The sequence below is a fragment of the Heterodontus francisci genome, chromosome 4 (genome assembly GCF_036365525.1).
Source record: "Heterodontus francisci isolate sHetFra1 chromosome 4, sHetFra1.hap1, whole genome shotgun sequence".
Classification (NCBI taxonomy): Eukaryota; Metazoa; Chordata; class Chondrichthyes; order Heterodontiformes; family Heterodontidae; genus Heterodontus; species Heterodontus francisci.
In genome coordinates, this window is record NC_090374.1 from 140,579,678 (window position 1) to 140,651,766 (window position 72,089).

Sequence of the window (72,089 nt, forward strand, 5' to 3'; positions counted from 1 at the left end):
CATCAGCCGAGCATGATAAGTTGAGATGGAGGTTAAAATCACCGAGGCTGAGAAGCCACTCAGTGCAGAGGCAGAGGGAAGAAATCAGTGACGATATCTCGGTAAGAAATTTGTTGTGGCACTTGATGGGCAGTAGAAAATTAGGGTTTTAAATGAAGCAAGAGGGATGGAACAAGGTGAAATGTTCAATGGAGGAGAGGGCTCTGTAGGTGTAAGGGGACAGAACAAGATGTGATTTGGTGATAAGAGCCACATCGCCACCAATGGCAGTTTGGAAGGGGAAGATGGTGGAAGTTATAGACAGGCGGGGAAGCTTAATTAAGGGGAAAATGTCATCACTCCTCAGCCTGGTTTCCATCAGGCCATGATGTTGATGCAATCATCCACAATAAATTCATGGATGGCAAGGCCCTTGTTCACAATTCAACAGATGTTCTGGAAGAATATGCAGAGTTGGATGGTGATAGCTGATCTGGCACAAAATTTAGGTTCAACACTGTGAACAGTGAATGAGATTGGCAAGAGTTTGGCAAGATTAGCAACTAATGAGTATGCTGGGGCAGTTGGGGTTGCTGCTCATAAGGAGGCAGTGACAAGGGTCTCAGTGGGCCTTTTGGAGGAGGCCAAGAGAGCCATAGAGGGAACTTGAAGCCTTATGTAAGAGGGAGTTAAACCTCAGATGGCGGCAGAAGAGTAGGAATGTTGAGGAGTGCCTTCGATAGGGATTTGGGAGAGCAGAGTACTTGAGAGGGGAGAAGCGAAAGGAGGCATGACAACAGGGTAGGGCACTTAGGAGGGGTTAAAATAACTAATGGGGAGGAAAAAGGGGAAATAGAAGTGATGGGCTGGTTAAAATCACAAACGTTTGAGTCCCAGCAGCTCCAAGGCAAGAAAGTTACTTGAGCAATATGAACTGTTCACTAATCTGTTTTTCACCAGCTGGGTAAGGTTAAAACCACCCTCATCGCTTTTTTCTTTCTTTGACTGTATTTTTTAAATCCCCCTTTTATAATTCACAAAGATAAGGAACGAAAGTACTGGGGAATAGAACATATGTTTCTCTTTACTCCAGGTGTAAACTCCCCTGTCATTCTGTATAGCACAGGCTAAATACAAAATAAAATCTCCACGCTGCATAAATGTGACATTTGCAGTCCCCAACTAATTGTTCTTGTGACCTTTCTGAATGAAATTACTGAATTATTACCAATTTGTTGTCAGTATTATGCTGCAAGCTTCTGACCTTTAAGAATTTGGGTCAATGCAGGCCAAATTAATTTCACAGAAGACTGTTATAACTGATGGTTTGACTACTATGCTTATATATAGCATTTCTCGGAAACACCTAGGCATTTACATGTATGGTCCATTTTGAAGTGCAGTGACTGTTTTTATGTAGGTAAGAACAGGAGTCATTTTGCAATATCTAGCAGTCAGCAATGAGATGAATGAATAGTTAACCTGTTGTTTGGTGATGTTTGTTTGCAGGAGAAACGTTGGGAGAACTACATGCTCTTCTTCAAAAAGGCAGATATGCCTATTCTGATAGTTAAGCAATTACGAATGTCTCTTCCAAAGTACAAATCTCTGACTATGCAACTATCTCTCAATAGAGCCCCCACGTGTCAACCAAGATGAGGGGTGAAAATTCGAATCAGCCAGTTAGTGGATGCGAGGATTGCAATGCCCAATTACCCCACGCCCAATCGAGTTGAGGCCTGCTCATCACCATGATGGTAGCATGTAGTCCAGAATGAAACACGCTGCTGACTGGCTGCATGCTCAGCAGGGGTCCCAGGTGCATGCATGGCTAGCATAACAACAGCTGGCCAGAACTTCTTAAAGGCAGCCTGCCCCTCTTAAATGGGAGGTGCACTAAGGCTACAACAGCAGTGAGACAGTCAGAAAGTGGTTGCTGGAAGGAACAAGACTACCAATGGAGCAACAGGCCAGAGAAAGGGATCCTAGGTTCTCTGATGCAGCACTGGAGGCCAGGAGGCTGAGAGGAGGAGAAAGGTCATGTGTCCACAGGGACCAGAGGTCCTCAAGGCATACACTGCAAGGTAATGATGGGAGCGGATGGCCAAGGAGGTCAGATCTGACATCTGGCCCTGTGGATGTGGCTGCAGTGCTGGAGAAAGTTCAATGACCTCATATGGGTGGTCGACCAGTAATGCATCTTCAAATGACATCACCTACCCACTGCACCACCAACCTCTCACACTGCTAAATGCACCACACTCCCATCACTCACTCATCAGCAATCAGAACTGAAGCCAAGCATTCAGATACTTTACTTCACCCTCACACACTTACCAATGCTGCCAGCATCACACCCACCTCTCTAAACTTCTACTTACTTCAAGCTGTTTAGCTATGGTAAGCACATCATCCAAACACATTGCAACACATTCACTGACATTTTTCCCTCTCTCTTGCAGGACAAGGTAGCACATCCATCACGATGAGCAGCGCAGAACTAGTGGGAGACAGGCACGCCTGCACCTCCTGAGCCCTTTAGAGGAGATGATGCTCCGTATTATGGGGCTGGCAATCGCTGAGGCCGTTGCATTCAGCAACACTGAGAACATTCAGGATGATGGTATGTTCTTGCCTTATTTCCCTTTTCAAATCCCACTTCACCTTCATCCTTCTATCTGCATGAAATGCAAAGAGGCAGATGGTGTGGCCATGGACCTCTTGCGTTCTACCCGACTCTCCTTTCCTTATACCAACCCTTCCCTTCTGCATTCTTGCTTATAGATACCCAAGAATTTCTGCCTGGCCAGACTCACCATGAAGGGTGCAAGCAGCAGGAGATTTCCAATGAAGAAGCACTAACATTTGATCGTATGCTTACAGCCACCAGCTCTGTTACTGGTACTGCGTATACATTAGAGGCTAGTTATAGAGTCAGGATCAGCATGGGCTGAGTCACCAGGCATGTGTGGGCTTCAGCCAGGGCGGGGGTAAAGGATAAAGGAGTGTCAACTCCGTGGAGGGGGAGGTTGCAGACAAGTTCTGCTACAGGGGACTTCAATGAGGACTTCAACAGGGCAGCATACAGGAGAAGGCAGATGAGCATGCACAGAGAAAAGCTTGAGCATTGGCAGAGTCTTTTGTCACTGTTAAGGAGCATGGAGGTGTCCAACTCCAATTTGGCATATGGCTTTGTGCAGAGCTTGGAGCCGATGATCCCTCTAAGCTCCACAGCCACGCAGCATCCCAGAAACACCCCTGCACGCTGCACACAAGTTGGCCCCTTTAAATTACTGTGCGTGAGCGGCCGTGCAAAAATATTTTAAGGGGCCACGCACTTAAAGAAATTGCCTGCACATTCAAAAACAAAATTTGAGCAGCGTTGCCTGGAGCCCATCTGTTCCAGCATGGACATGGTGGCCAACTCCATGAGAGCACTTGCGCACCTGACCATGATGCAGCATCTGGTGACTGACCAATGTCTTGATTCTACAGTGGAAGCTCAGACTGAGGTCATGAGATCAATGCTTGTTGCCATGCAAACCTAGTTTGATGCCATGTGGGTGCAGACTGCTGCCAATACTGCAGATACCAGTGTTCAAATGGATCATAGGCTCTCACGGCAGTCCAGCATTCTGCCCTTGGCCAGTTTTCTATGATTGCTGAGGCGCTACCCTGGAGGAGTGGCAGTAGCTCCATGGAGCACAAACCTGCTGTCCTCTCTCAGGATGACAGTATTCCTGGTTCCACCATTGCCACCGCCACAGCAACCACGTGTTTTTAGAAACAGCAAGGGATATTCATTCATCAGTGCGTATCTGGTGTGCAACCACAAGAAGAGGTTCATGCAGGTCAGTGCCAGATTTCCTGGGAGATGTCATGATGCTTTCATACTGAGATGGTGGAACGTTCATTCCACGAAGCAAACTTAAGGACTCGCTCGTCGGAAGACAAGGGATAGATTCAGAGAAATTATGCATTTCAAACTTGGCTCATGACATCTGTGAGGAGTTCCAGCAACATGAACCATGTGACCACTAGGTGTGTCATCAAGAAAACTTTTGGAATGTTGAAGATGTGCCTCAGATGCCTAAACAGAGGAGAAGGGGCTCACATCTCATCTTTGGATAAGGAGAACATAGAGGAGGAGAAGCAGAAGGAGGATAAGCAGGAGAAGGAGGAAGAGGAGGATGATGATGGGGCTCCAATTGCCAAACGCAGACATTTAACACTGCTGCCCAGGATGCTCTAATATGTGAAGGTTCACCGAGTAATATTAAATATAAGGCATAATGAAGCGTAAAATATGAAATTCTGCAGTCTGTTCCCATCACAAACACCTACTCCAACCTCTTCCCTTTGCACTAAATAGTCATTCAACAATACATGCCCTCACTGCATATTGGTCCAATGGGTTCCATCATGTATTGACATTCATCCTGAAAAAATTGAAAGGGTGAGTTGGATCTTGGGTTGCCGGAATGGGTAAGACATAGAAGCAGTGCTAATCACTACATTTTATGTGCCATTATAAAAAAAATGAAAATTTAACAATATAACATTTTGTCAAACACCCACGTGCATACCCCTGGTGAATTAGAATTTCTTCAACTCACTCTTCCTACTGCTTCTACGTGTTGCATCCTGTGTGGTTTCAGCAGAGATTGAGGCAGGCTGCTCAGATCCCTGCTCTGACTGCTGAGATGCTTTTGGCCCACACCATCTGAGCTTTGAAGTGCCCAGGTACCCCGCCAAAGACTGCTTCACTTGCACCTGTGCAGGGGCAGACTCGGCCGTCAGGGCATGAGCTAGCATGTCAGATGCTGGCTATTGGGGGTGGGAGGCGGTGAATGTGTGGGAAGTGGGAGTATATTGAATGGAGTTCTCACTTTCATGTCCTCTTTCGCCATCAGCTCTTTCCTTGATCACTGCCACATTACTCCTACAATCTGCTGCCGACCACCTTGATGAGGATCTGCGACATGTTGTAAGGCCACAGATAAGGCAAATGTCATCCTGTTTAATGTAGCAGACAATTTTGCATCCACAGCCTGCACGTCCCTGGACATGGCCTACATGAATTTATTTGTGAGCCATGCTTGAAGCTCCATGAAGGCGACTGCACTCCTCATGCAGACATTCTCTCAATTCCCTGCACCACCAATCCACTAGCAATCGAGTTGGGCTCCTCCATCCTCTCCTTTATTGTGGAGAGTGTGTGTGGCACATCTGTCAGTACGTGGCTGATTTGCTGATGCACCTCTATCATTTTCCTTCTCAATGACAGCTCCTGGGGATCAGCATCTGTGTCCAGCTGAGCAGAGCTTGGACAGGATCATGCCCCACACACCCCCCAACTGCCCCCACTTCCCTTCACCCCACTACGTGAACTCTCTGCAGCTGTCCCTGCTATCAGAGTCTGCTCATGCTCATTTGTGAGATGTGAATCACTGGGGGAAAATCCCATTAACTATCTAAGTGGAACCACCAAAGTGCGAGTCTCTGCACTGGTGGCTGGCTCTGTGTCCTGTAATGGTGCATCCTTAGAAGGAATAAGACCCTCTGCAAAATTGTTTTCATGGATGGCAAGTGACACTTGCTCTACACATGAAGGCCCTGGAAGACAAAAGAAAGGGATCTGATTTAGTCGTGTCAAAGTCACAATCTTGACAATTACCATACTAAGGCTACTCATAAGTTAAGTCATTGATGAAATTATGCCAATATATGTATGTCAGAGATATTTGTAATTCTGTCACTAGTTATCTACGAGCTCTCTGTCTCTCCATTTCTGACTGAGAGGAACACAGACATGCCAGTTATCTCCAGGGCGTGTTAGGTGGGCTATATGTGGTGGCCAGCCTTCACTACTCTTTCTATCCCTTGTGTTTTATGTCCTTTTCCCCTACAAGGGGTGAAGAAACAGACCTGTAAGTGAGTGAAGCTCAGGTATTCACTCAATGGATGCAGTGCCTTTGGTGAGGGTGATTATGAGGCAGATGCATCACATTGCACAAGAATTTGGGTGACTGGCAACAGTTGATGGATAAATGGGGAGGTGATGAAGTGCATCGAAAGTAAAAGCTAGGCGTTGCTGAAAGTTGAGTGGGTATGAGGGGTGATGCATTGGAGAGCACTTAACAAGACAAAGGGAGTGAGCTTAAAACACAGGATGTATTGAATCAGCAAATGTTCTCACTTTTACTGACCAGGTTAGATCATTGAATCCTAATAAAAAAATGTGCTGTGGATGCTGAAATTGAACAAAAAAAGCTGGAAATACTCAGCAATGCTGGCAGCACCTGTGCAGACAGAAACGGAGTTAACATTTAAATTCTGATGAAAGATCATTGCTCTGAAACATTAACTCTGTTTCTCTCTTCACAGATGCTGCCAGACCTCCCGTCCTTCCCGTCTTCCTATATTGCGTTCATGACCTGGTCACAATGCTCCTGCTGCTCACCTCCTCAGCTACCTTCAACCATACCTTCCTGATAAAAGCACCAGGTTTCTTCCTCCCATTGCCAGAGAAAATTATGTCCCTCCTGCTCCTGACTGCCCCAGCAGTAATTCCAGTGATGCAGCATTGAATCTGGGTGCTACCCTTGCTCTATGTCCACTATTCATCTTGAACACCTCCAATTTCTATTTGTGCATTGTCCCTTTAAATACAGCTGTGATCATGTTATACGGGTGTGCATCATGCCCACTGCACAGCTTGGAGACACAAAAGCTGGATGTCAAAAGCAATTGGTATAATTGCGTTGAGATTGCACATTTCGATCCGCTCGTCTGACATCCAGATTTCACCTGCACAATCCCATCCCTGCCTGCTCAACAGCTGCCTTCAGATTATGTCAGGTCCCTGATAGTCTATTTTCCGATAGCAGTCAAATTTGTTAGGTAAGAAAGAAATAGAGACAAAAAGGCTGGTAACATACTCCCATGTTCCTATAGGTGACACATATTGGCTGGTGCTGGAGCCTGCTAATGTACAGAATGCCTTAATTGGTTGGGCAAATGCTTGTGAACCAGCGGAGCCTGAGCACCAGGTGTGTGTTCGGCTCAGTTAACTCTGAAAATTCTTTATATGGCCTCGCAGATTTGCAGCACCTGAACAGTGCTGGGCACACCCAGTGCCCATGTAAAGCAGGTAAGGCATGGAATTTCTTCAGCAATGGGCTTCTCTTTTTTAAAAGGGAGTCTCTTGATATTTATAGTAAGTAATTATGTGTAAGTAATTTGACTGTTTATTTGTTGATTTTAAAATTTTAGTTTTAGTACTGAATCCTTCTTGAAGCTGAAACTTATTTCCCATCTGGGATTTTTTTCCCAGGTGAACTGCAATTGCAGAAAGCCTAAGTGAACCTTTGCATAACTTGTGGGTATCCTTCCATATTTCCATGTTCTGCATGAAAAAGTGGAGGATCAAAGGAGGCCTGTAATAAAAATTTGGTTGGGGTGCTCAAGAAGAAGCTCAAAACAGCAATGGCAAGGCGCGAGAAGGATGAGGCCCCTGGAGTCCTTTCCAGCTCCTTGTCCATCTCTGGTCAGCAAGGAGGTTCAAGTGAGCCTTGAAAGGGAGGAGGAGAGGCTGACCTCCACAGCTGGGGGTCCCCTCAGGGTACTCTGTGTGGACAGCAGCTCCTCAGCCCCTCCACAGATGAGCTCAGCTCCAGTAGAGTCCTGCACCTTTACAGGAAACCCTCAGGCAGCTGGGGTCCTCCAGGCCTCAGGCAGCCAGAGGATGGCCACCGAAGTCATCCCAGGCCAAAGGATAGCCTGATCAGCAGTCTGCCTCCAGCCCAGGTGCTAGCACAGGGGTACACCTCAGAGAAGCACTCACAAATGTATAAAGAAATGCATTTAGACACACTTAGTTCACAAGTGTTTGAAAGTTGACATTTGCTTTCTCAGATGAAGCTCTTTTGTTTATGAAATTAACCTTCATTGCGGAAAAGTGATTATATTATCATGCATTAATTGTGAACTGCTGACTTCACCCTTCCTCCTTACTGGATGCCAATGTAGGCACTGCCCTTATTTGAATAGGGTCTCCTCTGGGCCATAGCACATGGTTAAGCTGGGCATTCGGCATGGAAGACAAGTAGAAAAATGGCGACAAACTACATGCATTGAGGGGAGTCTTTATTGTTCTTACTCAGAGAGGCTCCTCATGGTGTCTGCAAGTGGGTAAGTATGAGATTGTTTCTTGCCTACTTGGCTTGTCACTCAATGTGCCTGGCTAACAGTGCAAGGGGTTCAACATCCAATGCTGCTTGATCTTCACCTTCCTCTGCGTCCACCTCATCGGTGGAGGAGAGTCATTCAATCATGTCCTCGTCATGCAAGGCCTCCCTCCTCTGCAATGCTAGATTGTGCAGAGCACAGCAGACCACCACGATATGCGACATCCTCTCTGGGGCATACTGCAGGGCTCCACCAGATTGATTCAGGCAACGGAATCTCATCTTCAGCAGCCCAATGGTATGCTCAATGATTGCTCAGGTGGAGCCGAAGCAAGTGTTGTGTCTCTCCTCTACTGCATTGCGAGGGCTTCTCACAGGCTCCAGTAGCCATGTCTTCAATGGATAGCCTTTGGCCCCTAGACTCCATCCCTGAAGGCAATCAGGGGGCCTGAAAAGCTGTGGCACCTGGGATTGCCAAAATATGTAGGCATCGTGGCTGCTTTCCAGGATGCGGGCACACACCTGCAGGAATGCTTTCAGTGTTCGCAGACCAGTTGAACATTGATGGAATGGCAGCTCTTCCTGTTGATGAAGGTGGCTGGCTGGTCCATTGCAGCCTTCATGGCCACATGCGTGCAATCTATCAAACCTTGCACCTAGGGGAATCCAGCAAAGGCCCCGAATCCATTGGCCCTCTCAGCCTGACTGTTAGGGTCGGTCTGGTAGTGCATACAGTCACCGGCCCTCTTGAACTGGGAATTGGTCATCTCCTTGATGAAGCGGTGGGCTGCTGCCTGGGACACCCGACACATGTCCCTGGTGGAACCTTGGAATGATCTAGATGCGAAAGGTTAAATATCTCTATGTCCTTCAGGACCACTGGCAAGGGTGACCCCCAAATCCCATAGGTCGCAACTTTTCCTGCAGCAGGGCACATAACTTTGTGACGGCATTGTTGGAGAGCCGACATCTTTGCTGACAATGCCGCTCAGACATTTGGAGGTAGCTGATTCGAGTCCGGTACACTCTCTGGCGCAGGTGGGCCGTTCTCGGCATGGCCAGCTGCTGTCATTCTCATTGTGGAGCTTCACAGAGAGACACAGCTGCCTCTTGACCCTCTCTCCGTCGGAGGCGCTGCATCATGCCATAGGGGTCCACAAAGACAGGATGTATGAGACCCATGCCAGGTGACCTGTGGGCCTCCAAAATGCTGTCGATACAGAGACGACCCGGCCTTGGCAGCTGAGCCTTTGCTATTTCTGCCGGCAGACTCCCTGATGGCCCTCTGTGCCCATTCTTGCTGACAGCCAACCCTCTCATCCAACAGTTTGGACACCAGATACAGCCACCCAAAACCAAGCCACTCCCAACTTGCAGACCACCCAAGACCCTGCTCACCTAGCACTCCCACCCAAGACCCTGCTCACCTAGCACTCCCACCCGAGACCCTGCTCACCTAGCACTCCCACCCGAGACCCTGCTCACCTAGCACTCCCACCCGAGACCCTGCTCACCTGGCACTCCCACCCGAGACCAAGCTCTCATTGCAGACCACCCTAGACCAAGGCCCCCCCCCCAACCCCTTGCAGCTCTGTAGGCCGACAACAGCCTCTGATCCCCCCTCTTCCCCTATGCAGTGCTGGCCATGGCTGCCTACCATCGCAGCACTAAGGCTTCACCTTGGTGCCACAAGCTTTCAATGGCGGGGGATCTGAAGGCATGCGAGGGCTGCCTGTCATCCACTTAATTCCAAGCCTCCCATTGAATCGTGATGAATTACATGCTAATGTATTAAAACTAGATGTTCTACAATTTAAATTGCATTCCCATTGCATCAGGGTGGTGAGACCACCTTGGCTGACTAAATCCAGAACCAACATCACAACTTCGGATTTCTGGGCAGACACATCCGACATGATTCTCTGGCACCCATGCCATCATTCCCGTTCCAAACGGCAGCACTAAACTCAGCCCACCCCAGGTGCCTTGTTTGCCTGGGCCAGTGATTCCATACATTTCCCTGTGGAAACCAGCCTGTAACATGAAGGATACTTCACTTTTGCCATTTAGCCATATTTTCCAAAGTGCAGGGCATTATTGATGACATATATATGGGCATATGAGGAAATCTACCTATGATTTTCACCAGGGGAATTTTTATTGCCTGGGGAATAAGCACAGAGAATAGGGTTGGAGAGCTGAGATGCTGGGTCTTCATCCCCGTTAATGTTGTCCTGGCATTTCTTGGGTTCCCCCAAAAGCATGGGGCAAAGGTCCTGTAGCAATAATCGGTGAAGGTTAAGGATAGACATATAAATGAGATGAAATGGAACATTTCTGATGTTTTCACCTCATTTTCCTCCTGCATCACCGGAACAACAGCAGAAACATTAAGCATTCCATCAGGACCCTCCTCAGATCAGTGCATCAGAGGGAGCAGGGAGAAAGGCAAGGGAAATCTATAAAGATAAATACTAACATTCTTTTTTAGGTTTCCAATTTATTTCCTGGCCAGAAGGCTTACTTGCTAATGTTTTTGGGGGAATTAACTCAGCCTTTTTTTTGTTATTTTCTTATTCAGTTTGAGACTTAAAGGGATTGTGTAAAGTGCAGGTAATTTCTGCAAACATGAATTTGAGACCTTTTAACTTAGTGTAGTTAATGCACTATTTAAAATTTGCACAGAATGTACCTTTTTTGCCTTTTCAGGTAGTTGAGTCACTATGCTGCTGACGAGATAGGCAATTGATGTAGCTAACACACCAATTCGGGAGGGACAAGTGGTTTTAGAAGAAATTGGCCTAGAATTTGGATCTCATTGTGTCCAGTTTATAGACTATAAAATGGACACAATAATCACCAGCCCAACATCCTGAACCCTAAGGTGGTGGGAAAGACATGCGCCCTGATATTGGTTTGGGTCATTTTTCAGGCATCTGAGGTGGCCACCTAAAACAGCTGTTTGTTCCCTTGCAATGCCAATGAATAGCCTAACGTTTGTTTTAGGACCTGTCTGGGAAATTAGGCTTCCCTGAGCAGAGATTAAGTCAATAAGACCTGAGGCCTGATTATGGGCCAGCTGGTTTGCGTGCCTGTTATGGCTACATTGCTGCCTTCCTGCCTGAAGCTGGGTGTTGATAAATTTCTACCTCATTAATTCAATGTGAAGAGGGGGTAGGAGATAAATATTAATTTGAAAAATATAGCTTAGCAATGTATTTCCCACTTCTCCACAAACAAGCAGATGAAGAATAAGTTGCAATCCCTGTTGAATTCTAATCTTTTTCAGAGAGAAGAAAATCGTAAAGAGGTTTGTGTTAAAACAAATTATCCTCTACCTCAGTATCAACATGTCATATTTTTGGGGATTTTTATTACAAAAACTCAGAATTCATATTTATTTCCATTCACATCTCTTTCAACAAATATTCAAAATAGTATGAAAAGTGGCATGGAAAAGTTAAGAATAATTTTAAACTGATATAAATCACATTGCTTTTATCCAGTATTAAACAAAACCACACATCCCATGTGTACAAAGAGTATTAATAAAACATTTGCTTATAATATTGCTGGTACAAACTCATGTGTTTTCACTGTTCTATGGCTAGAAATATGTCCAACAGCAAAAATCTGTAAATATCAAAATAAATTATTCAGATATTTGCATGTGAACCTTCATAAGCCATAGTTATGGTAATCACAATCTGGTTAATTATTGATGTAGGAGAGAAAAACATTTCATAGACAATCATTTTTTATTCCATTTATATTCATATTTTAAATTCTTGTTCTTAATTGATGCATTTTTTTTTCTCATTCCTCTCCATTTATCCTTTATCATTTCCTATATGAGCTCCTTTTATTTTGCATGACCCCGAGTAATTAATAAAGGTTCATACTGGAGATCCCTTTACATCTAATATTGACACCAATCCATTGGGAGGTTTACTTAAACTAGGGTAAGATGGACAACATCTGTTTCTTTCTTCACCAATTGCCCAGCTGAAAACTAGCAGGGCTGTATAATGGTAGGTCAGTTGTAACCTGAGATTGAAGGGGCACTAGATTCGATAGCCCCGAAAATAATGATGCATGATAAACCAATGGCCTGTTCAATGTAAAGCAAGCAGCACACCAATTTCATGCTGTCTGCTGATTAGCATGAGTGCAGCATGCAGCCAGAGATAACTGCATTGTTGAGCGGCTGCTTGCCTCATCAATTGGGCAAAAATCATGAGAGGCTAGAGGCTAGCATCATTGAAAGCTGGCCTGCACTACTTAAAGCTACATTGCACCTCTTAAAGGGGAGGTGTATTGTGACCAGAGCAGGTGCTGGAAGTCATTCTCCAACTGGTTCTGACCTGGAAAAGGCAGAAGACTGGCAGAATATGGAAGATAGTGGGTTCCAAGGTTTTTAGATGCAGCACTGGAGGTCTTGGTGGAGGATGTGCAAAAGAGGAGAGATGTCCTGTATCTGCAGGCCTTGCGGATACACACTCAAAGACAGTGGGAGCAGATAGTCATGGAGGTTGATGGCATAAGTCAAGCCCTGAGGATCTGGATGCAGCGTCACAAGTAGTTCAATGATTTCAATCGAGTAGTTAAGGACATTGAATGCTTCTTCAAATTCCATATCCTACCAACTGCACCAGTGGTCTCAGAAACTGTTTAATGCACCATCACTTACCTACTAGTAATGTCTATCAATCAGGACTCATACCTGACATTCATATGCTACACCTCACCCTCACATAAGTAGTACTGCTGCAAACTTCATAGCCAGATCTCACAACTTACACACATTGCCAGCTATTCAAGTGTGATAGCACATCAACCAAACAGATTGCATGACAGTCACTGATGCACTTGCCTCTTTCTCGTAGGACATGTTGGTGCACAACTGGAGGCATCAGGAGCTAACCATAGGGGCCAGGCAGGCCTACAAATCCTGACTCCCACGGAGGAAATGGTGCTGGGCATTATTCAAGTGCCTTTTGCTGAGGTCGTGGTCGCAGAGGTACTGAAACCTGCAAAGATGATGGTTTTCTCATACCTTTCTCACATCTCACCTCCCCCTCATCCCATAATCTTTTCTGATTTACAAACTGATGGTGTAAGCATGCACCTCTTACTTTCTTCTTGCCCCCCTCACAACTGCATCACAACCTTACCATTGTGCCTTTCCCCTTTCAGGTAGCCAAGAAGTACATCCTGTCCAGGCAGTAAAGGAAGAAGACAGTGATGATGAAGACACAGCAAAGTCACTTGATCCCGCATTCGCAGCCATCAGCTCAGCTACTGACACTGTGTGTAAGTTAGAGGAGAGCATAGAAATGGGATCTGCATATGGTGAGACACCAGGCACAAGTGGCCTACAGCCAGAGCAGGGGACAAGAATAGAAAAATGTGCTGACTCGCCGGAGGGCAAGGTCGCACACAAGTTCTGCTGCAAAGGATTCAGATAAGGACTTCGATAGGGCAGCAATCAGAAGAAGGATGATGGGCATACACCAGGAAATGCTTGGTGCATTGGGAAGCCTGCGGTTACTGTCAAGGAGCATGGAGGAGTCCAGCACCAACTTGGCACAGGGTTTTGCGCAGTTTGAAGCCCATCCTTTCAAGCATGTAAGTGATAGCCAACTCCATCAGCACACTTAGAGTCCCAGTCATGATGCGGTGTCTGAGGGCCGATGTCTCAGCTTTCATCGCAGCACAAGCATTCTCTACTAGAAGTCTGAGTGCTGCAGTGGAAGCTGAGACTGCTGTCATACAATGTAATCTTGCTGCCATCGTAGCTGTGGATGACAGTATGCAAAGGGACTTGCCGAGTATCACAGCTGTCCAGCAATCTGTCCTTCAACAGGCATCGCCCTGTGGGAGTGACAGTGCCTCCATGGATCAGGAACCCATTGTCAGGAATCACAGAATCACATAATTGTTACAGCGCAGAAGGAGGCCCATTCAGCCCATCATGTATACACTGGCTTTCTGAAAAAGCAATTCCCTCAGTCCCATTCCCCTGCCTTCTCCCCATAACCCTGCACATTCTTCCTTTTCATATAACTGGCTAATTCCCTTTTGAATGTTTCAATTGAACCTGCCTCCACCATGTTCTCAGGCAATACATTCCAGACCTTAACCACTCGCTGCGTGTAAAAGATTTTCCTCATGTCGTTTTTGCTTCTTTTATCAAATACTTGAAATCTGTGCTCTCTCATTCTCGATCCATTCATGAGTGGGAACAGTTTCTCTCCATCTACTCTGTCCAGACCCCTCATGATTTTAAATACCTCTGTCAAATCACCTCTCAGCCTTCTCTTCTCCAAGGAAAACAGTCCCAACTTCTCCAATCTATCTTCATAACTGAAATTCCTCATCCCTGGAACCATTCTCGTGAATCTTTTCTGTACTGTACAATGCCCTCACGCAAAAGACGGGATTTGTTTTCCCAACCCTTCCATTCCATCAGTGCCCTTGCTGTTGCCTGTCAACCAGCCAGTCCAGACGTCTGCCGCCCATGCCAAGCTGGTGTAGTTTGGAGCCAAGCCTTCTAGGGCCACAACTGCTCCAGATTATCCTTCAAGGCCGTCTGCAGTTACTAGGGTAGCACTGTGTAAGAGCTCTACGGCATGCAAAGGCACCTGAAAGAGAGGCACTAAGGGAATGCACAAGGGTGAATAGTTGACTTTTGAATGCAATATGGCATGATTTGATTTATAAATTTGGTTTGGAATGTTTATTTTGTGGTGGCTTTTATTTTTGCATTGCGATGGTCAGTCACAGAGAGAAGGTAATGTATGGGATTGTTGGTGAATGGGGAATTTGGGTTCTTGTTACTGGTATCACATTCCAATGAGTTCTTCACAGACAAACCAGTCAGGTAGGGACTGTTCTGGTTGCCTCTGTCCTTGCTCCTTCTCTTCCTCCTCCTCCTCCTCAGCTGGTTGCTGTATAGCTAGTGGTGAGGGCTCACCCCTCATGATGGTGAGGTCATGCAGCATGCAGCAGGCCACTACAAATCTTAACGCCAACTCTGTCGAGTACTGCAGGGCTCCTCGAATGCAGTCCAGGCAGAGGAAGCATTATTTCTGTATGCTAATAGTCTGCTCTATCACATTTTATGTGGCAGTATGGCTTTCATTGTATGCATGCTGCACACGTGAAATCAGGTTGCACACCGAAGTCATGAACCATGTGGTCAGCAAATAGCCCTTGTCATCCAATAGCCCCCCTTTGGTTTGCCTTGATGTCTCAAATGCAGCTGGTACAACGGACTGCCGTAGAATTAAGGCATTATGACAAATGCTAGGATACTGGACACTGACTTGCATGATCCTCTGTGCATGGTCACCAATTAGCTGGACATTGAGGGATTAGAATTCTTTTTGGTGTGGCAGAGGGCAGAATTGACATGTGACATCTGTGAAGCGATGGGCCTGCAGTCAATAGCATCCTGTACCATAGGGAAGACTGGAAACCAAGCAAAGCCAAATCCTTGCAGGCCTGCTTTTCTCCAGCAAAAGAGAATGAATGTAATTAGCTCTCAATGAATAGAGAGCATCAGTGACCTCCCTTACGCAACAGTGGATGGCAAATTGTGAGATGTTGCTAATATGTCCAGCTGTAGCCTAGAAGGAGACAGATGCATCAAAGTTCATTGTCATGGTCACCTTCACAGTCACTGTCAATGGGGTTGTCACCCTGCTATGAGGTTGCAGTGGTGGTTGCAGCAGATGGCAGATTTCAATGAACACATCCTTCCTGAAGTGCAGATGCCTCACACACAGTTCATCACTGAGGTTCAGTTGGAAGAATTGTTTCCTGAACACCCTGGCTGCATTTTAAAAGTACTTGGATATGTATTTGAAGTGCCATAACCTACAAGGTTACAGACCAAGTGCTTGAAAATGGAATTCAGCTAGATAGCTCCTTTTTTGACTGGCACAGACACAATGAGCTGAATGGCCCCCTTCTGTGCCATGCGTTTCTCTGATTCTGTCGACATTGCCTTCTGCTGAGAGCCCTTTTCCCCCTCCGCCTCCCTCTTCCAGCAGCTGGTCCTGCTCTGCATGTCTTCTGCTCATTCTTCAAGTCATGCTACATTCCAAGATGAATGTTTATTAGTGCACCAATGCTTGGGAGCAACTGGTTTGTGAAGAAGCCTGTAGTCATCAAAAGGTTCTTCAGCATCTGTCACACTACGCCCTGTCGACTTTTGCTTTATTCTTCATACCCCAAGTGTGAAGAAACCAGTCTCCCGATTTCTGTTTGTGTGTAGGCTTAATTCAGATGTCTGCCCGCATCTGTCTTCGTTTCACTTTTGGAACCACGCCCCCTCAGATTTGACTGACAGCATAGCAAGCAGTCTTACAAACACAGCCCAAAGCAATCAATTACTGAGTAAACACAACATATTTTCCCCTTTGTAGACTAAGGAGCTTATTTTGAATTAAACCTTCACAAGCATCAAACGGGTATTTATATTATGATCTCCATGGAGATCAACAAACCAAAAGAACCAAATTTATCAAATGACCCCAATAAAAAAAATGGACAAGATTTCACTTTTATAACTTTTACTTTAACAGTCAAACCAAAATCAACATAAATTAAACATGAATTAACTGTCAAATCAAAGTCAATGGATATATTACAAATTGCACATGAACTGTCAGATACAACCAAGATAGATCTCATGGATTTATTGGGCAGTCCACTCAGCATATATGGCACCAATCACAGCCACAAAGTTCTTCAAACTTCTGAACTTCCTCAGGTAGATCTCCAGCTCCTTTCTTCCAAGATGCCACCACCTATTCTCATTCAACATCAGTTCCCCTTCAACCTGAACTCCACAGGTATGGTTTTCACCAAAATGGCACACTTTTTCAGAACCTCCTCACCCCTGTTCATGACAGTCTTGATGGCGTCAATCCACCAGTGTTACCTTAAGTAACAGAAACAGCAGCAACTCTTGGATCTAGCCTTCATTTTCTTAAATCTGCATGCACACCAACTCTGTGCGATCAGAGTTTGGATGGCTCTGACTTTTTAATCTGGTTCCAATCAGTTTTTGTTTCCCCAGGAACATAGAACATAGAACAGTACAGCCCTTCGGCCCACGATGTTGTGCCGAACCTTTAACCTACTCTAAGATCAAACTAACTACCTACCCTTCATTCTACTATCATCCATGTACCTATCCAAGAGTCGCTTAAATGCCCCTAATGTATCTGCTTCTACTACCACCGCTGGCAGCGCATTCCACGCACCCACCACTCTCTGTGTAAAGAACCTACCTCTGACATCTCCCCGAAACCTTCCTCCAATCACCTTAAAATTATGCCCCCTGGTGATAGCCCTTTCCACCCTGGGAAAAAGTCTCTATCTATGCCTCTCATCATCTTGTACCCCTCTATCAAGTCACCTCTCATCCTTCTTCGCTCCAATGAGAAAAGCCCTAGCTCCCTCAATCTTTCTTCGTAGGACATGCCCTCCAGTCCAGGCAGCATCCTGGTAAATCTCCTCTGCACCCTCTCTAAAGCTTCCACATCCTTCCTATAATGAGGCGACCAGAACTGATCACAATATTCCAAGTGTGGTCGAACCAGGGCCTTATAGAGCTGCAGCATAACCTCACGGCTCTTAAACTCAATCCCCCTGTTAATGAAAGCCAACACACCATACGCCTTCTTAACAACCCTATCAACTTGGGTGGCAACTTTGAGCGATCTATGGACATGGACCCCAAGATCCCTCTGTTCCGCCACACTACCAAGAATCCTATATTTAAGCCTGTATTCTGCATTCATATTCGACCTTCCAAAATGAATCACTTCACACTTTTCCAGGTTGAACTCCATCTGCCACTTCTCAGCCCAGCTCTGCATCCTGTCAATGACCCGTTGCAACCTACAACAGCCTTCCACACTATCCACAACTCCAGCAACCTTCGTGTCATCGGCAAACTTGCTCACCCAAGTCATTTATAAAAATCACAAAGAGCAGAGGTCCCAGAACCGATCCTTGTGGAACACCACTGGTCACCGAGCTCCATGCTGAATACTTTCCATCTACTACCACCCTCTGACTTCTATGGGCCAGCCAATTTTGTATCCAGACAGCCAACCTTCCCTGAATCCCATGCCTCCTTACTTTCTGAATGAGCCTACCATGGGGAACCTTATCAAACGCCTTGCTAAAATCCATATACACCACATCCACTGCTCTTCCTTCATCAATGTGTTTTGTCACATCTTCAAAGAATTCAATGAGGCTTGTGAGGCATGATCTGAAGTTTTAGCTACCCTTTCAGTTAGGGTCTGTCTCAAAAAAACTAGCTTTGAAACAAGGGTCAGTGTTCCTAATTGAACATTCAACAAGGAATCTGTCCAGACAACAGCTTGTACACACTCCCCCACAATATCGAGTAATTTCTTAGAGTCCCTTTGTTCCTCTAAGTACACAAATAATCTTCAAGATATGGAAGCCACCTATAATGGAGCTGAGATTGATGAAACATGGTTGTGGTGCAGCACTGTAACGGAAAGCACAACTGCCAAAATGAGACATATTAATTTTGTCGTATGGAACATTATCATTTGAACCTTTACTGGACAATGAAATAACATGTTTTAAAAAGATCAAAGAACATGGCTGCATATTTGCATTTTAAAAGACCGTGGCATAGAGAGAGAATGGGAGTACTCCCAGATTCAATTAGCCAGATGGATTTTGTCAATAGTGATGATCAAAAGACATTGTAAGTCATTGAACATCGAAGAGACAGCATTCCACCCCCTCCCCACTTCTCCCCACCACTGAGAGTGTTTGGTAAGCTGTGAGGAATCCATAAACCTCACAGGCAAGGCTGTCTCAAGCAAAAAGCTAGTCACATGACTAACCTGCTGGCCAACCTGGAGTTAATTGAATTGTACTCACAGAACAGTTTTTGAAAGAGACTGAAATTGAACTTCAAGGAGAGCACAGCTCTCTCTCTCTCATGCAAAGTTCCAGGGACTCATAAAAGTAACTTAAGCCTCAAGACTGAAGACCAGTGAAACAAGTTTAAAAGTGTACACTGGGCCCCAACGAGAACTGCAAGACTTAATTTCAATCAAAGACTTTATATCCAACCCAAAACCAGTAACTGAATTTCCATCGACTATTTCAAACCTTCCCCCACCCCTTTTAATTCTTTCTCCTCTGCATCTAATTACATGTGTGTTTATCACGTATGCATGCTAGCATGGTCCTGTCACGTATTCTTAGTAGTTTTAACTGAGTTAGAGTTTTAAGGCTCATAAACTTACACCTTTCCTGTTTAAATCTGAGAAAACCTGTCTGGTTGATTTCTTTGCATTTACAATTGCAGAGCAGTGAGCAAGGACTCACTGAGGGGAATCTGAAAACAGGGTGCTTTAAAAGTTAAACCTTGTTACAGCCAAACCAGGAAAAGGCAAAGAGGGGAGCCCAAGACCCCTGCCTCACCTGGTCAAAACAGTGCAATCATTTTGATGAGGTAGATGATCAACATAAGATCGCTAATCAGAAAAGGAAATATATCCTCATAGTCACAATCGTCAAAATCTCCAATTTTGCTCGCAATTAGGCATCTTGCGTTCCACTTGGTGTTGTCATCCAAGACATAAACGTTGGTACTAAGCATCTGTTTGATCTGCTTACATCGTGATAGAGATGATACAAGCTTGTGGTTGCGATTTGGATGTTTGATGTGAACCCAATCTCTGACTGTGAATCGTAATTTCCTTGCGCGCGATCTTTTTGATCAGAGAGTTTGGGGTGGATCAATCTGGGTGAAGTAGAATACAAATGGATTATTTAAATGTTTTTCCCTCCAAAATGCTAGCTCTCAAACTGTCCTTGATCACCCTATTGAAACATTTAGCACCACCATTCGATTACAGGTTGTATTGCAATGTCAGATGGTGGTAAATTCTGTAACTTGCTAGGAACTCCATGAACCGACTGGAAGCAAACTGCAGTCTGTTGTTCATAGTCTCTGGCAAACCCCACTTTGTAAACAACTTGTCTAGAATGTCAATGACTGAAGTGGTGGCTATGGAATTTATTGTAGTGATTTCCAGCCACTTGCTATGTAGAGCATGCACAGCAAGCAAAAAATTTGATTGCTAGGGGCTGCTTGCACTTCTCCAAAAATATCTACTTGGAGTTATTGGCATGATTTTATTGGTCATAGGGTCGGTTGTAGAGCTGAAGGATACGGTTTAGCAGATATTTCACTGAGGGTGCATGCTATGCAGTTTCTCGTGAACACTTCTATGTGGCAATCTATGGCTCACCACCCGACTGCTTCACGGGATTGTATTTCATTATAACAACACCCGGATGTCCTTTATGGGCAAGATGCAACATGCGTTGTCGTAACACTTTCAGGATAACTGCTTGAGTTCTGCATTGGATACAGTTGTCATCAAACAATGTGAGCTCATTGCATACTTTGTAGTATGGGACCAGTTCTTCTTCTATTTCGCGAGGCCCGTTGGTTTTTAGGCACTGGCTTACTTTCCGCAGTATGCTGTCTGCCACCGACTCTGCCTTCAACTCCTCTCGCGTGACAAGATTCGTGGTCGCGTGCAAAACCACTGTAACTACGAGGTCTTCGATGTTGAAAGGCGCTTTGCCATCGCTAACGCTGTCTGTGATAGTAGTGCGGCCAAGCATGTCAGCTACTCGGTTGCTTGAAGCTGCGAGACACTCGACCTCGAAGTTGTATTGATGAAATCAATCAGACCATAGAGAACATAAGAACATAAGAAATAGGAGCAGGAGTTGGCCATTCAGCCCTGTGAGCCTACTTCGTCATTCAATGAGATCATGGCTGATCTTCCACTTAAACACCATTTTCCTGCACCCTTGATATTTTTAATATGTAGAAATCTGACACTCTCAGTCTTGAACTTACTGAACAACTGAGCCTCCACAGCCCTCTGGGGCAGAGAATTCCAAAGATTCACCACCCTCTGAGTAAAGAAAATCTTCCTAATCTCAGTCTTAACTGGCCTGCCCCTTATTCTGTGACTCTGTCCCTGGTTCTGGACTCTCCAGCCAGGGTAAACATCCTTCCTGTCGAGCCCTGTAAGAATTTTGTATGTTTGAATGAGATCACCTCTCATTCTTCTAAACTCCAGAGAATAAAGGCCCAGTCTATTTACTCTTTCCTCATAGGTCCATCCCAGGAATTAGTCTGGTGAACCTTTGTGCACTCCCTCTATGGCAAGTATATCTTTCCTTAGGTAAGGAGACCAAAACTACACACAATACTCCAGGTGCAGTCTCACCAAGGCTCTATATAATTGCAGTAAGACATCTTTACTCCAAAATTCAAATCCTCTTGTAATGCAGGCCAGCATACCATTTGCCTTCTTAATTGCTTGCTGTACCTGCATGTTAGCTTTCAGTGACTCATGAACAAGGACACCATGTCCCTTTGAAATTCAACACTTCCCAGCCTCTCACCATTTAAGAAATATTCTGTATTTCTGCTTTTCCTACCAAAATGCATAACCTCACATTTCTCCACATTGTATTCTATCTGTCAAATTTTTGCCCACTCACAGCCTGTCCAAATCCCCTTGAAGTGTCTTTGCATCCTCCTCATAACTCACACTTGCACCTAGTTTTGTGTCATCTGCAAACTTGGAAATATTACATTTAATTCCCACATCCAAATCATTGATACAGATTATGAATAGCTGGGGCCCAAGCACTGATCCTTGCAGTACCCCACTAGTCACAGCCTGCCATTCTGAAAATGACCCATTCATTCCTACTCTCTGTTTTCTGTCCATTAACCAGTTCTCAATCCATGCCAGTATATCCCCTCGAGTCCCATGTGCTGTAATTTTGTTTACCGACCTCTTGTGTGGGACCTTATCAAAAGCTTTTTGAAAATCTAAATATACCACATCCACTGGTTCCCCCTTATCTATTCTGCTAGTTAAATGCTCAAAAAACTCCAACAGGTTTGTAAAACATGATTTCCCTTCCATAAATCCATGTTGACTCTGCCCAATCCTACCATTATTTTCTAAGAGTCCTGTTATCACATCATTTGTTATAGATTCTAGCATTTTCCTTATGACTGATGTTAGGCTAACAGGCCTGTAGTTCCCTGTTTTCTCTCTCCCTCCTTTCTTAAGTAGTGGGGTTACACTTGCCACCTTCCAATCAGTGGGAACCATTCCAGAGTCTATAGAATTTTGAAAGATGACCATCAATGACTATCTTTCTAGCCACCTCTTTCAACACTCTGGATTGTAGATCATCAGGTCCAGGGGATTTATCTACTTTAAGTCCCATTAATTCATCCAGTACTTTATCTTTACCAATATTAATATCTTGCAGTTCCTTATTTATACTCGCCCTTTTGATTCTGCATTATTTCTGGGAGGTTTTTAGTATTTTCCTCTGTGAAGACAGACACTAAGTATTTATTTAGTTTCCCTGCCATTTCCTTATTCTCCACTATAAATTCCTTTGACTCTGCTTGTAATGGACTCACATTTTTCTTTGCTAATCTTTTCCTTTTTACATACCTATAGAAGCTTTTACTGTCCGTTTTTATGTTTCTCGCTAGTTTACTCTCATTCTATTTTCCCTTTCTTAATCTTTTTCTTGGTCCTCCTTTGCAGAATGCTGAAATGCTCCCAATTTTCCTTACCATTTTTTTGGGTAACTTTATATGCCTCTTCCTTTGCTCTGATACAAGAGAGAAGCAGCGAGAAAGGAGAGGGTTTAGAGTGCGACTTGAATAGAGTGCTGGGAGTTCGGGGAAGAAGCTAGCTGTTCGGTGAGTATCTGGTAATTAGTTAAGGTCTATTCTGTTCCTAAGGTTTACAATAGTAGAGGAACTGGTGGTGAGGTTAATAAAATATATAAAAAAAGGAAAATAAATAATTAAACAAAATAATTCAGTAGTTAATTAAAGGCTGTGTTTGCTGACAATGTAACCTCTAGGTGGCACTGCAGTGGCATATGCGCAAATGCAGCCTGTGCCACTAAAACGTCACAGTCTGCGACATCAGGCAGCTGCCAGGACTAAAGATGGCGCTGCTCAAACAATCACACGGAGGCAATCTAAACACATGGCAACACACAATGGCTGGACGGAGAGAGCGAGCCGGCCGGGAGAGAGTGAGCGAGCGGGCCGGGGAGGGAGTGAATGAGCAGGCCGGGGAGTGAGTGAGAGAGCGGGGTAGGTGGGGGGAAGAGAGCAGGCGGAGGGGGTAGCGAGCGGGCGGTGGGGGGAGGAGGACAACGTACCCGCCACCACCAAGGTCTTCGGCCGTGCTCTCCCTGCTTCCCTCACCCCCGCTTCCCCCACCCCGCTGTCTGCCCACGTTACGCGATGACATCATCTACACATGTGCCAGCCAGTCCTGGCAATGCTGAACGCAGCGCATGCGCAGAGAGTAGGAGCCAATCTGTGCATGTGTGCAGATTGGCGCAGTCTGATGATGTCAGCTGCTGGCTGCGTTGTCAATAATCACTTTGTTAATTAAAACACATTAAGGATGGCAGGACAGGTGATGTGTCATGGCTGCAGCAGGTGGGAGCTCCTGAATGCCAGTGTGATCCAGGGCAAGACATCTGCAGACAATGTTTGCAGCTCGAAGAGTTTCAGCTCAGAGTCATTAAGCTGGAGGCCGAGCTGCAGGCACTGCGACACATCAGGGAGGTGGAAAGTTACCTGGATACTTTGTACCAGGAGGCAGTCACACCCCTTAGGATAGGGTCTTCTGATTTGGTCAATGGTCAGGGACAGGAGAGTGTGGCTACAGCTGAGGTAGGTAAGTAAACCCAGAGGTCAGGAGTGCAGGAGGCTCAGTCTTTGCGATTGTCCAACAGGGTTGAGGTTCTTTCAGCTTGTTTGGATGCGAGTAGGGGCTGCAGGATGGATGAGCTAAGTGACTATGGCACTGTGGTACAGGAAGCCGTTCAAGTGGGGGGAGCAAAAAGGAATGTAGTGAGAGTAAGGAACAGTATAGTGATGGGAATTGACACTGTGCTCTGCAGCAAAGAGCAAGAGTCCAGAAGGCTGTGTTGCCCGCCCGGTGCCAGGGTTCAGGACCTCTGCTCAGGGCTGGAGAGGAACTTACAGTAGGAGTGGGAGGATCCAGTCATCGTGGTCCATGTAGGTACTAACGACATAAGCGGGACAAGGAAGGAGGTTATGCATAGTCATTATGAGGTGGTATGCACCAAATTATGTTAAGGGATAGGTCAATAGAGATGCAGTGGCAGACATTTAAAGGGATATTTCAGAATGTACAGAATTGATACATTCCAACAAGAAAGAAAAATTCCAAGGGGCGGACCCACTATCCATGGTTAAGTAAAAAGTTAAAGATAGTATCAAAGTTAAAGCAAAAGCATATAATTGTGCAAAAATGGGTGGCAGGTCAGATGATTGGACCGAATATAAAGAACAGCAAAGAATATCTAAAAGATAGATGAGGAGGGAAAAATTAGAGTATAAGAGAAAGCTAACTAGAAATATAAAAACAGATATTAAGAGTTTCCAAAGATACTTAAAAAAAGAGAGTTAAGAAAGTGAGTGTTGGTCCTATAGAAAGTGAATCTGGGGAATTAATGAGTACTTGTGGGAAAATAAGGCAATGGCAGTTGAATTGAACAGGCATTTTGCATTGGTCTTCACTATAGAGGATACAAGTAACATCCTAGAAATAGCTGTAAATCAGGAAATGGAAGGGAGGGAGGAACTCAAGAAAATTACAATCACCAGGGTGATGTAGTTCAATGTAAAATTCTATCATATGTTGTTCACTCTTTCCTAAAGGCTCCTTTATAACAATATTATTAATTAGTCCTTTTTCATTGCACAATACTAGATTAAAAATAGCCTGTTCCCCAGTTGGTTCCTCAATATACCACTCGAGAAAACCATCTCACATACAAGGTCAATGACCAGATCCTAATGTGGCGAACAATGTAGTCAGTGTTTGGTGATCGGTGCAGAGGTAAACCATAGAGATACATATGTCAGTATTCACAATTGTAGATGCAGGCTCATGCTTCCCACTCTCCAGCACAATATTTGCATTCAGTTTCCAACAATGGGCGTGACGTGGTCGTTCACTTCCTGCAAAGTACAGCGAGAGTACAGCTCCTATCGCGTTTCCTGACGGGTCTATTGTGACGTACGTTTCCACATGTGGGTTGAAATGCACGAGGACTAGCAGAGATGCTATCTTTGCCTTTAACGTATCTAACGCTGTTCACTGTGCGATTGTCCATCCCATTCGTATCTTTGTGCAGTCAGTTTCAAAGCAGCTCCACAAATGTGTGATAAAAGTTGGTAGTGCTGAGGAACGATGCCAAGTCTTTCACATTAGATGAGGTCAGAAGCTCATGAATGGCTTTGCCATTATCATACGTAGGCTTTGCTTCAGCTGCTGACACTTTGTACCCAAGAAATTTGATCTCGGATGTCCCAAATGTGCCTTTGCCCTTGTTGAGTATCAAATTGTATTGTGTGAATTGAGCAAGAACCATGGTTAATCGCTGATCGTGTTCTGCTTTTTCCCTTCCATGGACGATGACATCATCGAGAGGGTTGAGCGTCCCCTCGATGTCTGACAAGACTGAAGAGACAGTCTTCTGGAACACGCTAGGTGCCAAACATAGTCCATATAACATTTTGCAGTACTGAGTTACGCCGCCATGTGTAACAAAGGCTGTAAGATGTCGGCTTCACTCCGCTAGTGGTATCTGAAGATAGCTCTGTCGAGCTTTGTGGAGACTGTGAAGTCATGAAATAATGATGACAGTTCTTGGATCGTATGGAGTGGGTACATGTCTGGAATAATTGCTTTGTTGACTGACTTAAGGTCAATGGATACTCTAAGTTCTCCATTTTCTGTGCAACGCAATGACTGGGTTCAATATTCATGGGGATGAGCTGATTCACTCAATGATACCTGTCTGCTTCCAGTCCTTTCAGCTCCTGTGCCACTTCGGCATGCATTGCGAATGGCAACTGCCTAAAATTTTGCGAAACAGGTGGAATTAATGTATCGTGCGAGAAGCGTGAAATTACCCCTTAATTTCACTAAATTCGGTGAATAAGGAAGCGTACTGTTGTGCATGGTCTGTATCATTGATCACCTTAATGTGTGCTCCGGTGGGGGCTGTAAGTTTGAAGCCAAGTTTATTGAACAGGTCTACTCCCATAAGGGGAGATTTGAAAGAGGTGTACAAGACCATGACAGATTAGATGAGGAAAAATTGTTCCAATTAACTGATCGTACAAGGTCTATGGGATGCAAATTGAAGGTTTTGGGTAGGACATGCAGGGGGAATGTGAGGAAGAACTATTTTTCACAACGAGTGGTAATGACCTGGAACTTGCTGCCCACGAAGGTGGTGGAAGTGGAGACTATCAATGATATCAAAACAAAACTGGATGAACCCTTGAAGGAAATAGACTTGCAAGGTGACAGAGATCGAGCGGGGAAGTGGGATTGGCTGGATTGCTCCGCGGAGAGCCAGCATGGACTTGATAGACCGTAAATGGCTCTATGACTATATGACACCTGCCTTTGGCCACATAGAATGTGAATTTGTCTAGATTGACATTTTTATAATGCACTGGAACTATAATCATTCGAAAGACTGGGATAATCAAGTCATCATAAGGTTGAAAAGTGTCTGTCGCAGGAGTGAAAGTTTTTTAAAATTCATTTCATAGGATGTGGGCGTCGCTGGCAAGTTGTTGCCCTTGAGAAGGTGGTGGTGAGCTGCCTTCTTGAACCGCTGCAGTCCATCTGGTGTTAGGGAAGGAGTTCCAGGATTTTGATCCAGCGACAGTGAAGGAATGGCGATATATTTCCAAGTCAGGATGGTGTGTGACTTGGAGGGAAACTTGTAAAAGGTGGTTTGCTGCACTTGTCCTTCTATTTGGAAGAGATCGTGGGTTTGGAAGGTGCTGCCGAAGGAGGTGTGGTGAGTTGCTGCAGTGCATCTTGTAGATGGTACACACGACTGCCACAGTGTGTTGGTGGTGAAGGGAGTGAATGTTGAAGGTGGTGGATGGGGTGCTGATCAAGTGGGCCACTTTGTCTTGAATGGTGTCGAGCTTCATGAGTGTTGTTGGAGCTTCACCCATCCAGGCAAGTGGAGAATATTCCATCATATTCCTGATTTGTGCCTCGTAGACAGTGGACAGGCATTGGGAAGACATGAGGTGAGTTACTCGCCGCAGAATTCCCAGCCTCTGCTCTTGCTCTTGCAGCCACAGTATTTATATGGCTACTCCAGTTCAATTTCTGGTCAATGGTCACCACCAGGATGTTGGTGGGGATTCAGCGATGGTAATGTGATTGAATGTCAAGGGGAAATGGTTGGATTCTCTCTTGTTGGATATCGCAATTGCCTGGCACTTGTGTGGCGCGAATTTTACTTGCCACTTATCAGCCCAAGCCTGAATGTTGTCCCGGTCTAGCTGCATATGGGCATGGACTGCTTCAGTATCTGAGGAGTTGCGAATGGTGCTGAACATCATACAATCATCGGCGAACATCCCCACTTCTGACCTTATGATGGAGGAAAGGTCATTGATGAAGCAGCTGAAGATGTTTGGGCCGAGGATACTACCCAGAGGATCTCCTGCAGCAATGTCCTGGGGCTGAGTTAATTGGGCATCCAACAACCACAACGATCTTAATTTGTGCTAGGTATGACTCCAACCAGTGGAGAGTTTTTTCCCTCATTCCCATTGACGTCAATTTGGCTAGGGCTCCTTGATGCCAGACTCGGTCAAATGCTGCCTTGATATCCAGGGCAATCACTCTCACTTCCCCTCTGGAGTTCAGCTCTTTTGTCCATGTTTGCACCAAGTCAGTAATGAGGTTCGGAGGCGGGTGGCCTTGGCAGAATCCAACCTCAGCATTAGTGAGCAGGTTGTTGCTGTTTAGCGCTTGATCGTACTGTTGATGACCCCTTCCATCACTGTGCTGATGATCAAGAGTTGAATGATGGGGTGGTAATTCGCTGGGTCAAAATCCTGGAACTCCCTTTCTAACAGCACTGTGGGTATACCTACCCCACATGGACTGCAACGGTTCAAGAAGGCAGCTCACCACCACCTTCTCAAGGGCAATTAGGGATGGGAAATAAATGCTCTCCTGGCCAGCAACGCCCACATCCCATGAATGAATAAAAAAAAATTGGTTGGATTGGATTCTTCCTGCTTTTTGTGGACAGGACATACCTGAGCAATTTTCCACATTGTCGGGTAGATGCCAGTGCTGTAGCTGTACTGGAACAGTGTGGCTAGGGGCGCGGCTAGTTCTGCAGCACAAGCATTCAGTAATACTGCCGGGTGTTGTCAGGACCCATAGACTTTGCAGTATCCAGTGCCTTCAGTCGTTTCTTGATATCATGCGGAGTGAATTGAATTGGCTGAAGACTGGCATCAGTGATGTTGGGAACTTCAGGAGGAGGCCGAGATGGATCATCCACCTGACACTTCTGGTTGAAGATGGTCGCAAATGCTTCAGCCTTTTCTTTTACATTGATGTGCTGGGCTCCCCCATCATTGAGGATGGGGATATTTGTGGAGCCTCCTGCTTCAGTTAGTTGTTTAATTGTCCATCATCATTCACTACTGGCTGTGGCAGGACTGCAGAGCTTTGATCTGATCCGTTGGTTATGGGATCACTTAGCTCTGTCTATTGCATGCTGCTTCTGCTGTTTGGCATGCAAGTAGTCCTGTGTTGTAGTTTCACCAGGCTGATACCTCTTATTTAAGTATGCCTGGTGCTGCTCCTGGCATGCTCTCCTGCATTCTTTAGTGAACCAGTGTTGATCCCTTGGCTTGATGGTAATGGTAGAGTGAGGGATATGCCGGGCCATAAGGTTACAGATTGTGGTTGAATATAATTCTGCTGTTCGCTGATGATCCACAGTGCCTCATGGATGCCCAGTTTTGAGCTGCCAGATCTGTTCTGAATCTATCCCATTTAGCACGGTGGTAGTGCCACACAACACGATGGAAGGTATCCTCAGTTTGTAGATGGGACTTTGTTTTCACAAGGGTTTTGCAGTGGTCACTCTTATCAATGCTGTCATGGACAGATGCATTTGTAACAGGTAGATTGGTGAGAACAAGGTCCAGTAGGTTTTTCCTTCTTGTTGGTTCCCTCACCACCTGCTGCAGGCCCAGTCTGACAGCTGTATCCTTTAGGGTTCAGGACATTTGCGAAAAGTAACGATGGTAGAGGTGTTCGCTCAATATCGATACTTTCACACATGCGTCAATAAGGAGTGATACTGAAATGCCCACGATCGCCACTGCAATCTTTGAAGTGATCCCCGTACATGGGACCAGGCACTTTACTGTCCATGATTGTATACATATACTATATTTCACTCTTAGGAATAGGTTCTTCCATGTGTCGAACTGATGGTCTTCTTCGACAACCTGCATACATTTGCAAAGTGATTCATCTTTGATCATGTGTTGCATTTTTACCCTCGTGCTGAATATGTGTTTTGAATCCATGGGTACCCCCACAATTTGAGCATGTTTTTGAGGGTGCCTGACTGTGATAAGGAAGGTGTTGATGGACCTGCTGAGGTCTCTTTGTCCGTAACCCTTGCACTTGAGCTGATTGGGCAAGCTGTGTCTGTGACCCTGAGCCTGAGGGTATATTTTTGTGTAATATCTTCGAATCTAACATGGGGGATTCAATTTGGATGGCCAAGGTCGTGGCCTTTTTCAAAATCAAACCATCATTCCCCATGAGTAGGCATTCCCTAATTCGTGGGATTAAAGGTTTTTTTCAATTCGTTGGTCACAAATTAGTTCACTTGTAAGTGTGAAAAATTTGCATGTAGTAGCCAAATGACACAACACTGCCACATATTGTTTTATGGCCTCACCATTTTCCTGGCATCTCTGGTGGAATGTGTATCATTCAATCATCACACTTTTCTTCAGGCCAAAGTATTTCTCAAGAGCACTTACTGCCTTCGCGATCATAGATACATCATCCATTAGCTGCTCAAAGAATCATGGCCCTCTGCTCGGAGGCCATGCACGAGTGTCACCTTCTTGCAGATTGCTGCTACATCCGTACGGTCCATCCCCATAGCGAGCAAGTAGGTTTCAAACCCAGAAATTCATCTGTCCCACGGAATGGGAGGATCTCCTAGTGATGACTGGAAAGGCGTTGGGGTTGATAAATTTAAATCACCAGATGTTATGTTTTGTACCCCAAGCATGAAGAAAAAGACTCACGATTTCTGTGTGTGTGCGTAGGCTTTATTTAGGTGGCTGCCCGCATCTGTCTTAGCTTCACATTTGGAACCACACCCCCTCAGTGTTCACTGACAGTATAGTGAGCAGTCTTCCAAACACAGCACGGAGTAATCAATCACTGATCAATCAAACACAACATTTTGCAACTTGAAACAATTGTAGAAAGCACCAAATAGTTATAGAATTGAAGCAACAGCCAGAAGACATCAACCTGCAACCATCCTGCAAGTAGTTGATGATTCCTTTAAATAGCAGTCGTTGAGCATCCTTCCTGCTACTGAACGTGTATTCAGCCATGTGTGATTATGTGATAGCATTAGCTGGAGTGCTAAGCTCCAAAATGGCGGCACTGGTGTCAAGTCAATGTTGCATACTGGTTGGCCTCATGAACTGCCTGCTTTGCATACTTCCACTGAGGTTTCCCTACGTACGCACTAATGCCCTCACTAACATGGAGTGAACCATGACTCACCCCAGAAGTGTGCTCGCACATCTTGGACGCCATTTTGGATCTCAAACAGCACCCGCAACACCCAAATAACAGGCTGTACCAATATAAATTTTACACCAAGTAACTCTTTTCCTTCTGATTAGAAATCTAAAACTTCAACCTTCACATATTCAACTCAGTTAAATTGGATTCCAGCATTTATGCCTTCCAACATAATCATTCTGTATCAAAAGCTACAATGTTAAACAGACATCTCCCAAAGGGAAAATATTAAATTAGTTCTTGACATGTCAACCACTGCCCACTGGGTTATCATGAGGGAACAGACTTTTTGCATACCACTGGAGGTTAAGAAATGAATAATCTTAACTGCTAACAGCATTAAATTTGACCTAATGTGGTATTGCACCAAACTTTACAGGAAATATCGAAGGAAATCGAAATTCCTTCCTAAACCCTTTACGGTAAGGTCACTTTAGCAAAGTAGACATATAAAACAAAATCATGTCAATTTCACCTTGCTTCCAGGATTTCTTTTCGACTCTTATGGATAAATAAAGTTGTATGTGTTCTGCACTATAATAGCTCTATAGAGTATCACATCACAGACTTATCATCTCCCTCAAATTTTATTCCCCCTATTTTCTAGTCTGCTTCCTTATTTCTTATGCTACAATTGTCCGAATTATGTCACAGAAATCAGGGTCCTGAACTTGTATCCCCTAACCTCAGAAATCATTTAAAATTTGAATCACAGAAAGTATAACTATCCATCACCATGCTAGTGTTTCAGTAGACGAAGCAGTCTATATCGATCCTTTACTGCTTTTTTTTGTTCTTTTTTCAGTTGATGATCTAGCAATGAAGTGTTTCCTTTCTGATCAATTTGTCATTCTTTGGCCTCCTTATCTCGAGAGACAATGGATACGCGCCTGGAGGTGGTCAGTGGTTTGTGAAGCAGCGCCTGGAGTGGCTATAAAGGCCAATTCTAGAGTGACAGGCTCTTCCACAGGTGCTGCAGAGAAATTTGTTTGTCGGGGCTGTTGCACAGTTGGCTCTCTCCTTGCGCCTCTGTCTTTTTTCCTGCCAACTACTAAGTCTCTTCGACTCGCCACATTTTAGCCCCGTCTTTATGGCTGCCCGCCAGCTCTGGCGAACGCTGGCAACTGACTCCCACGACTTGTGATCAATTTCACAGGATTTCATGTCGCGTTTGCAGACGTCTTTAAAGCGGAGACATGGACGGCCGGTGGGTCTGATACCAGTGGCGAGCTCGCTGTACAATGTGTCTTTGGGGATCCCGCCATCTTCCATGCGGCTCACATGGCCAAGCCATCTCAAGCGCCGCTGACTCAGTAGTGTGTACAAGCTGGGGATGTTGGCCGCCTCAAGGACTTCTGTGTTGGAGATACGGTCCTGCCACCTGATGCCAAGTATTCTCCGGAGGCAGCGAAGATGGAATTGTCATATGTGTACATATACATGCATGCATCATCTGTTATTAGTTTTGAAAATTGTCATTTTATAGTTAGTTGTGTAATTACAAAATGCACTTGTTCATAAAACTATTTTTATTGATCTCATTCAGCAATAAAACCAGCACTTAAATCAGGCCAAAAAACTCTCCAAATTTCCTGCCCCACCATTCGTTGTTTCCGATTGATCCTCTGGCCCCATTTTAGAGACATCAAATTGTTGGTCAGCTGTGATACACCAACATCTTCAGATTCTGGCTAATGTTGCTGACATAACGTGCCACTGGCCAGCGTAAAAAATCCGATTTTATCAGTCACCACTGAGCACCTCACCGGTGCAGGTAGTTTGCACTCTTTCTTGTTCTTTTCATCACATAGTAACAGATAACAATTCTAAGAGACTATGGGGAAATAACCAACGCCATTCAATAAAGTCGGAACATCTAAGTTATATTGTAACACTGCAAGGAAGATTTCTTTATAGATGGAGGACAGCATGGATAGAAAATATTATTCATCTTTGAAGTTTCATTTTACAATCATGCTAGTGACTACTTTAGGAGACCGAGAAGCTGGTTTATATTATTTTGGTTTTCTCTCTGTGAGTTGTGTATGAAAATCACTTCAGAAAATTTCACATACTGGCATAATGCAGCAGATTGGCAAGGAACTCAGAATGGATGACAAGAACATTTCCATATACTGCTTAGGAATTGTACTTTCAGACGACAAATATACAGCTGGTATGAACCCATTGTACGTGATAGTTACACAAAACAAAGACATTGAAACTGATTTGAGCACTGACTGATTAAAGAGTTAGCCTCATCGTCAATACTACTTTTATGGATTAAAAACCAAATGCCCTATATTCTGTATGTCAGGCACTAAAACAGTTTGGGCAGATTGCAGGGATCAGGACATCTAGCGACAAAAATCAAGAAAGTCCTGATTCACTGAGCAAGAGGTGGTTCTGGTGGTGGAAGAGAAAATAGAACTGAGTGCATTCTTCTCGGCAAGGGATAGATTCATGGAAGAGGTTCTTCTGCTTTTGAATATAAACTCCAGAAATAAAGGTAAGAGTAAGATTTAGCAATGTGAAGAAAGCCGTCTGGGAGAACATTGTACTGAGCCAGCAAACAATAATTACAAACAATAGTATACTCAGTTCACGGAGGTGCTCAACAGTGTCCTCCCTCCCATTTCACAGAGTAGAGCTCTGCCACTGTCATAGTCTTCCCACTGCTGGCCCTGGCTCCAGGTCTTACATGATGTTGTTGCTTTGCTCTGGAAGTGGACTGGATGCTGCATGAGAGAATTACTGATCTGGTAAAAACGACTGCAACATTGTCAAATTCTACTTGCAATGCACAGCACGGTATTTGCTCCCAGAGTAAAGCAACAGTATCAAGTACAAGCCACAGCCAAGACAGCAGTACAAAAAACATCAGACAACAGATCAGCAATGATAAACTGGCTTAATCCCCTGAAGCAGCAAATCAGCTGCTATGATGCACGTTTATACCACAAAAGCCAATTTTCCCCCTTCCCACGATTGAACTCCCATGATCCAAACCCTGAAGGCCCCGATCTCTTGCCAATCACCTCGAAGGATCCAAACCCTGAAGATTGCAAATATTTTCCGATGCATCCCCCCACCAACCCAATCCAATCTGTCAATCTGGCTGGCTGTTGGCCGGGAAACATACTGAAACATTTAAAACATGTCCCACCATTAAAATCGGCAGGTTCTGTGGGAAAATCAGACTTCCGGGTTTCCCATCAGCAAGTCCTCCCCCCCAGCACTCTCTTCCTGCCTTGGAATTATTATTGAGGCCAGAGTTTGTTATGCAATGTATAGTTGCAGTACAATTCTTAATGACTAACTGATATAGCAACATTGCAGAAGAATTGCACTTTATTTTGATTCCAGCTGCATTAGATATGGGCCAATTATTCACACAGTTCCCCTGAAAATGTTTGGCTGAGATTGGAGCAGGATTAGAGCAGGATTACAACTACCACTGAAGGTAAATTTGGAAAAGGTAATGGATTTTATCCGATTTGAACTCAACCAGGTTAACGAGAGCTTTCAATGTCTGACAGGCCCAACCAGTCCCCATCCACTTGGTCTCACATTGAACAACTTCTCTTCAACTCCACTCACCTCCTTCAAGTAAAAGGTGTTGCTATGGGTACCCGCATGGGTCCTAGCTATGCCTGTCTTTTTGTGGGATATGTCGAACATTCTTTATTCCAGTCCTACTCAGACTCTCTTCCCCAACTCATTTTACGGTACATTGATGACTGTATTGGTGCTGTTTCTTGCTCCCGCCCCGAACTGGAAAACTTTATCAACTTTGCTTCCAATTTCCACCCTTCTCTCACCTCTCACCTCTGACACTTCCCTTCCCTTCCTCGACTTCTCTGTCTTTATCTCTGGGGATAGGCTGTCCACTAATCTTCATTATAAGCCCACAGACTCCCACAGCTACCTTGACTACACTTCTTCACACCCTGTCTCCTGCAAGGACTCCATTCCATTCTCCCAATTTTTCTGGCTCTGACCTATCTGCTCTGATGATGCAACCTTCCACAACAGCGTTTCTGATATGTCTTCCTTTTCCCTCAACTGAGGATTCCCCCCCACTATGGTTGACAGGGCCCTCAACCGGGTCCGGCCCATTTCCCGCACTTCTGCCCTCAGCCTTTCCCTTCCCTCCCAGAACTGGGACAGGGTTCCCCTTGTCCTCACTTTCCACCCCACCAGCCTCCACATCGAGCAAATCATCCTCCGCCATTTCTGCCACCTCTAGAGTAATGCCACCACTAAACGCACCTTCCTCTCCCCTCTCCGTCAGTATTCTGAAAGGATCATTCCCTCTGCGACAACCTGGTCCACTCCTCCATTACCCCCAACACCTCGTCCCCTTCCCACAGCACCTTCCCATGCAATCGCAGGAAGTGTAATACCTGCCCTTTTACCTCCTCTCCCCTCACTATCCCAGGCCCCAAACACTCATTTCAGGTGAAGCAGCAATTTACTTGTACTTCTTTCAATTTAGTCATACTTTTATTCGCTGCTCATAATGCGGTCTCCTCTACATTGGGGAGAACAAACGCAGATTAGGTGACCGCTTTGCGGAACACCTCCGCTCTGTCCGAAAGCATGACCCCGAACTTCCGGTTGCTTGCCATTTCAACACTCACCCCTGCTCTCATGCCAACATTTCTGTCTTTGGCCTGCTCCAGTGTTCCAGTGAACATCAACGCAAGCTCGAGGAGCAGCACCTGATCTTTCAATTAGGCACTTTACAGCCTTGCGGCTGAACATTGACTTCAATAACTTCAAAGCATGACTGGCCTTTTTTTTAATTGTTCACTTTTTAATCATGTGCCTGCTTTTCGTGTAGTCAGAGCTGCTCATTATTCTGCTATTAACACTCTCTCTGGGCTAATACTTTGTGTTTCACCACAAGCATTAACACACACTTTGCTTTTGTCTCAGGACAGCTTCGTTATTTAATCTCCCTCTGCCCTATCAAACACCTTCCCATTTTTTCTCTCCCCCACCCCCCACTCCTTCACTTGCTTTAAGTCTAATTCTTTTCTAACCTTTGCCAGTTCTGATGAAAGGTCACAAACCTGAAACATTAACTCTTCACAGATGCTGCCAGACCTGCTGAGTAATTCCAGCAATTTTTGTTTTTATTATAAATTAAATTATCTTCGGATGTGTGAAAAGTCAATAGAAATGAAAATTGGGAGAGATGTAAAATGGACAGCTAAATCTATATGGCCCATTTTACCCTAACACACAAAGTCAAAACTACCTCTAGTGATTTGGCTCATAATTTTTTTCCCTGCAGTAAATTAATTCTCCTTTCATGGGATGTAAAGATGGGTAAAACTTCCATGGGAGTTTTCCCAATTTCTTATGAAAATGTCAGCAGAAGCCCTTCAGAAAAGATGCAAGCAGCCATTTACTCCATTGCTCTAAGGATTTCACCAACCATCTGCTGAAGTTTTACTTATCCATTCTTGGGATGTGGGCATTGCTGGCAAAGCCAGCATTTATTTCCCATTCCTTTGAGAAGGTGGTGGTGAGCAGCCTTCTTGAACTGCTGCAGTTGTGGTGTAGGTACATCCACAGTGCCGTTCGGGGGAGAGTTACAGGTTTTTGATCCAGCGACAATGAAGGAAAGGCAATATAGTTCCAAGTCAAGATGGTGTGTGACTTGGAGGCAAACTTGCAGGTGGTGGTGTTCCCATGTGCCTGCTGCCCTTGTGCTTCTAGCTGGTGGAGGTTCACGTACTATCAAAGGAGCCTCAGAAAGTTGCTGCAGTGGGTCTTTATATGGTACATACTGCTGCTATGGTGCGCTGGTGATGGAGGGAGTGAATGTTTAAGGTGGTATATGGGGTGCTGATCAAGCGGGCTGCTTTGTCTTGAAAGGTGTCGAGCTGCTTGAGTGTTGTTGGAGCTGCACTCTTCCAGGCAAGTGGAGAGTATTCCAAAACACTCCTGACTTGTGCCTTGTAGATGGTGGAAAATCTTGGGGAATCTGGAGGTGAGTTACTCGCTGCAGAATTTCCAGCCTCTGGCCTGCTTTTGTAACCACAGTATTTATATGGCTGGTCCAGTTAATTTCTGGTCAATGGTAACTGCCAGGATGTTGATGGTGGGAGGTTCAGTGATGGTAATGTCAATCAAGGGCAGATGTTTAGATTCTCTCTTGTTGGAGATGATCATTGCCTGGCACTTGTGTGGTGTGAATGTTACTTGCCACTTATCAGCTCAAGTAAGAATGTTGTCCAGGTCTTACTGCATATGGGCACAGACTGCTTCATTATCTGAGGAGTTGCGAATGGTACTGAACATTGTACTATTGTCAGTGAACATCCTGACTTTTGACATTATGATGGAGGGAAGATCATTGATAAAATAGCTGAAGATGGTTGAGCTAGCACTGAGGAGCTCCTGCAGTGATGTCCTGGGGCTGAGATGATTGGTCTCCAACAACCACAACTATCTTTCTTTGTGCTAGACATGACTCCAGCCAGTGGAGATTTTCCCCCGATTCCTATTAACTTCAATTTTACTAGGGCTCCTTGATGCCATCCTCTGTCAAATGCTGCTTTGATGTCAAGGGCAGTCACTCTCACATCACCTCTGGAATTCAGCTCTTTTGTCCATTTTTGACCAAGGCTGGAATGTGGTCTAGAGTCCAGTAGTCCTAATGGAATCCAAATTGGGCATCAATGAATAGGTTACTGGTGAGTAAGTTCAGGCAGGAGATGGGGAGAATTTCACCCCGGACTTTTTTTTTATTCATTCATGGGATGTGGGCGACACTGGCCAGGCCAGCATTTATTGCCCATCCCTAATTGCCCTTGAGAAGGTGATGGTGAGCTGCCTTCTTGAACCACTGCAGTCCATTTGGGGTAGGTATACCCACAGTGCTGTTAGGAAGGGAGTTCCAGGATTTTGACCCAGCGACAGTGAAGGAACGTCGATATAGTTCCAAGTCAGGATGGTGTGTGACTTGGAGGGGAACTTGCAGGTGGTGGTGTTCCCATGTATTTGCTGCCCTTGTCCTTCTAGTTGGTAGAGGTCGCGGGTTTGGAAGGTGCTGTCTAAGGAGCCTTGGTGCATTGCTGCAGTGCATCTTGTAGATGGTACACGCTGCTGCCACTGTGCATCGGTGGTGGATGTATTTTCCATAGCTCTTCACTTTTAATACCCTATTCATTATATTCCTTTTAAGAGCTCCCTGTGACAAAGGAAGCACAGAACAGATAATCAGGCCTACAGCATTGTAAGCCTATCAACTCATACTCCCTTTTAATTCATTTTCTCTGCTGGAAATGTGGGTGATGGCATGATCCCTATCATTTATCGTGTGTAATGTGAAGTGAGGAAGGAGGGGTGGGAGTACTGAGGTACTCAAGTGGTAGTATGTGAGATGTTAATGCTGTTAGTGTGTGGTTTGAAGAGAGGAAAGGAAGAGGTGAGTGTATCTGAAATGAGAAAGACAAGTGTTGCAGTGCGCCCTTGTGATTGTATGTTGAAAGATGTGATGGAGGGGAGGGAATTGTTGAAATTGGTGAGGGAGGGTGTGAAAGGAGTGCTGTGAGGTATTCTTGACAGAAATGGAGAAAAGAGGAGCTATACATACCCTTGCTGCTTTTTTTTATTCATTCATGGGATGTGGGCATCGCTGGCTAGGCCAGCATTTGTTGCCCATCCCTAATTGCCCTTGAGAAGGTGATGGTGAGCTGCCTTCTTGAACTGCTGCAGTCCATGTGAGGTAGGTATACCCACAGTGCTGTTCGGAAGGGAGCTCCAGGATTTTGACCCAGCGACAGTGAAGGAACAGCGATATAGTTCCAAGTCAGGATGGTGTGTGACTTGAAGGGGAACTTGCTGGTGGTGGTGTTCCCATGCATTTGCTGCCCTTGTCCTTCTAGTTGGTGGAGGTCGCGGATTTGGAAGGTGCTGTCTAAGCAGCCTTGGTGTGTTGCTGCAGTGCATCTTTTAGATGGTACACACTGCTGCCACTTTACTTTGCAAAGTGGGCTGCTTTGTCCTGGATGGTATCGGGTTTCTTGAGTGCTGTTGGAGCTGCACCATCCAGGCAAGTGGAGAGCATTCCATCACACTCCTGACTTGTGCCTTGTAGATGGTGGACAGACTTTGGGGAATCAGGAGTTGAGTTACCCGCCGCAGGATTTCTAACCTCTGACATGCTCTTGTAGCCATAGTATTTATATGGCTACTCTAGTTCAGTTTCTAGTCAATGGATGTTGTGAGATCACTGAATCTCTTTCTGGATTTCAGCCATGTCTTTGGGGGTGATAGTGGTGGCACTGACCCTCTCAGTCACTTCTGTCCTGGCTTGCGTCATGGTAGCTGCAGGATGCTCTTGCAGATTTTGGAAAAAACTGTTCACTCCCTGTTCTCACTTCCTCCACTCAAACCACCAGAGAGATGTATGGGCAGCCCATTGAGTCATCCGGATGCTAAAACTGTCATCTACAGTTGTGCAATGAAAAAGACATTGAGAATCACACCAGAAAGTGCACACATGATGCGGGTGAGCTATCCATATTGCCATGCAATTGGGAGGCCAATGCATCCATCTGAATAAAATGGCTCCATCTCATGTCAAAAATATCATGGAAGCACCTGCCTCCCACATGCATGATTTATGCTCCAGAGGTTATAATCAGGACTTAGGTTCCTCAAGTGAAAATTGTTACATTTCCCTGCAGTAACACCCTTCAATTTGAAACACACAAAAACTTAAATAAAAACAAGAAATGCTGGAAGCACTCAGCAGGTCTGGCAGCATCTGTGGAAAGAGAAGCAGAGTTAACGTTTCGAGTCAGTGACCCTTCTTCGGAAGAATGTCAGTTCCGAAGAAGGGTCACTGACCCGAAACGTTAACTCTGCTTCTCTTTCCACAGATGCTGCCAGAACTGCTGAGTGCTTCCAGCATTTCTTGTTTTTATTTCAGATTTCCAGCATCCGCAGTATTTTGCTTTTACACAAAAACTTAAGTTTGAGAAAAATAGACTATCCTACTTTTTACTTTCAGACTTCAGGCGGCAGCCTTGCTTCAGTAGTACCACCCTTACCTTTGAGTCTGAACCTCATGGGTTCAACCCCATTCCAAAGACTTGAGCACAATGGCCCGATTTTAACACTGTGTCAGTGGATGGGTTTGAATAATTCTGTCTGTTACTTCAGTGTGGTACTGGGTGAGTGTTGTACTATTGAAGGTTCCATCTTTCAGATGAGATGTTAAACTGAGGCTCAATTTTCCCTCTCAGTCGGGTTTATAAGATCATGTGGAAGAAGTGAACATAAGATATCGCAGCAGGAGTAAGGCTTCAGCCCTCTGAGCCTGCTCTGCCATTCAGTAAGAACATGGCTGATCTACCTTAACTCCATTTTCCTGCACTATCCCTATATCCATTAATTTCCTTAGTACCCAAAAATCACTGTCTTGAATATACTCAATGAGTGAACATCCACAGTTCTCTGCAGTAGAGAATTCCAAAGATTCACAACCCTTTTAGTGAAGAAATTTCTCCTCATCTTGGTCCTAAATGGCCAACCCTTTTTTCCGAGAATGTGACCCCAAGTGCTAGACTCCTCAGCCAAGGGAAATGTCCTCCAAGTATCTGCCCTGTCAAGTCCTTAAGAATTTCACATATTTCAATTAGATCACCTCTCATTCTTCTAAATTATAGGGAATATAGGCCTAACCTACTCAATCTCTTCTCATAGAACAATGCTGTAATTCCAGGAATTAGTCCAGTGAACTGGTTTTGCACTCTCTCTGATGCAATATATCCTTCCTTTGGTATGGAAACCAAAACTGTGCACAATCCTCCAGGTGTGGTCATTATAGTATAGTATAGCAAGACTTCTTTACTCTTATATGGTGTAATAAGTATACCATTTGCTTTCTGAATTGCTAGCTGTACCTTTATGTTAACTTTCTGTGACTCATGTGTAAGGATACCCAGATCCCTTTCAATCCACCATTCCTTGTATCTCACAATTTTAAAAATATTCTGCTTTTCTATTTTTCCTACCAGCATGGATAACTTCACACTTCCCCACATTATATTCCACCTGCCATGTTCTTGCCCATTCATTTAACGGGCTGAATTTTATTAGCACACTTTGAAGTCGGCGGCCTTGCGACACGGAAGTGCCGCTGCGATATTTCATGCGGGGGCCCATTTAAATGGAGGGGGCGGAGCAGCCGCTGCATCCCCGGCATCCCCAATGACGTAGAGGGGCAGCCGCTGCATCCCCGGCAACAGTGTCTGGCGTCACCACGCAGGCACCGGTGCCATTTTTAAAGGGCTTCAAGCCCTTCAGTTACATTTACATCTTTAAAGGTCCCCTCTCCCACTGTTCTCCCCTTCCCCCCAACTGAGAACTCAATACATAAATTGACATTTCCTCCCAAAAAAATACTTTTTGAAATTCCAAACTTCCCCCCCCACCCCCCCGAACTTCAGCATCTTTGACCCTCAATCCCTTCCTACCATCCCCACAACCAATATGAATAGTTTTCCCCTCGCATCCCCCGCCCTGATAATTTTACTCCTGCCCCCTCCCCACCAGTATTTCGCCTTGGAACTCTGTACGGAGTTCGGAAGGCACAAGAATTGCAGCTGGCACCCATAATATCACCGTGGACGACCGCCCAGTCCAGGTCAGTTCTTTACCATTTATTTTAATGAATTTTAATATTTAAATGAAGGCCTCGCCGCCGTCGGTAATATGCAGCGAGGCCTTCTCAGCATCATGCGTCGTGGCGGGCCTCTCCCGCAAGTATTTTACGGGCCCCCCCCCCTCCCCCCCGCCATGACCCAAGGCACGAGGGGCTGGTAACATTCAGCTCAACCTGTCTATACCCTGCAACATTAACTCTGTTTCTCTCTCCACAGATGCTGCCAGATCTGCTGAGAATTTCCAGCACTTTCTGTTTTTGTATCAGATTTCCAGCATCCACAGTATTTTGCTTTTATTAATACTATCTTTAACTTTTCTTGTTAGCTAGGGTCAGACTACTTTTCCTGGGAGGTGGGGGGGGGGGGGGGGGGTGATCCTTGAAGGGAATGAATATTTGTTGCAAATTATATATTAATTCTTTAAATGTTAGCCTGTGCTTCCCTACCATCATATCCTTTAATGTAGTTTCCCAATCTCCCTTAGCCAACTCGCTCCTGACACCTATATAGTTTGCTTTGAGATTTAAGACCCTGGTTTTGGACTTAACGAAATCACTTTCAGATTCAACATAAAAATTCAAGAGCAGGGAAGATTTTCTGTCAGACTAACAAATATTTATCCCAACAGCACTCACACAAATGATCTAATCACGTATCTTGTTGTGATTTGTGGAAATTTTCTGTCCTTAGATTGGCTGTTGCATTTCCCTACATTACAACAGTGACTTTATTTCAAAAGTACTCATTGGTTAAAAAATGTTTGGGAAATCCAGAGATTACAAAAGGTTGTATATAAATGTAAGTCCTTTCCTTTATTAATGATCCCAATATTATAAAATGCACAGACTATTCTGCTTCTCTATATTGGAGTATAAAGGTATCACTAGTTAGTTGCCCCTGAATGTTTTGAATTTGACCTGAAATTGACAAGTAACTCATTGGAAATGGGCTAATAAAGCTTTCATAGATTCATAAACGATCTGTGTGAGAAACAGATGTAGAGAGATCCATTTGTAGATACATGCAGGACATTAATTAAATGCATCATACATGTTCAAAAAAAATTTAAAAGATATTGACTTTTTTGCTTTAGCACGATCAGTTTTATCATTAGTCAGAGGAAATCCTATAAAAAAGGAAAATTAAATTGGCTGTTCTTTCCAACTATTTATGCCATTTATCTCGTGAACTCTTCATTTTAAACAGAACACTCAATTACTGCTACCCTTGTTTCAGTTGTAAATGTGGCGTGATAGCAATTCTTCCATCAAAATAAATCCCAAAACCCATTCTAAGGCCTGACACATCTCCATTGATTTAGAAGTAACCCATCTTTTATTAATCAGTTGTTTGCCTAAGCATAATTTCATTTCACGCTAGAAGATATAATTGTTGATGAACAGGCATTTCTTTCTCTTTCTTCTGAGATGTATGTTCATATTGATCCGTTGTTTGTCATTACTATGCAAAATGCTCTGTGTCGCTGTTCCTGGATCAAATTTGTATGCGCAGGGTAATTGAGTTGTAGTGGGTGAGAACAAAGAAGCTGAATAATAAAGGAGCATTTAGAATCCTAAATCCAGCACATGCACTTTCAGTGCTGACTAAAATGCTGTTGAGCACTTTCATTTTGAAGAATTATTAGACAACTGAGAAAGAAAAGAACAGGCCTCTCATAAAACCCCAAAACTGCAATCCCTACATCACACATAAATTACAATGATGGCACCAATAAACCTCTCAATCTATTTTCACAGCTCAGTTTTGCCAAAAAAAATGCATATTGACCCATCACAAAACTTGTTTCCCATTTTAATTGGGTGTCAAAGGTCAGACATTGCTATCAGAACAAGACATGGGTGGCAAAGAGGTCAGATGATATTTGGTATCCCATCAGAGCCAGGAACACAAAAGGAAAATGATAATTTTGTCTGATCTAACCTCAATTTTTTCAGAACTGTATAGAAGATGACCTTTTTTTGCCAGTTGTTGACATTGTAAATTTGAGTTTTTTTTGCCTGTGCCTGCTACACAATAGCATTGACCTTCACATTTATTTGAAGGAAGCACACAATGTCCCTGCAGCATATAGATTTGTGCCTTTAAAACACCTGCAACAAAAGTGCCAGTAAATAGATGAACAGCAGATAACATAACATTTTTTTTCCTGAGGAGCCAGAGACACTGTTTGATTTATTCTTCGCTCAGCACCTCTTTTTTCCATTCAACACAAATACCACCTCAATCTTTTTCATAGAATATAATCCTTAAAACAAATTTCATGCCTTTTGTGCCATGGATCCCATATGCTTGGTAGACTGAAAATATTCTTGCATTACAATATGAGTTTGTGACTGGTTCTCAATGTTTCCCTAAGTCTTCACGTATCGCTTTGTAGACACCAAAGCCACTTTCAGCAGCTTTGAAGTCTAATGTTGTGATGTAGAGCTTGAACCCGGATGTCCTGCGTACTTGTCAACATTTTGCAATTAACAGACTGAGTGATGTGGCTAAAAAAAAGTTCAAAGTGGGATGGGCTGACTAAGTTTCTCAATAGACTGATAAGATTCTGTTAGCAGAAAATTCCAACCTTTTGTATAAAAATATTTCAGTTGGGCACTTTTGTGAGTTCCAGGTTTATATAAGACCACAGAACAATGCATTGAATGTGTTTCAGATTTGAAACAAGAAACAGCAACTCATTGACCCCAATTTTAAGGGCGTGGGAGGGGAAGGCGGGTATGATGCACATGAGCCCCGAAACAGGTGGGGAACACTGGAAGTCCAGGCATGTGGATCTTAATGGCCGGGCCTCATTTCCATAAATTTTCCCAGAGACATGCCCAAACCTGTCAAGATCCTTTACCTGGCCGCTGGGCAGGAGCAGGAATTTGACATCAGGAACCCACAGTCAGGGACCTGTGAGAACAATCCCAGTTAATTGAGGGGGCTGGGGGGCTTTAGAACAGATTGGCGGGGGGGAGGGGAGAATCTGGGGCAAGGGAGGCCCAAGGCTTCCTCATGAGGCCGGGGGAGCACTCCTGCTCCTCCTGATCCACAAGGAAAACTAAAATTAAATTTTTAACTTTACTAGCCTAGGCCCCTTCTGGTTCACGATTCACCTATTGGCAGATCTGACCTTATGGGGAAGCCATCATTGCTTTCCAGCTCAGGCCTTCAGCTAATATTGCAGATCTGCATATTTAAAGAAGGACCAGCTTCCGTTCCGTGGGTGTTCTGCTTGTCTACTTAAAAGAACAGGTTGGGGTCTAGACATAGTGGAAAGGCAGTGGGATCAGAGTGGGTAAGTGACTACCATCTATTTAACTGACCTCCCCAACTGGTTTCTGCTAGGTATGTGTAGTTAAAACTGGGACCTTTGTGCATGGGGGAAAGAAATGGTCAAGTTATTAATGATGTTATACCACACATATCAGACTTAGATACACAGGTGGCTCCCACAGCCAATGTCTATTAAATAAAAATGGGATCTGCCTGTACATGTTTGGATTAATTTACGGCAATCTACAATGTCTCATTTTCTCTCTCCTAACAATCAACATTTCTAATGAACTACAAACCAACATTTAAACTTGGTTTTGCAAATGGAGCTGTTTATATTACAGAACTTTTGAAGTAGAATCAGTGCAAAAATACCTCCTGGAGATGGTCCCATGCCTCTTCTCTATGTGCTCGTCTATGTCTATGTGACTTCGCACCTGTATTGTGGTGATATGAAACTGACACTGTCTCACACCAATACAAACGATATTGTATGAATCATAGAACAGGAGGCCATTCATTGTGTCTTTGGCAGCTCTTTGAAAGCTACCCAATTAGTTTTCATTGGCCTAAAATTTTCTCAGTTTCAAGTTTTTATCAAATTCCCTTCTGAAAATTATGATTGAATCTGCTTCCACCAACTTTTGAGGCAATGCATTCCAGATCATAAAAAATCTCTTCATCTCCCCCTGTTTTTTTGCCAATTATCTTAAATCTGTGTCCCTGCATACTCACGCTCCTGCTAGTGGAAACAGCTTTCTGACAGGAACTGAAGCACAGCAAAATCCTAAAGTGATAGGTTGAGTGCTGAAAACCAGAATGACGGATTAATCCCACAGCCACTAATTCTGTGCAATAATTAACTGATGAGATAAACCATTTGTTCATACTGTGGATGCAATTGCTCTGAATAGGAAGGATTGGACAAGTTTTTATTTTGAATTGTACAGAATGAGACTTCTGTTTCAGAGATCAAGTCCCGCACTCCTCACACTGGCCCAGTACATCGGCACATTTCCAATCGTTACAACAACAGTGCTTACACATGTGCTACAGGCTGGAGCATTGACCCCAGGTTCTTGCCCTCCCTTCGCTATCTCTCTTTCTCTGTTTAAGTTTAAAATATCAAAGTAAGATCTGAGTTTGCTTCGTTCCATTGTCGCCAGGCTACTGAATACAGATCCTGTAAAATAATCGCATAATTCGAGGCTAATCAACCAAATGAAAAAAGATATGTTAGGATTGGACTGATGCTTATAAATTGCATCCTTCTCAAGCAATAATTTGGCCATAAATATTTTTATTTTATAAATCTTGCTATGGTGAGATTTTTCTCTGGTGTGGAACTTGTGTAAAACAAGATTGAACGAAAACCAACAAAGAATGACGCATAAATAAATCATCCTGGTCGAAAAGGAAAAGAGATATACTAAAAACACGAGGACAAGCAAATAAAAGGGCAGGTGGAGAGATAAGCAGAGACTGATAGAAGTTGAGTGGGACAAAAAGAAAGTATTTTATTACACTTTTAAATCTCCTTAGGGAGGAGGGTTTTCAATATAGAAAACTCTTAAAAACAAAGCATAAGAGACAAGGGACTCAGAAAATCTGTTGGAGGAACACTGTGCAGGGAAGCAACGAATATGATTGATGGAATCCAAAGAGAGAGAAAGTCAACAGGTAATAAAATAACTTGTTCAATTTTTCAGCTCAACTGCTGTACATTGGAACATTCTGTCCAATAACAGGGCAGAATCAATAAAATGAAATTCAAAAGCAAATTGAGTAACATGCCACAAAATAATCAGTGCAAACTTAGCTTCCTTTTCTTCATAGATGCCACTGCTTTTCTACTGCTCTATTTTTAGATGTTTGCCATCTCCTCATGCCCAAAGGCACTGCCACCTTGCCCCATCTGCTCAAATTTAGAAATATTGCTGTTGTGCTAAATGGTAAGCAGAACCTTAAACCAGCACCCATGGTTAATACTACCAAGGTAGCGCATGCAATCCGAAGGAAAAATTACAAAATAAATGAATTAAATGTGGGGCGGCACAGTGGCGCAGTGGTTAGCACCGCAGCCTCACAGCTCCAGCGACCCGGGTTCAATTCTGGGTACTGCCTGTGTGGAGTTTGCAAGTTCTCCCTGTGTCTGCGTGGGTTTTCTCCGGGTGCTCCGGTTTCCTCCCACATGCCAAAGACTTGCAGGTTGATAGGTAAATTGGCTATTATAAATTGCCCCTAGTATAGGTAGGTGGTAGGGAAATATAGGGACAGGTGGGGATGTGGCAGGAATATGGGATTAGTGTAGGATTAGTATAAATGGGTGGTTGATGGTCGGCACATACTTGGTGGGCCGAAGGGCCTGTTTCAGTGCTGTATCTCTAAACTAAACTAAACTAAAATAGCCGATAGTGGGTTTTCTCCACTAATGCACACTGGCCGGAATTTTATGCCACCTCAGCGAGCCGGATGGTGACCGGGGGGGTGGGAGGGGTGCCGGGGGTAGGAGAGAAAATGGCCGCCAGCCCCAGGCCAATCAAGGCCCTTAAGTGGCCACTTAAGGGCCTTCGCCTGCCTCTACGGGGATTTTACTCGTGGGAAGTGGGCATCCGGGAGACGTGAAAGGCTGCCCAGTAAAAGCTGGTGGCCTCTCAGTGCCCTGGGGGTGGGCCCTGACAAACGGGCACAGGATGCCCGATTGAGGACCATACTGCTTCCCCAACCATTCCCAGGACTGGAGACGTCCCCCTTCCTCCAACATGATCACACTTGCCTCGACTGATCACCCCGGCGAGGTAACCCTAATTTACCTGTAGTCCTGACTCCATGTCCTCGGCTGGGTTGCAGTCCCAGCAGTGGCCACCGCTCCCGGTGGCGCTGCTGGGACTAAGAGCTGCTGACCTGATGATTGGCTGGCAGCTCAATGAGGCGGGACGTCCATCCTCAAGCGGGTGGAAGTCCCGCCTCGGAACAATTAAAGCCTGGGGACCCGTAAAATGCGGGAAGGATCCCTGGGCTGGGTGGAAGCGGGTCCACCACTGACTTTTACGTCGATGGCCAGCTCCCGTCCGCTTGACATAAAATCCAGCCCACTCTTTCAATTGTATTTAACCAAACTATCATTTTAATTTATGTAGTGCAAGTTTTGTTAAAGGTCATGATAAACTATTCATTTTATTTACATATGTCAATTAATATTTCACCAAGTAGTGGTGCTGATGATAGATTAGCTAGAGCAGCATTTTTTGAGGCAAGACTAGCATATGTGCAAGTCAAGGAAGAAATAAATTTGAAAGAAGACAATAGTTTTAAATTTGCTTTGTTTTAACATGCTCGTAAACCTATTTATTTTAACTGAGTTATTGACTGCAAAATTGTATACTCTGGAATTTTATGAAGTTTTGTTCACCAGTGCATTATCAGAGACAAATAAATACTTACAAATCAAGAGGATAGAGATGGAGAGAAAGGGATAATATTAACACAACAGCAAACCTACCAAATCCAGAGCAATTATTTTTTTTAAAATTTACCCATGAATTTTCCCCCGCATCTTTTGAAAATACAAAATCATGCTTGCATATAGTTCCATGGGCACCGACTACCTTTTGACACTTGACTTGTTTGGACAGTGAGTGCTGACAGCAGTTCTACGATAAAAGGTTTTGCACCTCTAACTAACAGAGTTATATTTTTCAGTCAACATCCCAGACTCCCCCATCACCATCCCTGGCATGTCTTGTCCCACTGGAAGTTAACATATTAAAGAGGGAGATGCACTGGTATGTAGTTGAATGGGATTGGCCCAGAGGGTTCTCAACATTAACTCTATACCCCATAAAATCTCATGGCTCCAGGTTAAACAAGACCCAGCGATATTACACCCAGGGGCTCATTTAAATGGAGGGGGTAGTGCGGTTGCCCCAGATGACCAAGAGGGGGCAGCCGCCGCTTCCCCAGCAACGGTGAACGGCGCTACCGTGCAGGCGCCAGTGCCATTTTTAAGGGCTTCAAGCCCTTTAGGAGAGATTTAAATATTTAAAGGTGCCAGCATCACAAAAAAGGCAATAAAACTTTAATTTAACTTTGAATCCCCTTTCCCACCCCCCTCCCACTGAGTCCTCAATACATAAATTGACCTATCCCCCCGAAAACACACTTTTTGAAATTCCGAACTTTCCCCCTCAAACTTCAGTATCTTTGACCCTCAACCCCTTCCCATCATCCCAACCAATAGGAATAGTTTTCCCCACTCCCTCCCCCTCCCACCCTGATAATTTCTGACAAGTTCCAAAGGCGCGTGGTTGCAGCCAGTTGGCTGTAAAATCAGCATGGGACGGCCGCCACTGGCAGGTAAGTTCATTTGTATGTTAATTTCAATATTTTAATGAAGGCCCTGCCGCTTTGGGGTCCGCACCGAGGTCTCACCACCGCCGCTAATATCCGGTGGGGCCTTTTCGGCATCGTGGCGGGCTGCTCCTGCTATCATTTTAGGGGCTTCCCCGCCATGACCCACGGTGTCGAGGGGCTGGTAAAATTCAGCCCCTGGAGTGTCCTGAGAGCAGCCCCCAGATATTGCAGGCAGCCACTCCTCTACCCTTTCAGGGCACACACTTAGCCCTCCCTGCTCACCTGAGAGTTTGAGGACCTAGCAGTAACTTCAGGCATCTCACCACCCCCTTCTCACCCAGCCATTGCTCCACAGTGTTCATGGAGGAGGCAATGGCATGCAGATCCATACACATCATCAGCATTCACAGGGTGGTTTGCTGGATGTGGCTCTCCAAGGGGGTTGCCACTGTCTCAATGGAGGATGCCATTGTGCATATGCCAGAGGCATGGCTGCACCATGGCCAGGATGGACATTGTTCACACATGGGTGCGCATTGTCTCTGGAAGCTCCGCCAGATGTTCACGCACCTCGCACTGCAGCTCCAGCATCTGCTGCCCTGTTCATGACTCCGGAAGCATTTCATCAGCTTGAAGCTCAGCATCGTTGAGCCCTCCCACTGTCCTTCCAGTGTGAATGGCCCCGGCTCTCCCTGCCTCAGTCACACCCACAGCAACAGTGCTGTGCTCACATAGCTAACTGTGCACGACTACCACCGACGTGAGAGTATCTGTGCTGGTGGAGGGTGGGGGGGATTGATGTGATGGTGCACCCTCTGAGGTCTCCAGCTCCTCCTCAGAAATGGACGGCTGTCCCCCAGTCATGGTGGCTGACTGTTTTTGTCGTTGACCTGAGAGAGAAAGAAGAGTGATTAGAGGGCAATGCACAATCACATCTTAGCTTCATGTGACCAGTGGCGGATACATGAGCACTCTGATTCATGCAGAGGGTGTCTTGTGCCCATTCATTAGGTCACTCACTGTCTTGGGGCTTCACTTCCATCTCACCATCAGCTCTTGCATGACCTGCCTCTAGTCCTGTCAGCTCCAGCGCCTGTTCTTCCATGGGCGCCAGGATGTCAATATATGGAACACCACCACCCATCTTGACTCTCTCACTCATGTTCTGAGTTTGCTTCTTCTGCAAGCACATAAATTTCTATTGTTAGTCACCTGTCAAAGCCACATACAACACCTGACTGCCCATGATGACACCACAGGGATGCCTCCAGAATATGGCCACTCAGTAGCAGCAGTGCAAGAGTCAGTTCTGACTGACTGGGGGCCTCCACAGAGAGGTTGACATGCCTCTGACAGTCAATGTTGCTGCCTGGGCGTTGGCAGTGACTGCGTGGGCATGCCCTTTCTACCAATTGCACACACATCCTTAGTCACATTTAAGTCTGTAAGCTCAACATTGTGTACTGTACTCACCTTGCCAGCATGGATCCTTTTACAGCACTACAGCCATGTGCGAGGGATGAGCCCATGGCTGCTCACCTCCTCTGTGACCTCCATCCAGGTTTGCTTCATTTGCTAGGCTATTCTCCACCTCCCACCCTAGGGGACAAGGACCAGCCTGGAGGAGTACCTGCAGGGAGGCATCTGTGAATCCTGGGGCCACCCTTGATCTCCCTTCTGCCATCTCCAGATGTGTTTCAGTAACGAGGTCGCCATCTCTGGTCTCTCTAGGGCTGCTGCCTTTGCAACAACTACAGGTGCCATTTAAATATGGTGCCAGCATTGACTAAACATCCCTCCCATCCACCCCACCATAGGGCAAAGGGACCTATGCTGGAATTGTATAAATCATTAGTTAGGCCACAACTTGAGTACTGTGTGCAGTTCTGGTCACCTCTTTACAGAAAGGATGTAATTGCACTAGAGAGGGTACAGAGGAGATTTACGAAGATGTTGCCAAGGCTGGAAAATTGCAGCTACGAGGAAAGATTGGAAAGATTGGTGTTGTTCTCCTTGGAACAGAGGAGGCTGAGGGGAGATTTGATTGAGATATACAAAATTATGAGGTGCCTAGGTGGAGTGGATGGGAAGGGCCTATTCACCTTAGCAGAGAGGTAAGTGACATGGGGACATAGATTTAAACTGGTAGAAAGATTGGAAGGGTGATGAGGAAAAGCTTTTTCACCCAGAGGATGGTGGGGGTCTGGAACTCACTGCTTGAAAGGGTGGTAGAGGCAAAAACCCTCAACTCATTTAAAAGGTGCCTGGATGTGCACTGAAGTGCCGTAACCTGCAGGGCTACGGACCAAATGCTGGACAGTGGGATTAGGCTGGGTGGCTTTTTTTTTGTCGGCCGGTGCAGACACGATGGGCCAAGTTGCCTCTTTCTGTGCCATAAATGTTTTATGATTCTTGCTCCGACCTCAGTGGACAGCATCCCCCTGCCGGACATTAATTGGCCAGCTCTGAGAAGATTCAGAATGCAACCCCACCCGCACGGCAATGGCAGCTGTTTCCAGTCCCGACGTCAGGCCTTCGGGGCTTCCAAGACAATACAGGCCCTTATCTCAATTGCTGAATACCACTTTGGGGAAGCACTGAGAGAAGCAAAAACATGTTCTGGGAGGGTACTCAATATCCACTGAGAGTGACTTGGTAAGATCATCACTGACAGAGCTGGCTGAGTCTTGAAGGTGTATCTGCCAGAGTGAGAAGGGAATTAACACAAGGGAATAAGCCACTTCACCACATTCTCAGCAATTTACTGTTGCAGACAAATATGTTTATGACACCATTGGTAGGAGTGACCACCCACACACTTTGTGAAGGTTATGGGATAGAAGCTACTGAGCTGGACAAGTAGGCCCAAGGTTCATCTGGTAGTGGACCTTGGGCTTCATTTAAATTACATCAGCAATCTGCAGACACCTACTGGGCATTTCACAGGCAACTCACTGATGAAAAGGCTTACAATATAAGCTGCTGCAATGCTGGCAATAGCCATCAGGTAATTCGTCAAAGGGGAAGGGAAGGCAGCTGTGAGGGCAGAAGGACAATCAGGAGTTGGGGGGCAGTGATTGGAAGGGGGTGCGACTGGAAGGGTAGTGGTGGTGGGAATTGGGAGGGTGGAAGTGATCGAGTGAGTACAGACACCAATTGGGGGATGGTTGAGGTTGCAATTTATTGAGAGATACAGCACTGAAACAGGCCCTTCAGCCCATCGAGTCTGTGCCGACCATCAACCACCCATTTATACTAATCCTACATTAATCCCAGTACCCTCTCACACCCTCACAATTCCCCTACCTACACTAGGGGCAATTTATAATGGCCAATTTACCTATCAACCTGCATGTCTTTGGCTGTGGGAGGAAACCGGAGAACCCAGCGAAAACCCACACGGTCACAGGGAGAACTTGCAAACTTGCAAACAGACTGTACCCAGAATCAAACCCGGGTCGCTGGAGCTGTGAGGCTGCGGTGCTAACCACTGCGCCACTGCGCAGGTTGGTTGTATTGGTGTCTTAGGTGCTCATTTTATGTCTGAGAAACAGGCACATTGCCATCAAATTTCTAGGCCACTGTCTTCTCGTCACAATGAGAAACCTGTCACTTTGTTGTGTGGTATTACTATATTAAGAATTGATATAGCAATTCAATCTATGAAGCACTATGGGCCATCAGCAGCAGTAGAATTATATCCCACCACAACCTGTAAACACGTGGCCTGGTATATCATTCACTCCTTCATCACCATCAATCAGAGATATCAAGCTAAGTTCAGTGGGCACTTTAAGAATATGTGCCAAGAGCAACATCAGCTGTACCTTAAAATGTGGTTGTAACCTAGTAAAGCTACAACACAGGGCTAACAACATGCTAAACAACAAAAGCAGCAAATTTTCAACAGAGCTAAGTGGTCCCACCAATGCATTGTTACTCAAAATCATGTGCTTCAATTAAGAGACTTATTAAAAAAAAATTCCTCTTTTTGTCTCCTCTACTGACGCTGTTAACTCATGCTGGGGACCTTACTCCAAGTGCCCGGTAAGTATAAGCTGGGAGTGTTGTCTGGGCATCGCAGAGTGTGGGGAGGATATAAAAGCTGAGTACCATTCTGTCCTTAATCAGTAAATCATTGATGACAGGGTAATGAACAGGATTGGAACACTGGCTAAAATCAATCAATTTAGCATAGATGGACCAACAATAACAACTACTTGATTTATATAGTACCTGTAATGTAGTAAAATGTCCCAAAGCACTTCACAGGAGCATAATCAAACCAAAATTGACACCTAACTAGTGAGATATTAGGCTAGGTGACTAAAAGCTTGATCAAAGAGGCTGGTTTTAAGGAGCATCTTAAAACAGAAGAGTGAAGTGGAGAGGTGGAAAGTTTCAGGAAGGGAGGTCCAGAACGTAGGGTCCAGATGGTTGAACACATGACTAATAGTGGGGTGAAGGAACTGGGGGATATATAATATGCCAGAGTTGGAGGAACGTAGAGTTTTCAAAGGATTATAGGCTTGGAGGAGCTTACAGAGGGCATCCATGAGACGCTGTGGGCCAGGGGCGGCACAGTGGCGCAGTGGTTAGCACCGCAGCCTCACAGCTCCAGGGACCCGGGTTCGATTCCGGGTACTGCCTGTGTGGAGTTTGCAAGTTCTCCCTGTGTCTGCGTGGGTTTTCTCCGGGTGCTCCGGTTTCCTCCCACAAGCCAAAAGACTTGCAGGTTGATAGGTAAATTGGCCATTATAAATTGTCACTAGTATAGGTAGGTGGTAGGGAAATATAGGGACAGGTGGGGATGTTTGGTAGGAATATGGGATTAGTGTAGGATTAGTATAAATGGGTGGTTGATGGTCGGCACAGACTCGGTGGGCCGAAGGGCCTGTTTCAGTGCTGTATCTCTAATCTAAAATCTAATTAGCAGCAGAATTGTACTCAACCACAATCTGTAACCTCATGGCCCGGCATATCCCCCACTCTACCATTACCATCAAGCCAGGAGACCAACCCTGGTTCAATGAAGAGTGCAGGAGGGCATGCCAGGAGCAGCTCCAGGCATGCCACAAAATGAGGTGTCAACCTGGTGAAGCTATAACCCAGGACTACTTCCATGCCAAACTGCATAAGCAGCATACAATAGACAGAGCTAAGCGATCCCATAACCAACGGATCAAATCTAAGCTCTGCAGTCCTGCCACATCCAGTCATGAATTGTGGTGGACAATTAAACAACTAACTGGAGGAGGTGGCTCCACAAATATCCCCATCCTCAATGATGGGGGAGCCCAGCACATCAGTGCGAAAGATAAGGCTGAAGCATTTGCAACAATCTTCAGCCAGAAGTGTGGAGTTGTTGATCCATCTCAGCCCCCTCCTGAAGGCCCCAGCATTACAGGTGCCAGACTTCAGCCAATTCGATTCACTCCGCGTGATATCAAGAAACGACTGAAGGCACTGGATACTACAAAGGCTATGGGTCCTGACAATATTCTGGCAATAGTACTGAAGACCTGTGCTCCAGAACTTGCCGCACCCCTAGCCAAGCTGTTCCAGTACAGCTACAACACTGGCATGTACCAGGCAATGTGGAAAATTGCCCAGGTATGTCCTGTACACAAAAAGCAGGACTAGTCCAACCCGGCCAATTACCGCCCCATCAGTCTACTCTCAATCATCAGTAAAGTGATGGAAGGTGTCATCAACAGTGCTATCAAGTGGCACTTGCTTAGCAATAACCTGCTCAGTGATGCTCAGTTTGGGTTCCGCCAGGGCCACTCAGCTCCTGACCTTATTACAGCCTTGGTTCAAACATGGACAAAAGAGCTGAACTCAAGAGGTGAGGTGAGAGTGACTGCCCTTGACATCAAGGCAGCATTTGACCGAGTATGGCATCAAGGAGTCCTAGCAAAACTGGAGTCAATGGGAATCAGGGGGATAACTCTCTGCTGGTTGGAGTCATACCTAGCGCAAAGGAAGATGGCTGTGGTTGTTGGAGGTCAATCATCTGAGCCCCAGGACATCACTGCAGGAGTTCCCCAGGGTAGTGTCCGAGGCCCAACCATCTTCAGCTGCTTCATCAATGACCTTCCTTCAATCAGAAGGTCAGAAGTGAGGATGTTCGCTGATGATTGCACAATGCTCAGCACCATTCGCGACTCCTCAAATACTGAAGCAGTCCGTGTAGAAATGCAGCAAGACCTGGACAACATCCAGGCTTGGGCTGATAAGTGGCAAGTAACATTTGCTCCACACAAGTGCCAGGCAATGACCATCTCCAACAAGAGAGAATCTAACTATCTCCCCTTGACATTCAATTGTATTACCATCGCTGAATCCCCCACTATCAACATCCTCGGGGCTACCATTGACCAGAAACTGAACTGGAGTAGCCATATAAATACCATGGTGCCATGACTACAAGAGCAGATCAGAGGCTAGGAATCCTGCAGTGTGTAACTCACCTCCTGAGTCCCCAAAGCCTATCCACCATCTACAAGGCACAAGTCAGGAGTGTGATGGAATACTCTTCACTTGCCTGGATGGGTGCAGCTCCAACAACACTCAAGAAGCTCGACACCATCCAGGACAAAGCAGCCCGCTTGATTGGCACACCATCCACAAACATTCACTCCCTCTACCACCGACGCACAGTGGCAGCAGCGTGTACCATCTACAAGATGCACTGCAGCAATGCAACAAGGCTCCTTAGACAGCACCTTCCAAGCCCACGACCTCTACCACCTCGAAGCAGCAGATGCATGAGAACACTACCACCTGCAAGTTCCCGTCCAAGTCCGACACCATCCTGACTTGGAACAATATTGCTGTTCCTTCACCGTTGCTGGGTCAAAATCCTGGAACTCCCTTCCTAACAGCACTGTGGGTGTACCTACCTCACATGAATTGCAGTGGTTCAAGAAGGCAGCTCACCACCACCTTCTCAAGGGCAATTAGGGATGGGCAATAAATGCTGGCCTGGCCAGCGACACCTACATCCCATGAATGAATAAAAAAAAACAGAGATAGGAAGGGTCAAGGTCATGGACAGATTTCAACACAGGAATGAGAAGTTTAAAATCAACCTGTTGGTGGACCATAAGAAATTGTAGATCAAAGAGCATAAGGGTCTTTGGTGAATTGCTGTGAGTTAAGCAGCAGTGTTTTTGATGAGCTCAAATGTATGGAGGGTGGAAGATGGGAGGCTGGTCAGGAAAAATCAAACCTATAATCTTTCTGGTATGTATGCCGTAACACTATAGCAGGCAGTACACCTACTTGCTGAATTATCAGGGGAATTTCATTCATTTTCAATCAATCCATCAAGCTGAATGTTAAATTCTAATATGGCATTCCATCAGAGATTTTTGTGTGTATGTGCTTGCTCAGTACAAATGAGGCTCCCTCTGCTGCCATTTGCACTTCTGCCTCTCTTTCATAAAGTAGTATTGACAGTGGGCATGTAGAACGTCGGAGCCTAAACTGCCCATCAATCAAAACAAGAATTATATTTGTTTAAGTTCAGGTTCCCCCTGAAATGTGCAAACCTGAAAGTCAATTTGGGCTCATTCTTAGTTAGCACTCAGGCAGTTGGATTATTTTCAGTTCAGAGAGCTATATAGTAAGGTCAGAAAATGGCTACAAATAAGAGCGGCCACTCGGCTCATCTTAACTCACCCATCCAGATAATACACCAGTGTCACCATCACAACATCCAACGATTTCTTAAATCTTGTTTCTTCCCATCAACTTGTTCTTCTATTTAAATGCAGCCCACTGCATAACTTGAGTCTTGCTGGCTCTGTTTTGCACTCGTCAAGTTTTGGTCTCAGTTCAGTACTGCAGTATAACTGAAGCATTTGTTTCTAAGAAGGAATCACACAAAGGAAAAAATTAATAACCTGAGTTGAATTAAGAAACAATCAATGTTAATTCTGTGTTTAAATTAACAGGTTTATCAATCAAAATTACTTTTTTAAAGCAGGTGCATGTTTTTTGGATGGGGTGTATTTTGCTTTCACAGTTGTAATATTTTTTGTATAATCGGCCATTATAAATTGCCCCTAGTATAGGTAGGGGAATTGAGGGAAGGTGGGGATATGGTAGGAATATGGGATTAATGTAGGATTAGTATAAATGAGTGGCTGATGGTCGGCACAGACTTGGTGGGCCGAAGGGCCTGTTTCAGTGCTGTATCTCTAAATAAAATAAAAATTAACAAATAAATAAAAAAATAAAAAAATGTGTAGATATATGAGAAACTGCAACTGCTAAAAAGCTGAAATCAAAATGGAAGATGCTGGACCTTTCAAAAAATTCATCAGTATCTGAAAAGTGTAAGTATGGGTTAATATTTCAGGTGCAGAAAGTGCATCAGGCCTGGAAATTAGAAGATAAGAATGCCCCTTTATAGGACTGGTTAAGTGAAGGGTACAAGAGTACATGGAGAATAATGGGTAAAATTGAAGAGTTAAGCATGTTGACAATGGGGGCCTCATGAGATCAGTGTTGACACATACTTCTTAGAATCACCTCATAACATAGCCCTGCAACTGCTGCCAGTATTTCTGATATTGTGCTTGTTCAGTTGCTCCTGTCCATAACCTAACACTACCATAACCTTTTGAGGAGACTGGCTGGGTCAGACGATTGTGGCATCACCCTGCAAGGCAGCTTCCATATCTGTACCTACTTCGGTTATGTACATTGGAATGCTGAAAAATGTTTCCTTCGTCCTCAAATATGACTACTCTCATCTGCTGCATTGCTTCTTGAAGATTATTCCCTTCAGCACCCCACTGCAGTCAAAAAATGTTGATGTTTCTGGATCAAAAGCTGTCCACCTTCAAATGGAAACAGCAGCCCTTTAAGAATTCTTGTCTTCCAAAAATCCTCCTTTGCCAATTATAGCCCTCCCTCCACTCATGAAATATGCACAGGAAGCATATGCTAATTCTATTAATGAACTGGCCACATTGAATTTGTTGAGGTCAGTTCTCCTCTCTGTGTGTGCAGATCTTACTCAGCTTGCTGTGGCACTTCAAATAGAACTGCTGATTTGGCTGCTGTATAATCCTTTATAATCCTAAAATGTCTTTCTGCAGGCTTTATACTTCTTATTACCTCAACAGTGAGTTCTGTCTACATCCTGATAAACTCCAGTGGCATTTAAAGGGATCCTCAGCTTCTGTCACGTGAATTGCTGAAAAGTTGCGAGAGATATTTTGCTTCCATTGTCTTGTGTTTTTTGTCTACTTATACAATTTCACAGTGCTTGTAGTGTCTGTCAAACATTCTCATTTTTTAAGGGACTTTTTGGCAACATACTATTCTCATTATGGGAGTCCTTCTGGCAATTCCAATCTGGAAAGAGGACGAAGAGCATTTAGAAGGAAGGAGCACACAGAGAGACGGGGAGGCATGATCTGAGGAACTCTTACCCTTCCAAGAAAGCATATAGGCTCAGGGCAACATATGTGCAATTCTCTAAGAAGCAGTGAGACAGTGTATTTTCCAGAGAGCTGTCACAGAATTGTGTCACCTCCTGTAGGAAGACCTATGACTAACTGCCACAGTTAGCACAAAATTGCCTGTTACAGTCAAGGTCACTGCAGCTCTGAGCTTCTTTGGCTCTAGCTCCTTCTAGGCTTCCACAACAGATAGTGGTAATATCAGTCAGTCTGCACTTAATGTTTGCATTAGCAGGGGACAAATACCACCTTTGCTATGGACATCCAAAGGAGACAGGATGGGTCTCGAGGGTTTGTTCATTGACTGCAGCCACATCACCCTATCGTCCTCTTCTGCAGCCCACGTGAATTGCAAAGGCTTCCATGACTCGTCCACCGAAGTTATGGTGGAGGATTGGGAGAACCACCATGGAAATCCATCCCAATTCTCTACAGTATTAACTACTTTTTGCAAGGCAGAAGCTGAGGGTCTACAATTGGTATTTGTGTTCCAAGAATTATCAAGGAAATAAAATGATCAGTATGAGTGTGTGTGCGTGTGTGCTGTTACGACTAGGTGAGAAAGAGGTCTCGGGTTCCCTTTCAGCCTTCACCTGGTCTTACCATAAAAGAGTTCAAATGTAAGCAGACCGTGTATTTAGCTCCCCCTTGGTGAATCCTTGTTCACCGCTTTCCAGTTATAAGGCAAAGAAACCAGCACAAACAGGCTTTCTTAGGTTTAAAGAAGAAGAGCTTAAATTTATTAAACTTAAACTCTAATTCGGTTAATGCCTATGGATACATGACATGCCCACGCTAGCATGCATATGCGATACACACATGCAAATAAAGACAGAAAAGAGCAGAAGAAAAAAATAAAGTGGAAAAGTCTGAGGCAATATCTGAAGAGTTGATGTTACGGTTCTTCAAGATCACTGTAGAGACCTTGATTGTAGGTAGATCTTGCTTTTCGTTAGGGGCCCAATATTCTTCTTAAACCTTGTTTGCCGTAGGAGTCCTTTCTCTCTTGGGGTTCATGTGTCTTCAGTGGATTCAGTTGCTTGTGAGAAAGAGATGGGAGCAGACAGGAGAGAGATCTTCTCAGTCCAGAAGCAAACAAATTTTCTACCCAAACTGTTCGTACAAATTCAAAAACTCAGGTTGCCTAGCAGGATAGTCATGTGACTAGCTGGTTTGATCATGTTCGTTTGTGTATTCGGCCAGGTTAACAGTCAACCTGGAATGCGAGCTCCCCCACCTTCAACATCTGTTGATCAAAAGTCGATTGTGGATTGAATGTGTCAGGGAATGGTGCTTTGTCCTTCCAAGCACTGTCTGTTAATATGCAAATGTATTTTCCAACCACGGCTGATCTATTTAACAAGTCCTTTCTTCACTCCAGTAACAGTTTAAAATCAATGTGCCTCATTCTTGGTCGGTGGGGGCCTAGCATGACTGCACGCTGTGGGATGTGTGGGTGAGCATTGGCTGAGGACAAAATCAGACTCAGTGTTATGACCAGGTGAGAAAGAGGTCTAAGGTTTCCTTTCAGCCTTCACCTGGTCTTATTGTAACCGGGTTTTACTTTTAAACACGCCGTGTTTTTAGCTCCCCCTTGTATCCTTGTTCACTGCTTTCCAATTATCAAGGCACAAAAATCAGCACACACACAGGTTTTCTTTGGCTTAAAGAAGAAAGATTGAAATTTATTCAACTTACACTTAAACTCTAATTCGATTAACGCCTACGGATAGATGACGCGCCCATGCTAGTATGTATACGTGATACACACATGGAGATAGGGACAAAAAGAGAAGAAAATAGGGTGGAAAAGTTTGAGGCAATATCTGAAGAGTTTTTGATACGGGTCTTCAAGCTCACTGTAGTGTCCTTGCTGGTAGATAGATCTTGCTTTTTGTTTGGGGCCCAGTATTCTTCTTAAACCCTGTTCACTGTAGGAAACTTTTTTCTCTTGGGGTTCATGTGTCTTCAATGGATTTTGGAGTTCCGTGAGAAAGAGTTGGGAGCAGACAGACAGGCAGGAGGTCTTCCTCAGTCCCGGAGCATTCTGCTTTCTGCCAGTTCAAATACTGTTTCTATAATTTAAAACTCTCCAAGTTGGCCAGCGGGGTAGTCACGTGACCAACTGGTATAACCACTTCTGGCTTTTTGGATTGTCTTGTCCTTTCTGGTACTATGCAAATGCCTTTTTTTCCAGCCAAGGGCTGGCAGTCCTTGTAACAAGCCTTCTCTTCTTCCCAGCAACAATTTGAAATTTAACATCCATGTGGCAAAATTCATATACCTCATTCTTGGCAGGAGGGGGCCTGCATGATACTCAGCCACTTGGCCAATTTCCTGCAGGACTGCCTGTTGAACCAAATTCTTCAAAAGGAGGAGGAAAGAAATAAAGGGTAAAGAAAAAAATTGCTGGCTAAAAGTACCATTAATGATATATTAAGCCTAGTTTAGATAGATCTGTTGCCATATTTAATAACAGAGTTAGCTTTTTTTTAGATCAATCTGAAGACTTCACACAGTTTTTAATCACTAAGAATTCCAATACCTTTGCTGCCATGATCTTCACACTGATAAAAGTACCAGCAAGTACTCACTGGGACTCAGATCACATAGGAATTAATGCATTAGCACATGTGTGTAAAGTTCCTCTAACCACTATTGTAACTAAGGTTCTAATCTATTTCAATGTCTATAAGATAAATGGGTTGCTATCTTTGTTAAAGTAGTAGACAGAAGAACATTTAACACATTAGTATGAATATAGCACAGCATGATTTCAGCCCAGTGATTTTTGTCCATTTACCGAATAGGTCAAAAGCAAAAAGGAATATTGGAATATATTACTAAATATTATAACCATGGACAATAAAAATAGACTAACTATTCAAATGATGAAAAGGAACTGCAATAATAATGAGAGAGGTCATTACAGTTGCAGATGTTACAAACAACTGAATCAGAACAAAGGTTTAATGCAGCACAGAGATTTTCTCATTCAACTGCAAAAATAATTGACAGCAATGATATTTCTTGATGTAAGATAATTCATTTTAAGCACTATTTTTGGGAAAAAAATAATTAAATATAGCAGCTCTTAACTATACTACATACTATGTAAAGAGTGTATACCAGGCCTAGGTTCCAGTCACTTTTAAACAAATGAGGGCAAATAGCAGAAATCCTTCACTTGTCTATTGTTAGATATGATCAACTGTCTAGTTGCTGTGCTCAAATATCTGATGGCACAGCATGGTGTATCTATTAGAAAGCTGCTGTCTTGCACTGGGAAGAAAAATTGTTATGCAGTCTCATGAAGCATCTGAATGATAACTAATGGGGAATTATGCCTTTGGTTAAGAAATAATTATGTTCTAAAAATTATCACGATATTATCATGTTTTAGGGGCCAGTAATAAATGAGTTAAGAGTGGCTCAGTGGAGAACTGATATGGAACAGCCTCTCTTTAACAGAACCATGCCACATCAAGACAGTGACTCAAGTGATTCAACCTACAAAATGAACATCTTCAATGTATCATTATAAAGTGCTTATTTATCTCCCCCTCTCTATTTAAAGTCTGGCATGAAGAATGTTCTATAAAACAGCATGAGGAGACAACAGACACTTCTCTGGGTACAACTACCAGAAAAATCGGGAACTTGGAAAGTTAACCTTAATGATGATATTAGGTTTGATTTTCTCCTTGGCAGTAATTGGGAGAAGTATGATTCCCACAGTAACCTGATTTTGTGCTCAGTGATAACACTGAAAATTCACTACAGTCAGGTTTTTGATTGGCTCATTTTCCAACAGGGCATGCAGGAAAATATTGTCGAGTCCATGTTTATTATGGTGCTTTTGTGCAATAGTGTGGGTAACATATATGGACTGTTAGCTCAATAGGAAACCATAATGTGACAAGTGAGACTTCTGAATAGCAATGGCTCTGAATTGTCTGTTTGGAGGTGTTTTGGAGAAATCAACTAGTTTTCTCAATCTTTGAGTTTTTCCTGCACCATTTATCTCCCCTTTGGAATAGACTTCAGCTATTCAATCTGACAACTCATTACATGTGAATTATTGGCACAAGTTTAACTTCTCTGATGGTCCAGGTCTTCCCTCAATTTGAGCACATACCTGAATGTATTGGCCTTCTCTGGCCATAACTCATTGCTTAATGTTAATGGACTGTGCCTTTGGCATCTGTATAGCAGTTCAAATGTTGAACACCCTATAGATTATTGGAGACCTTCCTGTAAGCAAACAATGAATTATGGGAACATGTTATCCCAATCCTTGGTATGTGCACAGGATGTGAGCCAATTTGACAGTACAGCTCTCTACCAGCTCAGTTAAACAAGGATGGTGTAAGTGACTGAAAAGTTGAGAAATAAAACTACTAGTCATATATATCAAGAGGTCAACAGAGCAGCTTACTTCAATGTTGGAGAAATTTAAAGAACATTTGCCGAGTAGCCAGTTGAAGTTAAGCCTTAAGGCTCAAAAACCCCAAATGAGTCAAGAAAGAATGAAGACCAGGCCTGCTTCCAGCTTCTCCTTACTGCAGCTAATGATCCCTTTAAATAGCACTAGAAATGATTTGTGGACAGGTTGAGGAAGTAGTAGTGACAGCACAGATTGACATGAAAAGCAGGGTCTGAAGGGTTTCATTTGAGTCATCCAGGCCTGGACTAATAATGCAAATAGCATGGCTGCAAAATTCAGCTCGATAATGCCTCTGGAGCTGCACTATGGAAACTGGAGCAGCTGGAAAAGGCGGGTGCACCGGTTCCAGCCACATTCAGTGCAGCCTGCGCAGTGTGCTATGCTTGTTCTTTTGGGCCTCCTTATCTCGAGAGACAATGGATACACGCCTGGAGGTGGTCAGTGGTTTGTGAAGCAGCGCCTGGAGTGGCTATAAAGGCCAATTCTGGAGTGACAGGCTCTTCCACAGGTGCTGCAGAGAAATTTGTTTGTTGGGGCTGTTGCACAGTTGGCTCTCCCCTTGCGCCTCTGTCTTTTTTCCTGCCAACTACTAAGTCTCTTCGACTCGCCACAATTTAGCCCTGTCTTTATGGCTGCCCGCCAGCTCTGGCGAATGCTATGCTTGTAAAGGCACTGAAAAGGGCATTCCATACATGCACTGGAAGTGTACAGATTGGACAGATTGTGGACAAACAGCTTTGAAGGGAAGAATGTTAGTGATTGTGTTGCAACATGTTTGGATGATGTGCCTGCCGTGGATAAATAGTTGGAGGGATGTGCAAGCAGCCAGAGGTGGTGAGAGACTGGCAGCATTGGAAGGTGTGTGAGGTTGAGATGGAGTATAGGCCCGAGTCCTGACTGCTGGAGATTGCTCAATGTTGATGTGGTGGGTAGGAGATGTCCTTCGAAGATGCATTCACTGACATTGACCACTGATATGAGGTCATTGAAATACTTCTGGCATTGCTGCCAGTTCCTCAGAGCCAGACTCTAGGAATTGACCTTCCTGGCCCCCTGCTCCCACTTCCTTCGCAGAGTGTGCTTCGAAAGCCTCCTAGCCCCCTGCGGAAATATTTGCTGGAATTTTCCAGGCCCTTTGGGGATGGGATGGGAGGTGGGAAGTCTGGCAAAAAGCTGTGGGTAGGCATTGGAGGGGTGCCTAATGCTTTTCTGCCATCATGCCATTTTTGCCAGCAGTGGGAAAGTTGGCAGATTGGTTGTCTGCCAGGAGACCAATTAAGCCACTTAAGTAGCCAATTAAGGGCCATTTCCCTCCTCCACGAGCATTTTGCCTCTGTTGGGGGACTCGCCGCTGCTGGAAAACTGCCCAGTAAAACCTGGTGGCATCCCAGCGGGCTCCGGGATGAGATGACCTTTTTTTGGGCAATCCAGAGCGGTCCCCTGGCAGAAATGGCCTTCTTGCCGGGCCATGGCTATTCCCAACCCAACTTACCTGCCTGCGAGGGTGCCCAGCCATTGAGGCACCCTCTCCCTACAGCTGCAGCCCCAGCAGTGGCCACCACTAGCAGTGGCACTGCTAAGGCTGCTGAGCTGCCAGTCTTCTGATTGGCCGGCAGATCTTGGGGATGGGCCGATGTCCTTAAGCCGGCAGACCCCACGGTAGCTATTTAATTGACTGTCACCAGCAAAATCTGGCCCTGGGCCCTGCCACCCACTGACGTGGGGTCACCTCCCGCTTTCGGCCTGGTGGCAGGACTTCTGCCATCTCTGTAAAATTCAGCCCATTGCTTCTCTCCTCCTTTCCACCCCCCCCATACTAATGCCTCTAGTATCGCATCTGAAAACCTGGGAGCTCTTCTCTTGCTGTTTCTCCAGTTGGGATGCTTCTAATTGTAGCTGATTCCTCTACATACAGTCAGCAGAAACTTCTGTAAAATGTGTGTAGCTCCCCATTAAGGGGGACAGGCTGCCTTTGATATGTGCAGGCTAGCTGAAACACGTGCTAGCCAAACATATTGGTGGGCCCCCTTTCAAGCATGCAACCAGTCAATCATTAAAATGAGGAGGCAGCACAAATGTTGCATGCTGTCTGCCTCAACAGGAACAGGCCTGGGGTAATCAAGCAGTGTGACAATAGTGCGCGAAAATGGGCCTGATCCAATTTTCCCCCCATGAGTTCAAATGCCACGATGACAGATTTAGAATTTGAATTCATTTTTAAAAATACAATTCTGGAAATAAAATGCTGATATCAGTAAAAAGATCATTGGATTTGAGTATTGCTGAAAATAGAGACATTTTGTTGAAGCTTTCTGTCTTGCACTCATCAGGACAACTCGCAAGAATACTGCTGTAAGGGAAACAACAAATTTTTACTGTATGAAAAGAGAGTGCTGATTGGTTAGCAAGTGGACTCTGATTGGTAGAGACATTGCCATGGAGAGCGCACCAGTTTATGGTGACTGACAGTTAACTGCCAAGCTTTGTTTGATATTTAAACCAGGCAGCTTGACTTTGATTGGTCAAGTCATTGCCCTGAGTTACGAACCAGCGAATGGCTGTCACTTATTTTGTTCAGCTGAAGCAGGCACATGTGTGTACATGTTCTTTCTGTCTGCAAAGAACAGGTCTCTGTGTATTAATATATGGAGCTTCCCATTCATGCAAATGCGCCACACTGCGAGCCTGACTGACAATCTTAAATTGGTTGTCAGCGTAATTCTTAGCACACAGGATTATTTAGCCAATGTTGTCCAATTGCGGAATCACATCTAGGCAGGTTTACAAAATATAAAAATAAATCCATCTTGCTCCAGAGCATTTGGACCTTGCTCTGACACATTACTTGTCTCCACTCATGTCATTGGATTTGAAGAGCTCGATGTTGTGCCTTCCTTTTGCTTTCAGGTTAGTGATGTGGTACATTTGGCATTCCATCTCATAAGCATGGGACTGACTTGGCCTGTAGACACAAGGGACTAATTGATGCCTGCTTCATCAGTGGAAGGTATCTGGATACAGGCAGTAAGTCCAGAGTTTCTGGGCCCTTTCATTGTCAATGGCATCTCACATTTTAGAACAAACAAGACTATTTTCAGTAACTTTTCAATTCCGAACATAATCTGGGATTCTCCTTTGAACTGAACACTCTAAGGTGAATTTTAACCCCCTTCTCTGCCCCACCCCTGCCCAAGGATTGGTGGGTTTGGGCAGGTGGAAGGTAAAAAATGTTAAGTTCTCAAACCTGATCCCAGCTCTCCCACTTCCAGTTTTAATGGAGATGAGCCAGCCAGTCAGTAAAAGATTTTAGGAAGGCTGTTTGCCTCCAATTTAAAAGGATTTATATTTTAACTTACAGAGGCCAGGTTTTCCATGGCTCCATAATTCTGGCAGGTAAAAGGAGGTGAGCAGGGCCAATGCATTTATAGCACCACTTGTGGGCCAAGAGGCGCAGCAGTGTTTTCTCCAGATCCAAGAGGCAAACCTTTTTTTTTAAACATGCCCAGCTGATGTGCTCCCACCGAACTCCAACCAAACCCATCTCCAACTACCCAACCTCTCCCTGTGATTTCCGACTCCCTCCCCCCACCTCTCCCCCCTGCAATCTCCAACAAACCACATCATCCACCTTGTCATTTCTGACTCCCATGGTATCTCCAACTGCCCCCAACACCCCTACAATTAGTCAACCTCCCCCCACCTCATGATCTCCTACACCCCTCGCATCCCTTCCACAACCTCCTACTTAACTGGCATCCGCTCCTTGGCTGCTGGCACGCCTGTCAATCTGGCTGCCTGTCAGGTGGGAAGCTGCTGAGAAAGGCATCCTACAGTTAATCTCAGAGCGTCCAGGATTTGCATCTGGAAATTCTCTGCTCAAGGTCTCAAGTAAATATTGGGGTCTAACACTAAGAGGAAAATCTCACAAATTATAATTCCTTTGTGCTCCTTGTGGGTTGATCAGCTCCTGTAGCAGCAGCAATCTGAGCTGGATTTTCTGCTTTAAGCAATTTCAAAGTGCCCACAGAGGGTTAAATCCCACTTTGAATGAACACGGCCAATGTTCAATGCTGGAAATTATCACTGAAAGATGAAACTGAGCATTTTCTCCACTGTTCAACCCTTTAATTATAATCTTAATTGGCTCTTAATCATACTGCTGGTAAAGACTGCTTATGTCTTTCGTGCAGAATGCATTATCCCAGCTGGCAATAACCATACCTCATGTGATTTCACTGCCTCAAGAAGCCCGGTTACCACCACCATTATGTCCAGCATAATACAAACAGCAATACACCTGGCTTTTGCATGCTTCCTTACGGTATCATCAATAATTCAACCAGTGCAGTGCAACATAAAGTTCTGCAGGTTTGCAAATAACACCGGGGGATACATTTCATGCTAACGTGAACAATTCTCATCTTCCTTGAGTATATTTACCTAAATAATAGTGAATGTTAGTATCCACTAGGGATAAATGTTACAGGATGATATATGTGTCTGACACCAAGTTTGCAAAGGCAACATGCTTTATTCAGAATAACTGTTGATTACAAAGATTACAAAAAATGTTTGCACCCCATAGTCTTACCCTGGCAAATAATCAACTGAATTTATTTCCCCATGTGGACGAATAGTATTTTGATGTCAACTGAAAATATGCCAGTCTTATTGTTTGCACCTAGGCCACAGCTGGCATGGTAGATATTGTTCCTGGTGCAGAGATTGAAAATCTATTTCAATATGCAAAATTAGGAGCTGGGGAGTCATAAAATGCAGAATGCTCCTATAGAAGTATGAGCATGTATTTTTAATCAGAAGGATAACCAGCGTTGTGTGGGTAGAAAAGGCAGTAAAATTAAACAATAATGAAAAAGATATGCAATCTTTTTATCAAGACAAGGCAATGATTTGATTAGAAGTTGAGACTGTAGACTGCACGAACAATGAAGGCACTATTGTTTTGTTCTTGTTTACTACCATCATTAAGACCACATTATTTAACTTTTTATGTATTGAAAGAGTATTTCAAAAACAAATGTTGAAACAAAGATGGTTTGAAGAAATAAACTGGGCATTTGTGATAGTTTATTGCTAAAATAATTGATATGAAAATGTGATATGGTCCTGAACATTAACGTGACTCAATTTTATATCATTCAGCTGCAGAAATTTTCAGTAAATCATTTTTATGCACAATTTATGACCAAAAGCATGTATCATTTGAAAGCTGCAAAGGCCACTCATTACCGAAAGGGATTCAATGAGTCATTCCAGACCTGTTTGGTATATGATAGTTAGGGAAGCAGCAGATCTGGAAAATGCTCTGCTGACCTCTGTTCTACAGAGGTCAAAGATGGAACTTCAAATTAGAAGCTTTTATCCAAGGGGCAGACAAACAATTTTTGTGCATTTTATGATCAGCAAAATGAAGAATATCAGCACTGGGAAATGGGACCTGTTCCTGCACCAAAGATCAGCATCAAGTACTCTCAAGTCAGGTATAGCACACATTAAATGCAGAATAAAGCTTACTCTATTTCTTACAATGATGTGTCTAATCCTGATTTCAGAACATCACTTCCTTTTGTGTGACATTTTCATTCTTCACATCAACCATCTTACAGTGAGATCGTTTAATTGAAACCAAGGTCTGAATTTTACCGAGGGTGTCAGGACACTGCAGCGAGACTGGCTCGGTAATTTTACCACAGGCGGTCTCCTAATTGGTTGTCTGTGGGCGTGCTGTACGATTAAGGATGGTGGGTGGGCTCCTGATGCTGCTGGTCCAATCAGAGGGCCGGCATCTCTGAAGTCTCAGCAGTGCCACCTGGAGAGGTGGTCACTGCTGAGGCAGGTAAGAGACCTCAGGAGATCAGCCAGTTAAGTTCAAAAAAATAAAAAAAATAAAAGGTGGCTGAGGGTCAGAGGGGAAATCCCTCTGGGGAGATTGCTGGGGCTGTGGGGGATGCCTTGCCTGCCTATGGCCCTCTCTTTGGGCCATCAAGCCTCCAGCTCTGATGGCTCCCACTGCCCCAAGGCTGCCGCAGTGAGGTCACCATTAAGCTGGAGGTCTCCCCAGGTTGTGCAGGCTGTGGGGGGTGAGGGGTGGAGGGGCAGGGTTTCCCACCTTTGGCAAAATGCCAGCGGTCCTGTAAAATGGCCCTTAATTGGGCCTTTAGTTATGCAAATCGGCTACCCGCCTCCTCAAGCAGGCAGCCGGTCCGCATTCAGTCCCACTGCTGGGAAAATGCCTCGCCAGCAGGACCGCACAGGGGAACCGTCCCAACATAGCTATCTGCTCTTTTACCGTGTCCTCCCCACCACCCCCCGACAACCACCTTCATTCCCACAACTCAGGGCCAGTAAAATTAAGGCCCAAATGCTGCCCAATTGTAGGTAGTTTTCTGCCTAGGCCCCATGCTATTAAAGGAATTGGATTTACACTGCCCAAAGTTACTTTGCACAGAACTCTTAAACAGAAAACATAGCAATGAGTCTTTCATTTCATTAATCTTAGCTGGATTAAACAAAACTCTGTGAAATTGGCCTCGTGGGAACCCAGGGTGAAGTGAGGACACAATTTCAAAATAAGGGGGAAGCCACTTAGGACAGAGACGAGGAGAAATTTCTTTACTCAGAGGGTTGTGAATCTTTAGAATTCTCTACCCAAGAGGGCTGTGGAAGCTCAGTCATTGAGTATGTTTAAAGCAGAGATTGACAGATTTCTAAATACAAATGGCATAAAAGGGATAGGAGGATAGTGTAGGAAAAAGGCATTGAAGTGGAAGGTCAGCCATGATCATATTGAATGACGGGGAAGGCTTGATGGGCTGAATGGCCTACTCCTATGTTCCTATGCCTGGGAATTGAAAGCCTGACACTCACCAGATATTGGATCTCAGGCCTCATCTCCATAATGCCAATGTCCTTTGGATACCAATGGGGAATCTTAGTGCAGCTTATTAAGTGAGGCTATAAAAATTCAGCCAATGTGGAGCTGGTCTACAGGTAAGTTCTGGGGGGGTGGTGTGGAGGATGTGAAGACGTGAATGGAAGGGGAGGGTTGCTATGCAGGCCTGTTGCAGCCTATAATATTGCTGTTTTGTTTGCTCCTGCTGGCTCCACATTCAGGTAATAAAAATGAAACTTACCTAGCCTTTGGCAGCCTGCAGTGATCCCTTTAAGAACCGCTAATTATGCCACTGTGGATCTGGAAAAACTGAACTGAAATTGCTTGGAGCATGCTTTGCCCAGATGTTGTCCCTGATTCCCATATTCAAGGAATTTTACAGCTTTTTTAATCCAGTTCCCTGGGCATTTGGAGGTGGCCTGCTGCCAGTTTGGCAGCCAGCCCGACTGGGGAAGATGAATCATTGTAGCTGTGCTCGTAAATTGATCACCTTGACCTTTATTTTCACCCTGAAATCAGGAAAGAGTAGTATCAATTTCTCTCTCAAAATATTTTAAGAGATGAAAGAACTAAGCAATGCCCAGTCCCGAGACAAAACCTAATTTTATAAACTGCTCTCTTTTTAATTCATTGGAAAATAAACAAAAAGCTAATTCAAAATAAAAGCAACTGTTGCAACCAGGTGAGAAAGAGGTCTAGGATTCCCTTTCAGCCTTCACCTGGTCATACTGTAACAGGGTTTAATTTTTAGCTCCCCCTTGGTGAATCCTTGTTCACCGCTTTCCAATTATAAGGCAAAGAAACCGACACAAACAGGCTTTCTTAGGGTTAAAGAAGAAAAGTTGAAATTTATTAAACTTAAACTCTAATTCTGTTAACGCCTATGGATACACGTTGTGCCCCCGCTAGCGTGCATATGCAATACACACATGCAAATAGAGACAGAAAAGAGAAGAAAAATAAAGTGGAAAGGTTTGAGGCAATATATGAAGGGCTGTTATGGTTCTTCGCACTGTAGAGCCCTTGATTGTAGGTAGATCATGCTTTTCATTGGGCCCAGTATTGTTAAACTTTGTTTTCTGTAGGAGACTTTTCTCTCTTGGGTCTTCATGTGTCTTCAATGGATTCAGTGGCTTGTGAGAAAGAGATGGGAGCAGGCAGATGAACAGGAGGTCTTTTTCAGTCCAGGAACATTCTGCTTTCTGCAGACGCTCAGTTCAAACTGTCCAATTCAGAAAAAAAAAACAGACTGTCAAGCAGGTTAGTCAATAGCTCCTTTGTTCCAAGGACTGTCTGTTAATATGCAAAAGTGTCTTTCCAGCCAAGGGCCTGGCAATTCCTTGTAACAGGCCTTCTCTTCTTCCCAGCAACAATTTGAAATTTAATGTTCATGTGGCGAAATTAATGTGCTTCATTCTTGGCGGTTGGGTGCCTGCATGACACAATGGGTGCTTATTGCAAACATTTGTACAATCAAAAGGGTTACAGTATATAAAGAGTATATTTTGGTGAGGCTCAAAGCCAGCAGTAGGAAAAGAATTGGGTGCAAGACTTTATTTGGCCAATATCCTGAGTCAACGGATTTACTGAGTGCCTATTCATGGACAACTACTAAGGCCGTGTTATTAGCATGCACAGTCATATCCTTGTAAAAATGGCCCATTGCCGAATTTTCCATGTTCTGGTGATGTTCTGCCCATAGCGTATGTCTCATTCATAGAAGCTGCATGCAGCATCTGGCCTGCTGAAACTGGCTTCTTAAAAGGGAGAATTTATTTTTAACTTTGATTTTTGGTGTTTTCCCACATCCTCTGCTGCATTTTGCTCCATGCATTAGTTGGTTTTGCTGGGCAGTCCTCCATTTTGTTTCCAATACTTTTCTTCCTTATTCTTAGTTGTGGCTGGTTTTGGCATTGAACTTTACAAAGAGGTA